The 59,042-nt window shown below is 45.1% G+C and overlaps 1 protein-coding gene across 1 annotated transcript; it reads left to right on the top strand.

Moving 5' to 3' along the window:
• Positions 1-11,235: 11,235 nt before the first annotated feature.
• Positions 11,236-47,416, top strand: Zc3h12d (zinc finger CCCH-type containing 12D). Its single transcript, XM_052169271.1, is given in 7 exon segments — positions 11,236-11,394; positions 17,360-17,740; positions 31,136-31,275; positions 40,888-41,122; positions 44,783-44,889; positions 45,883-46,535; positions 46,538-47,416. Coding segments are annotated over 7 exon segments (1,728 nt in total). The 5' UTR covers positions 11,236-11,383; the 3' UTR covers positions 46,739-47,416.
• Positions 47,417-59,042: the final 11,626 nt, after the last annotated feature.

Genomic DNA, 59,042 nt, shown 5'->3' with positions numbered 1-59,042 from the left:
CAACCAGACGCCCCAGGACTCGCAGGGACTAAACCATCAACCAAAGGGTACACATGGCTCCAGCCAAAAATGTGGCAGAGGAATGCCTTGTTGGGCATCAGTGGGAGGAGTGGTCCTTGGTCAGGTGAAGGCTCAATAGAGGCCCCAACAAAGGGAAACCGAGGGGGGGAGGTGGGAGTGGGTCGGGTGGAGGGGTACATACGTGGAGGCAGGGGGTGGGAGGAGGGTTTGGGCATTTTGGGGGACAGGGGAAACTGAGAAAGGTTTTACCATTTGAAATGTAATGCAGATTGTATTCAATAAAATAAAATATTCTAATATAATTGGATAAAGAAGTAGATACTTTTCTGATAAAATTGGATATGTTGATGTATAGTGTTTCTGACAAAATTATAGAACTACATAGAAAAAAGATTTAAAACTGAAGCTTTTCATGGAAAATCATATAGATAAAGGATAAAAAAAAATCCTTTCTTATTTATTTATTTATTTATTTATTTATTTATTTTTATTTTCTAAATTCTTTGTTTACATTCCAAATGATTTTCCCTTTCCAGGTCCCCCCCCCCCCATAAGTCCCATAAGCCCTCTTCCCTCCACCTATCTCCCAATCACCCTCCTCCCATTTCTCTGTCCTGGTAATCCCCTACAATGCTGGATCAAGTCTTTTCATAACCAGGGCCCTCTCCTTCCTTCCTTCTTGGGAATCATTTGATATGCTAATTGTGTCTTGAGTATTCAGGGCTTCTGGGCTAATTATATTCACTTATCAGTGATTGCATTCCATGTGTATTCTTTTGTGATTGGGTTACTTCACTTAGGATGTTATTTTCCAGTTCCAACCATTTGCCTAAAAAATTCATGAATTCATTGTTTTTAATAGCTGAGTAGTATTCCATTGTGTAAATGTACCACATTTTCTGTATCCATTCCTCCATTGAGGGACATCTGGGTTCTTTCCAGCTTCTGGCTATTATAAATAAAGCTGCTATGAACATAGTGGAGCATGTGTCCTTACTGTATGCCAGGGAATCCTCTGGAAATATGACCAGGAGAGGTATAGCAGGGTCCTCCGGAAGTGTCATGTCCAGTTTTCTGAGGAACCACCAGACTGATTTCCAGAGTGGTTGCACCATCTTACAATCCCACCAGCAGTGGAGCAGTGTTCCTCTTTCTCCACATCCTCGACAACACCTGCTGTCTCCTGAGTTTTTAATCTTAGCCATTCTGACTGGTGTAAGGTGAAATCTCAGGATTGTTTTGATTTGGATTTCCCTTATGACTAATGATTTTGAACATTTCTTAAGGTGCTTCTCAGCCGTTCAAAATTCTTCAGGTGAAGATTCTTTGTTTAGCTCTGTACCCCATTTTTAATAGGGTTATTTGATTCTCTGGGGTCTAACTTCCTAAAACTCCTTTCTAAATTAATTCAAAAAGGAATTATAAACATCTTCTGATAAAACTGAAGATATACATGGAAAGTATTTCTGATAAAATTGAAGAATTATATAGTAAAATGAGATAAAATTGATAATTTTCAAGGAAAATAAACTAGATAAAATAATAGTCATAAGAAACATATAGCTGTCACCTGGTAGGCAATGCTAGTGCACAGGACAGGGAAGACGGAGAGGGTTGATTGGGGAACAGGGGGAAGGGAGCTGGCTTATGGGATTTTCGAAGGGTGGGGGGAATCAAGAAAAAGGACAACATTTGAAATATTAACTTTTCTGACGTAATTGAAAAAGAATTATATACAACTTCTAATAAAATTATAGATTTACATTGAAAATATTTTTGATAAAATTGAAGACATTTATTTTAAAAAAGTGTTGAAATTGAAGATTTTCATGGAAAATTATACAGAATAAATGGTAGCCATAAAAACCACTCCTGAATTAAGTGAAAATGGAATTATAAACATTTTCTGATAAAATTAAAGAGTTACACAAAAAATATTTCTGATAAAATAGGAAAATTATATAAAAATATGAAAATTTAAGATTTTCATGGAATATTATATGGATAAAATGGTAGGACATAAAACATTTCTAATACAATTGGAAAAGGAAAGTAGATACTTTTTCTGATGAAATGCTGATGTATAATGTTTCTGATAAAATTGAGGAACTACAAGAAAAAAGTTTTAAAACTGATGATTTTCATGGGAAACCATACAGATAAAATGGTAGAAATAAAATCATTTCTACATTAACTGAAAGAATTATAAATATTTTCTGACAAAATTGAAGATTCATATGGAAAATATGTCTGAAAAAATTGAAGAAATACATAGAAAATGTGTTAAAATTGAAGATTTTCATGGAAAATTATATAGACAAAATGGCAGACATTAAAATCATTTCTAAATTACTTGAAAAGGGAATTATAAACAATTTCTGAATAAAAATATTTCTGATAAAATTGAAGAATTATATAGAAAAGTGTGTTAAAATTACCAAGCAAGTACAAGATCTGTATGATAAGAACTTCAAATCTCTAAAGAAATAAATCAAAGAAGAACTCAGACGACGGAAAGATCTCCCATGCTCATGGATTGGCAGGATTAATATAGTAAAAATGGCCATCTTGCCAAAAGCAGTCTACAGATTCAATGCAATCCCCATCCAAATCCCAAATCAATTCTTCATAGATCTAGAAAGAGCAATTCTCAAATTCATCTAGAATAATAAAAAACCCAGGATAGCAAAAACTATTCTCAACACTAAAAGAACTTTTAGGGGAATCAGTATCCTGGACCTCAAACAGTACTACAGAGCAATAGCGTTAAAAACTGCATAGTACTGGTACAGTGACAGGCAGGTAGATCAGTGGAATAGAATCGAAGACCCTGAAATGAACCCATACACCTATGGTCACTTGATCTTTGACAAAGGAGCTAAAACCATCCAGCGGAAAAAAGATAGTCTTTTCAACAAATAGTGCTGGTTCAACTGGAGGTCAGCTTGCAGAAGAATACGAATTGATCCATTCCTATCTCCTTGTATTAAGCTCAACTCCAAGTGCATCAAGAACCTCCACATAAAACCAGACACACTGAAACTAATAGAAAAGAAACTGGGGAAGACCCTTGAGGACATGGGCACATGGGAAAAGTTCCTGAACAGAACACCAATAGCTTATGCTCTAAGATCAAGAATTGACAAATGGGACCTCATAAAATTACAAAGTTTCTGTAAGGCAAAGGACATTGTCAATCGGACAAAATGACAACCAACAAATTGGGAAAAGATCTTCACCAACCCTACATCTGACAGAAGGCCAATATCCAACATATTCAAAGAACTCAAGAAGGTAGACTCCAGAGAACCAAATAACCCACGTAAAAATGGGGTACAGAGCTAAACAGAATTTTCACCTGAGGAATATCAAATGGCTGAGAAGTACCTAAAGTACCTAAATGTTCAAACATCCTTAGTCATCAGGGAAATGCAAGTCAAAACAACCCTGAGATTTCACCTCACACCAGTCAGAATGGCTAAGATAAAAAACTCAGGAGACAGCAGGTGCTGGTGAGGATGTGGAAAAAGAGGAACACTCCTTCACTACTGTGGGATTGCAAGCTGGTGCAGCCACTCTGGAAATCAGTCTGGCAGTTCCTCGGAAAACTGGGCATAATACTTCCAGAGGACCCTGCTATACCACTCCTGGGCATATACCCAGATTATTCCCGGCATGTAATAAGGACACATGCTCCACTATGTTCATAGCAGCTCTATTTATAATAGCCAGAAGCTGGAAAGAACCCAGATGCCCCTCAACAGAGGAATGGATGCAGAAAATGTGGTGTATTTACACTATGGAATACTACTCAGCTATTAAAATCAATGAATTCATGAACTTCTTAGGCAAATGGGTGACTCTGGAAAATACCATCCTGAGTGAGGTAATCCAATCACAAAAGAACACACATTGTATGCCCTCACTGATAAGTGGATATTAGCCCAGAATCTTGGAATACCCCAGACACAATTCACATAGCAAATGATGCCCAAGAAGAAGGAAGAACAAAGTATGGATACTCTGGTCCTTCTTAGAAGGGGGAACAAAATACCCACAGAAGGAGATACAGAGACAAAGTGTGGAGCAGAGTCTGAGGGAAAGACCATCCAGAGACTGCCCCACCAAGTGATCCATCCGGTATATAGTTACAAAACCCAGACACTATTATTGATGCCCACAAGTACTTGCTGACTGGAGCTGGATATAGCTGTCACCTGGGAGGCTCTGCTAATGCATGACAAATACAGAGGGGGGCACTCTCAGCCAGCCATTGAACTGAGCACAGGGTCCCCAATGGGAGAGCTAGAGAAAGGACCCAAGGAGCTGAAGGGGTTTGAGATACTATAGGAGGAACAAAGATATGAGTCACCCAGTAGCCCCAGAGCTCCCAGGGACAAAATGATCAACCAAGGGGTACACATGGAGTTACCCACGGCTCCAGACACATAGGCAGCAGAGGATGGCCTCATTGGACATCAAAAGGAAGAGGAGTCCCTGATTCTGGAAAGGCTCAATGCCTCAGTGTGGAGGATACCAGGACAGGGAAACGGGAGAGGGCTGATTGGGGAACAGGGGGAGGGGAGATGGCTTATGGGATTTTGGGGGGGTGGGGGCAGAACCAGGAAAGGGACATTTGAAATGTAAATAAAGAATATATCTAAGAACCAAAATAATTTCTAAATCATTTCAAAAAGGAATTATAAAAACTTGTTATAAAATGAAGATTTACATGGAAAATATTTCTGATAAAATTGAAGAATTATATAGACAAATGTTTTAAAATTGATAATTTTCCAGGAAAATAAATCTGAAAAAAATGGTAGTCATAAAAAACATTTCTAATATAATTGAAAAAGGAAGTAGAAATTGTTTCTATAAAATTGAATATGTTGATGTATAATGTTTCTGATAAAATTGAAGAACTACATAGAAAAAATTTTAAAATTGAAGATTTTCATGGTAAATAATACAGATAAAATGATAGACATAAAATCATTTCTAAATTAATTCAAAAAGAATTATAAGTATTTTATGATAAAATTGAAGATTCCCATGGAAAATATGTCTGAAAAATTCAAGAAATACATAGAAAAATGTGTTAAAATTGAAGAGTTTCGTTTAAAATTATACAGACAAAATGACAGACATCAAAATCATTTCTAAATTACTTGAAAAAGGAATTATAAACAACTTCTGAATAAAATTGAAGATTTACACGGAAAGTATTTCTGATAAAATTGAAGAATTATATAGAAAAATGTGTTAAAATTGATACTTTTCAAAGAAAATAAATCAGACAAAATAGTAGTCATAGAAAACATTTCTGATATAATTGGAAAAGGAAGTAGAAACACTACCTGGTAAAATTGAAGATTCACATGGAAAATAATTCTGAAACAAATTGAAGAAATATATGGGAAAATGGGTTAAAATTGTAGATTTTCATGGAAAATCATACAGATAAAATGGTAGACATAATTAATTTTTCTAAAGTAATTGAAAAAGGAACTATAAAGAACTTCTAATAAAATGATAAATGTGAATGGAAATTATTTTTGATAAATTGAAGAACTACATCAAGGCCCCCTCAAGGCCGTACAACTCCAGCTTACCTGGGTGACTCTCACAGAGACTATTTCCAAATAACAGTTATGTTCCCAGATATAAGAAGCTAGACCTTGACCATGCCTTAGGACAGGGGTCAGAGTGAAGCGCGGTAACGTGGCACCTTTCCTGTGGGGCGGGGTATTGTGGAGCTCAAGGAAAGTTCGTGCAGTGTTTTGGCCGGAGGCAAGTGGACGATGCTGGGGTGGTCCTTGGAGCCCATGTTTCTAACAGTATGGCGGGGCTTCAGGCTCCCGGTGGTGTGCGCAGCGCCATCCTCGTGGCCCGCACTTGCCTTCGGTCCTCCGTTAGTGACCATCAGTCCTTTGTCTTTTGACTCATAGCTTCTCTTCTTAGGAATGGATGGAGTGCTAGCGTGGACCACGCTCTCTGAAAATCTACGATTCTCTCTGGATTCTAGGAAAGGCGGGTCTTCCAGAGTCAAGAATGGTCTGTTACTCTCCTCATGGTGTGCGGACCCCCAACCGTGAAATCATTTTCTGCTACCTCATCACTGTACTTTTTGCCGATGTTATGAATCGTAATGTAAGATATCTGATATTTGTCTCCCAGGAAAGGGTGTTTGAACCCCGGAAGGGGTCACGACGTGCAGCTTGAGAACCACTGGTAGAGCAGGCGCGCGAATCCAGTAGCTGGAATTGTGCAACGCGAACAGAAAGCTACAGAGCAGGCGCCCCGCAGGACCCTTGCTTCTGGATCTCTCATATTACTCACAAGGCCTGCAGTCCTGAGACAGGCTGCCTGATCTTTGGAAGGCCAGACTTTCCCACAGCTGGATCTGTCTCACAGCCCTGCACTGCAGGAGACGATCAGCTTTCTCAAGCTGTGGTGTCATGATGGCCCAGAAATGAAAAAAACAAAGTTTTTTTTTTTCCCTAAAGCTTAACTAAACAGCCTGTGTGTGATAGCACGCAACAATAATTGCATTGGTTTTTATTTTAATATGTATGAATGTTTTGCCTGTATGCATGTATGTATGTATGTATTCATGGTTGAATATATGTTCAGAAGAGACGATCAAATCTCTGGAAACTGGACTTACAGAGATTTGTGAGCTGCCATACAGGTGGTAGAAATTGAACCCTGGTGATCTACCAGAGCAGCAGTCCTCTTACGGCTCAGCCACCTCTCCTGCCCCTCAGTCTGTGTGGGAGGACACACACACTCCCTGATGGGGATGGTAGTTTTGCGAGTCTCTGTAATGTTTTTTTGTTTTAGAAGCCTGGTCTCAGTATACAGCCTTAGCTGGCCTGGAACACTATGTAGACCAACTAACCTCCACCTCACAGAGAGTCTCCTTCCTGCTTCTGCCTCCTGAGTGCTGGGATGAAAGATGTGTTCCACCACACCCTGTTTGTCTCTGCGATTTGTCAGGGGTTTCAAGAGCTGTGCTTTGCCACAGCCGATTGTGGTAAACCTATCTCTGTCATAGATTATGTTTAAGTCAGATGTGGCATCAGGACTTCACGGGCTACGGCTTTAGGGTGCTGAGGCAGGAGGGGACCTCAAAACCAAAGCAGGGCCTCTGAGATGGGATTGCCACTAAAAGGGTTTGCTATGCAAGCCTGAGCTTGATCTCCAGAGCTCACATAAAAGCCAGATGTGGTGGTGCACATCTGTAATCCCAGCACCCCTACAATGGAGATGGGAGGCAGAGACGGGGATAGCCTGAAATGGCTGGCCAGCTGTCCTGGGGTATGCATTAAACAGCAGAAACGACAAGATCAACGAGGAGAAGTAAGAGAACTCACTACCGAAAGTCATGCCCTGGCCTCCACAGACATGGCATGCATGTATGCACACACACACACACACACACACACACACACACACCAAGGACTGGGACACTACAATCATGACTTCAAAGCCAGTCTAAGATATATAGGGAGACTGTCAATCACTGAGAGCCACAGACTTTGACTTGGGGACGGAGGCCTGGCATTGGGTCCTCGTACCACAGACACTACAAAAAAAGAATGAAACAACTTATACTCAAAACGGTAATAGCCATTGACAGTGCTTCACATAGGCCAGGTACACCTCAAAACATGATAAACAAGTTAAAAGTTACGTACAAAACAGAACACATACCTACGACACTCACAGAACACACAAGGCCTCGGACATGAAAGATAATACCAACCAAAAAAGTAAAGGGACAATGACCAGCTGCAGTGCAGGAAACCCTGTCTGAAGTGTCCTTGTTGTAGCTCCTGGCATCGGGGAAAGAAAAGCTGAGACGCCCTTGGCAAACACTTCCTCATGTGTGGCTTTGGCAAAAAGCAGAATGGTTCAGAAACCCCGATGTTGGCAGGATTGGAGAGTAAAGACTCCCACCTGCCTCTGGTGAACACGTTCTGGCCAGGCCTACGACTTTGTCCCCACCGCACTGTGCAGTTTAAGGTCACTCAGGAAAGCTGTCTAAGTCTGGTGTCCACTGGTGCCATAGATGGAAGGAAGCAGCTTCCTGAGAGCCCTGGGCTTGCAGGGCTCTGTGTTCATGCACCCTACCTGCATGTTACCCTCCCTCTGTGGTCACGGTCTGTGTGGTCTGTCCACACGCACCTACGCCCTCTGGGGCCACTTCCTCATGGCACAGACCCCAGTGTTACCAGAAAGGCAGGGAGTAGGCAGAAGCAGCCTTGGGGTAGACCAGGCAGAAGAGGAAAAGGAAAGAGACTTGCTCAGGACTCAACAACTGTATTTGTGGGGTGTAGGCCCGTACCCAAATTTGGTTGACTGATGTTTGTGGGGCTGGAGATAGAGTCCCGGGACTCTTCATATGCAAGCAGCTGCCCCTTCCTCTCCTCTGGTAGGCAGGGCTCAGTTTGCAGCTATAACTGTTTCTCCTTCCCCTGGGTAGCTTGTCGCCCAAGGGCGGGACTTCTTTCCCAGTCCCACAGTCATGGCAGCTGAAGCATCCCACTGTGTGTGAGTCCAGTCCAGCTTCCCCTACATCAGATACTGTAAAGGGACCATATGGTAGGTAGTTCTCTCAACAAAGACAACTGAGTGTGGAGTTTTCCAGCCAAAATGGTATCTTCAGGAATCAAGGCACTGAAATCTTTTGGCCACCACTAAACACAATATAATCTCACAACTGAACTTTTGTTTATCTTGAGACAGGGTTTCACTGTGTCTTAGTCTGGGTTTCTATTCCTGTACAAACATCATGACCACAAAGCAAGTTGGGGAGGAAAGGGTTTATTGAGCTTACACTTCCACGTTGCAGTTTATCACTAAAGGAAGTCAGGACTGGAACTCAAGCAGGTCAGGAAGCAGGAGCTGATGCAGAGGCCATGGAGGGATGTTTCTTACTGGATTGCTTCCCCTGGCTTGCTCAGCCTGCTCTCTTATAGAACCCAAGAGCACCAGCCCAAAGGTGGCACCACCCACAAGGGGCCCTCCCCCCTTGATCACTAATTGAGAAAATGCCCCACAGCTGGATCTCATGGAGGCACTTCCCCAACTGAAGCTCCTTTCTCTGTGATAACTCCAGCCTGTGTCAACTTGACACACAAAACCAGGCAGTACACACTGTGTAGCCTTGGCTATCCTAGAACTCAATCTGTAGACCAGGATGTCCTTGAACTCAGAGATCTGCCTGCTTCTGCCTTCCAAGTGCTGGGACTAAAGGAGTGTACCGCCACTGCCTGGATGCATCGTCATTTTATTTTTTCATGTGTGTGCATCTGTGTGTGAAAGCATGCATGTGTATGGAGGAGGAGGAGGAGGCTCCCCAGTCACTGTCTACTCATAATTTTTTAAGATTTAGTGTATGTGTGTGTGCATATATGTGTGGGTGCATGTGCATGAGCATATGTGTATTGTGTGCACATGTATATGTGCATATGTATGTGCATGTGCATATGTATATATATGCATGTATGTATGTGGGCACGCATGTGACGTGACAAGAGTGTAGGTCACAGGACAACTTAAGTGAGTCATTCTCTATTCCCCTTATGTAGGTCCTGGGGATTGGACTCAAGTCATCAGGCTTGGCAGTAGCTACTTCTGTCTGCTGAGCCTTCTCACCATCCACCATCATCTTTTCTGAGAAATGGCCCCATACATAACTCCTCAGAAGTGCTGTTGGCCCAGGATGGCCACAGAGCAGAATTCTGTTTGTTTGTTAGTTTGTTTTTCAACACAGGATTTCTCTGTGTAGTCCTGGCTATTTTGGAACTTGCTCTGTAGACCAGGCTATCCTCAAATTCACTAAGGCCTGCCTTTGCCTCCTGAATGCTGGGATTAAAAGCATGTGCCACCACCTCCCAGACCCAGAATTCTTTTTAAATGTCTATACATTCGTGTGTGTGTGTGTGTGTGTGTGTGTGTACACGAGCACACGCACGCGCACATATGCACTCTGCCATGGTATGTGTCAAGGTCCTTCCACATGTAGGTCCTAGGAATCGAAGGTTATCAGCCTTGGCCGTGGGCACCTTTACCTGCTGAGGCTTCTCAATGGCCTACAAATCAAGATTTTCATATCCCACATCCTGGGTCCATCTTAATAATCTTCCCAGAGCTTCTAAGACCTGTTGTCTTGGACCTAAGAGAGTAAGTTTCAAGGCTGGGTGTGGTAGTTCACACCTTCAATCTCAGCACTGGGGAGGCCAAGGTAGGACTGAGTTCAAGGCCAGCCGGGGTACAGCAAGTTCAAGGACAACCTGAAATACATACAAAGACGATGTTTCCAAAAACATAAATGAAGGGCTAGAGAGAAGACCCAGTGGGTAAGCGTGTTTGCTGTGTGAACAGGAGGACCTAATTTCTAATCCCCATCACCAAGAAAGCCAGGCCGTCCTTACTTCCTTAGGACCAAGCTGTGTTCAAAACTCAGCCTGACTCCCTTGCTATATCCTTGAGAAAGTCTTTGTGAGGGCGTTATCTGGGTGTGTGTGTGTGTGTGGCTGCTATACATGCATGCAATCTTTTTTTTTTTTTTTTTGCATTGCTGTAAAACCTCCCAAATTCAGGAAACATAATTCTGAGTCTGTTCTCTGTGCTGAATGGTGGGTGCATTGTGTAGGCCTGGACTTGACCTCCTCAGGTAGAGAAAACTGTCACTCACTCCACGAAGGACAGCATTAAAGAGAGCCTCTGAGCCCTTCTTTAGCGGAGCCTCAACTTCCCTTAGGAGCATCTTCAAGCAGATGGCTTCCCAGCCACCAGGAGTGGGAACCTAGCAGCTGTTCCCGCCCTTTGAGTCTCCTCGGTGCTTTTGCCCTCTTAGACTCCTGGCTGTCCCGGGAGGAGGCGCGCGTTTGTTTTGCAGAGTTGCTGTACTTTGATTTGACTTGGGTGGAGGCGAGAACTTCCTACCTCTCACTGCCTTCTTCCTTTTCTTTTCTCACACGAAGTCTAAGTACCTTTTGCAGCTGAACGTGACTTGGGCAGGAAGTGAAGCCGTGGGCGTGGCTGATCGACTTCTAGCGGGGGCGTGGCCTGGGCACTCTGCCCTCCTTTGACTCCAGCGAGTCCTGAGGGACTGAGCTGCGAGCACTCCCTAGAAAAGAGTCACTGTGAAGGCTCAGGCAGCTGCCCGAGGGACACACCCTGCTGGTGAGTGCTTGTGCTCTGCTATCAGTACCGTGGCAGGCACAGTCCAGACTTTAGTCAAGGGCATGGGAGGAGGGCACGCTAGAGACAGGTGTGCGAGCGAGGACTGCCCTGAACGTGCTGGCTTCTCACACCTGAGACATTCGTTCTGTTAGGTGTTCAAATCATGGAATTACGGTAAGCATCTTTAACTGCCGTTTGATGCAGTGTCTGCCCACTTTTAGCAAGGATTGCTATGTGCGTCTGGGAGAGGATGGGGGCTAATCCAGCCAAGAGAAGTAAACCATCTTCCGTCTGCGGGCTCGGTAGCCACGGTGAATGCTGTGGAGTTCAGGAGTGGACTTTGCTGTACACCTTCCAAGCTCACTAACGTGTCTACCAGTCTAGATGTGGGTTCCGCCGTGTCGGGTTTCCTGGTTGGAGAGAGACCAGGAGCTTCAGCAGCTGCCTGAGGGCTGATGAAGTGATTGCCTGGTCTTAGCCTGCTTTGGCCCATTCTTTGCAGAACTAGAAACCAAGGCTTTGTCACCCAAGATTAGGGAGTGTTCTCCCAGGCCAGATGATGCTAATATGGACCTGGTCATGGATTGGTCTGTGGACCGTGGCTGTAAATGCTTCAAGCATACCTGTAAGTTACCTGTCACAGCAGAGAAGGGGCGGGGGGAGTAAGTTTGAGGATAAACCTAAAGTCCAGGCCAGAACGCTCATGCTCTCCTAACAGTTTGAGTGACAGCAGCGAAGAGACAGAAGCAGCAGAAGTAGCCCCTATCAGTGAACACAAACAATGTATGGATTATGATTCATAATCCATGTGGGTTATAGTGGGTTATGATTCTGCCTCAAACTGAAAGAAAATTCTGACACCACATGGTTGGAGTTTGAGGCCATTAAGGTAAGTTAAAAAACAAATGGTGTCAGCGGATACACATTGTGTGATTCCACTCCTGTTGGCCAAATCCATGGAGGCAGTAGAAAGATGGCATCCGGCTAGGGTGAGGGCAGGGGTGGGGGCTCAGGGGGTGGACTTCAAGGGATGCAGAGTTCTGGAGATGGGCCAGCAAATAGTTACCCAATGTGTAGACTTCTCGCCCATACGGACTATGAGCTTAGAGGGCCTTGTGCATATGAAAGTACAGGGCCGCTAAGATGCAGGCCTAGCCCTCTGCCATATGTTTTTAAATTACAAATTCTCTTTTAAAAAGGCAGAAGTAAGCAGGCCAAAAAAAAAAAAAAAAAAAAAAATTAAGCCCTGTGGGATGAAATTTTAGATTCTCTGTGACTTCCTCAAACTCTGACAAAACCAAACCAAACCACATCTCACTGATAGCTAGATCCACTGAGGGACTGGAAATCTGTGCCAACTCACCAAACATCATAGAGTTGTTGAGAAGCTGGGGCCAGGCTGGCTTTCTCCTCACTATTGTGATTGACTTCAAGTGGCCCGTGGGCCAGGACGGTGCCCAGTGCTGTGGGTTTGCACTACAGGTGGCCACTGGAGGGGTTCTCTGGTCTGGATGGAGAATATCACCATTTAGGAGCTCTGGCACCCTAGGTGACTCACCCAAGGCTCTTTCCCTCAGTTTTCTCAGGTAAAGCGCCACATGAGGAACAAGCTTGTGCTTCCCACCCCAGAAGGAGGTTTCTCTTTCCCCAGTGTGGGAGGCAGCCCCTCCTAATCAGGCAGGGCTGTGCACAGGTGGGATGGGGGGGAGGGGACAGGACTGCTCTTTCTCAAATCTTTATTTTTCATTTTTCTCCTGTTTCAGTCTCTCCTCAATTTCTCCAGAGGCTTTTCCAGGCAGAGAGTGCGGGCTTTTGACTTGGGGAATCTTCAGACCTGGGTTTGCTGCTTTGAGAAGGGACACAGGACGGTTGTGTCTGCCATCAGGTCTAAAGAAGAGAGGGACAGGACACTGACCCTTCTGAGGTCTCATGATGAAATCTGTAAGATTTCGTCACTAATCTTCTGGGCTATCTGGGACTTCCAGTCAAGATTGAGGAAGAAAACTTAGACGAAGCTGTTAAGACTCTAAGATTTTAAAAATAGCAAGGTCACACTTAAGCAGCTGAGAACTAACAGCTCAGAGACACGATCATCAGAGTGAAGAGACTCCGGAGAGCAGAGGCCCCTACCCCTGGCTCCTCCCTTATTTAGAAATCATTTGTCTTAAAAGGAACTAAAGTTGCTGTTGAGGTCCCGAGGGAGAATTATTTTCTGAAGTAGGTGAATTCTTTGTTAGTTTTTGTAACTAACAGCTGTCTAAAAACAGCTGTCTGGTGGCACATGTACCTTTTGAAAGTCTTCTCAGAAAAGGCTCGGTGGCACATGCCTTGCAGGCTCCCCTGAAAGCAAGCGGCCATAGGGAGGGTTCCGCCACCTGCCTGCTCCCCCCATCAGGCACAAGTCTTTTCCTTTTAGATGTTCTTGCTTTTGTCCCACTCAGCAGTAGTGACAAAGTAAGCAGAGGGCTCCTTGTGGGGGTGCTCCTTTGAGGCTGAAGGGAAGCCACTCAGCTGACATTTAATTTTTCCACTTCTGCAACGGTTAATGTGCTACCCCTGTACTGAGCAACTGACTCAAAATAACAAGTTATTTCTGGAACTTACTAGTGTTACTCTCTGCTATTTACTAGCTACGTGGCCTGTTTCCCCAGCCCTGAAGGGAGAATGTGTACATCTAGACTGTTTTACCAATGAGAGAAACCAGAAGTTTAAGTAAGAGTTCATAAAAATGGTATAGAAAACATGAAAAGCCACAGTGGGAACATATACATTTTTTTCTTTTTGTTTGTTTTAGATTTTTGAGAGAGGGTTTCTCTGTGTAGCTCTGGCTGCCCTGATACTCACTCTATAGACCAGGCTGGCCTGGAACTCACAGAGATCTGTGTTCTCTGCCTCCCAAGTATTGGAATTAAAGGCCTGCACCACCACATCCGACTGGGAACCTGAATGTTTCTATCTCTGCTGCTGTCTCTCTGTTGTTTCTTTATCTCTGAAATAAATGCAGGGGTGTACTGAGGGGTGAAGTGTTCACGGAAACTTCCAGAAAATATAACAGTAGCCTGTGAAGAGAACCGATGTTCCAGTTAGGGGAGGATCCCTGTGGGACATGCACACACAAACACACATACAGACACATATACACCCACATATACACACACAGGCACACACATAGACATGTACACACAAACACATATACAGATACATATACACCCACATATACACACACAGGCACACACATAGACATGCACACACAAACACACATACATATACATGCACATATCCACACACAGGCACACACACAGACATGCACACACAAACACACATACAGATACATATACACCCACATATCCACGCACAGGCACACACACAGACATGTACACACATAGACATACACACAGACACACACATACATACACATACACACATACATATCTACACAGACACACAGATATAGACAGACACACACACACACACACTCAAATGTAAACAAACAAAAAGCCAAACCCAAAACAATTGATGGTACTTATTGCACTTACTTTGGGTTTATGACTTACTACATACATTTTTTCAGCCTGTTTTCCAGAGTAGATTAGGAGCAGGTAGAGATTAGAGTGTGTTTTGTTTTGGGTCTGTGGAGCCAGTGTGAGTAGGTAGTCAGTAAGTTTGCTCCGTGGAGCAGGAGGATGGGCCAGTGTCAGTGCATGTGGAGGGCACAGTGGTTATAGACTGTCCAGAAAAGAGAGTTATCGACTCTCTGGGTGTGGAAGTGAGGACTCAAAGGGGAGTATCCCTTTGGGACCCCAAGAGGACGGGGTTCTTTGAGATTTACAACTCAGGGAAAAACGTGTGGGAAGAGAGGAAAACCCCAGCTCAGGCCATCAGCGGAAAACCCCAGCCCACCATCCATTAAAAACAAGAAAAACTATTGAACTAGCTATACCAGGTGTCACTGAGAGACGGTGACTCCGAGGTGACAGGCCAGAATGATTGATTCTCTTGAGAAGAATAACTAACCCGTGTGAGCGGATCACAAGTGTGATATGCTGTGGTAGACAGCTTGGCCAAGCCATCTTGGCTCTGAGGAGTCCAGGAGGCTCCCCCTGAGTGGTACGTACCTTGAAATTTGAAGTACCAAACCAAAACAGAGGAAAGCACATCTTTTTGGGAACATTCTGGAATATCCAGATAAGAGGAAGAGATTGATTTTGCTCTGAGTAAGGACGAGTGAGCCACTGGTAGGTAGTGAGGTGGCCAAGGTCAGAGCCGCAGGGTGACACAGCTGTTCTGCACACTCAGGAACTTGGTGTCCTTTCTGTAGTCACTAGGGGCTGGGGTAGATGGAAATATGGTCAGATTATTGTTAATACAATTCTGGGTCCAAGCCAGAGAGCTTGCACCGAGGCATTGTGGGAGTAAGTATGGTGGCGCAGCAGTAGAGGTCTCTCTGACTAGAAAATTGTATTTGAAATGCTCTGCCCTTGGCAAGCTCTGACCTACTTAGTTCTGTCCCGGTTCCTGCCCTGGAAGGACAGGTCTTCAGAAGTGTGTGACAGCTAACTGGGAGGTTGGCCCAGAAGCACACATACTGTCAAGGATTAATACAGAAGACTGGGTTGGAAAGGTAGCATTGGGAAGTGGGCGGGGTAGTGAAAGGAGCATCTGCAAGAATCTTCAGTAAGCAGCGTCTGTAACAGCAGAAAAATAAGAGGTAGGACTAAATTTGCGTCATTCGGTTGACATGAAAGACTACCGTTTGTTCGTTCGTTTGCTCCTTCGTTTGTTCGTTCGTTCACCATCAAGTTTGATTCTGGGCATATAACAGGCAGATCAAGGAAATTGCTTGGACAAGATGAATTTTAAAGGAGAAAGGCAAGCTGCTAAGGATACATATAGCATGGCGTCATGCGTGCAAAAATAAGCCAGGGACAATCCTAACACCATATCTGTGTGTCTCTATTAAATGCAGGTAGGTGCAGAGAGAAAGCACTGGAGTCCTGCAGACACATGGCCTGCATACGCAGCCCTGGAGGTGTAGACTGTGTTTTATACTTTCTTTCTACTTCTGCATTGCTTGGCTCCTTTGCAACCTTTGCAATCTTCATGAATTATCACTACATTTTTTTTAGATATTTTTTGAATGGTGTCAAGTTTCTGTGACTAGCACCGAGTCCCAGTGTGTCCTGAATATTTCCATTTCCCCCCCTTTGAACACAACTGTCAGGTGCAGGTCCTTCCTTGTCATCCCTTCATAGGGAGGTGTGACAGGCCATGCTGGGTGTCCCCAGAGGAAGAGCCAAACATGAGTCTGGACTGTTTATTATTAAGGTTGTGTGATCTGAATCAGTAATTGAGCTAGAATGCAGAGTTCGGTTCCTGGGTAGCCTTGCCTTTCTGGGAGGGGCTCCTTCTGTGAGTGTTCTCTTGTGGCTGAGCCAGCAGCCTATACTGCCCGCCAGTATCTCTACAACCAGGACGGCTGTAGCCATCTTGGCAAGTGAAGGCTGACACAACAGAAAGTCACTGTCTTCTGGGAGCCGCAAGTTCTGGATCAAGGAGTCAACAATGTTGGTTCCTTCCCAGATCCCACTTCCTAACCTGCTCATAACCACAGGGGTCCCGTCACCCTCCTAAGCTCGTGTGTGTGTGTGTGTGTGTGTGTGTGTGTGTGTGTGTCTGTGTGTGTGTGTGAAGTGCCTGTCTCTTCTTGTACAGCATCTGTTGTAGAGTGAAGGTGTGCCCCCAAGGACCTGATTTGAAAGGTCTTTTTCTCCAAGTACCATGACACCCGGAGGTATTGTTGCTAACCACTTCAGTCCAGAAATCTGGGTAGCATCTTGCTCCTAATAGAGTCTAAGAAGGTTTGCCTGGTGTGGTGCCCTCCTTGGCCTTTGCCACCCTGGGCCCTGGTTAGCTTTCCCCGCACAGGCACACAGGAACAAAGGCATCAGAGAACACACTAAAAGTAAAAGAGGCGTGATTGCATCGGTGGCTTGCTAGCCACACCAAGCTACTGAAAATCCCCAAGGGGACCTGGAGCCACATGATTTCCAGATAACGCCACGAGGGAGGAGCAATCGCAGCCGGTGGCCTGGCTGCCAGGCTGCTCAGCAGACACCTGACGACTGCCTTTTCTTTCTAGCCCATGCCCGTGCAGTTCTGCCAGGAGGAAGCTCGCGGCAGGGGCTGGGCCAAGCAACAGCTGGCACGATATGGAGCGTCGGAGTAAGATGGAGTTTTTCCAGAAACTGGGCTACAGCCAGGAGGACGTGCTCAGGGTGCTGGGCAAACTGGGTGACAGTGCCTTGGTCAATGACGTGCTGCAAGAGTTGATCCAGACGGGCAGCCGCCCAAGGGCCCAGGAGGATCCAGCCAATGGCGCCGGGGTGGTGCTAATGCCCCGGGGATGCGGGGTTCAAGACTCTGCCCAGCAGGGGCTGGGACCCGGCCTAGAAGAGGCTGGTGGAGATCCAGCCAGCTTCCTGCGGCCCATAGTGATCGATGGTAGCAATGTGGCTATGAGGTAAGCATCTTTGGTTTCCTTCATCTTCTTACCGAGTGCTGGGGCCAGAGACTTTGTTATCTGGAGACCTGGGAAGCATTTTCCTCTCTGTGGTTTGGTTCAAAGAGTTTTAGGATCGATGGATGAGTTTTTAAAAACTATTTTACACAACAATAGGTTTTCAGATGACATAGTCATGTATGTATGTCACCTGTCTCTATTGCCTCTCTTGTCTCTTCACCTTTCTTCCCACTGGGCCCCTTCCTCCTCAACAAATGGCCCCCTTATCCTTCCCTGCCTTTCGCAGGTACACAATACATAAACTGAGATTCCATATATAAGCCATCTTCGGACTTTCTGAGTCTGGCTTGTATTGATTAAGATGAATTTTAAGTTTCATTATTTTCCTGCAAACGACACGATCATCACTTTTATAACTTACATACCATTGTATATACACACTGAATTTATTATTTATTTAATTATAAATTATGTTTATTATTTATAGTGATATTTAATTATTTATTAACTATTTGTTTTTTATTTATTAAAATCTATACATCTCTGCAGAGAAGCAATAGTAACTGTGCACAAATATCCCACCATGCGTATCATTTCAAGGCATTCTTGGCTGTGAAAGTAGAGGGTCCCAGATCCAGGCCTACAGGAAAATGTAAGAAAATAGGCTCTCAGTCAGTTCTGCAGACACCTGGATTTTAACCCAAAAGCTCCTCACAGACTTCTGTGGCCCAGAACCAAAACATGTGACAACACGTTGTCAGTCGTGAGCCATCAAATGACAGCAGGTGTTAGCCTGCAGGGAACATCTGGAACATAACTTCTCAATAGTTGCAGGTAGAGGGGCGGTGCCGGGGGAGGGGGAAATCAAGCCTTGCTACCAAAAGTCAGGCTACTGCTCTCTATAAGCAAGGGCCTGGGTGTCTGGACTGACTCTATAACACAAATACCGTGAAGAGGGTTTCAGTAAAGATGGGTGTGAAAGCGTGCTGATGGTGTGCTTCTGGGTATAGACCCCGAGGTGGTGCAGCTAGAGCAACTGCTAGTTCTAAGTCTAGTGTGTTGGGTTCTTTTTCCTCTTCGTTCTTTCCTTCTTTCCTTCCTTCCTTTCTCTCTCTCTCTCTCTCTCTCTCTCTCTCTCTCTCTCTCTCTCTCTCTCTCCCTCTCTCTCTCTCTCTCTCTCTCTTTCTTTCTTTCTTCCTCCTGGGTCAGACTTTCAAACCCCGTTCTAAATCTTGGTAGCTGTGTGAACGAGGCAAATTGCTTTCTGGTTCTGTGACGTGGAACCAACCCTTCCTAGAGGGGAAAAGTGCTTGCTGTAGCCTGCTCAGCAAGTTGACGCTCGCTCACACTCACAGGAGGAGCAGCTTTCTACAGAAGGAGAGAAGCAAGCGGATAGGCAGGAGCCCAGGGCTAGGTGTTGGCAGATTGGGCTCCCTCTTCCGAGTCTGTCCTCAGCCAGCTGCGTTATTCTGGAAAGGCGGAGTCCTCGGTTCCTCTCTGTGCTGAGCAGGCCGGTAGATCTCCACGGTCTCCCTTAGGGCCTGAGAACCAGGTTATGTTCAAAGCCCTCTGCTTGGCGCCCGCCCGCCTGCCCAAGGTGGGCAAGGCTGCAGTTCCCGAGTTAAGGTTGAAAGTAGCGTCGCTGGGGGTCTCTCCTCCCACCTTGAGCTGCAGATAGTGCCAGGCCAGTCTTTGTAACTTGGCCTCTTGGTTGTGCCCAGCTTGATGGCGCGTGTGGTTGCTGTGTTTGATTTGGCAAAGCTCCGCTGTGGCCCAACCTCCTAAGATTCCACGCTCAGTGCTGGGTGAGGAGGGCATTGCGCAAACTTGGCTGAGTTACAGGCGGGCAAAGGGCAGAGCCGTAGGAAATAGCTCACTCTCAGCTATAAATACTGGTACTTCCCCCTTTTAAAAGCTGAGTAGGAATTCCGAAAAGCAGTTATCAGCGGCTTCCAAACGTGTCAACAAGCATCCAAAGCTCCCCCCAGGGATTTGAGCACACTTTGAATTTGGCGCTGTAGGACGGAAGTTTGGAATGGTCCAGCCCAGTGGGTGTCCCCACACGCTCAGCATGGCAGTGTGCTCCTTTTCCTTTTTATCTGCTAAGTTTGCCCACAGGGATAGTAGCAAGGGGTGATGGACGCCCCCCACTCACCCACCCACCCCGCTCCTAACGGGGACTGGGCATTCGTTCTTGCGCTGTCCCTCCTACGCCCCCTTTCGGCAGCAGATGGGAAATCTATGACATTTTGGTCTCTCAGGTGTTAAAGAGACAATCTTCCTTAGGGCATTTCTATTGCTGTGATGAGACACCATGACCAAAAATAATCCGGGGAGGAAAGGTTTAATTGGCTGCCAGGTTACAGTTTATCATCAGGAGAAGCCGAAGTGGAAACTCAGGACAGGAACCCGGAGACAGGAGCTGAAGCAGAGGCCAAGGAGGAATTCTACTTACAGGTCTGTTCTTCACAGTTTTCTCAGCCTGCTTTTTTATACACATCAGGACCACTTGCCTAGGATGTCGATACCCACAACGGTCTCGACCCTCCACATCAATCTCTAATTAAGAAAATTCCCCATAAACTTGCACATAAGTCTGTCTAACAGAGGCATTTTCTCAACTTGTCAAGTTGAGAGTAAACTAGGCAGGACAGGGGCTTGAAAGAATCCAGTGGTCAGTGAGGTGACTCAGCTGATAAAGACTCATGTTCCCAAATCTGATGACCTTGGTTCTCTTCATGAGACCCACATGGTGGATAGAGAAACGGGGAGTCGTGCTAGCTGTCCTCTGACCTTCCCACGGATGACTGCACCAATCAATAAGTGTAAATAATAAAAAAAAATAACTTCGATATGTTTCAACAGCCTTAGACAGTGCAGGGGAAGAGGTGCCTGGCTTCTGCATGATCCGGACAAAGCTTACTAGGCAGTATTGAAAGAGGGTCTGAGGGTCTTGTGTCACTACACAAATCCAAGCCCGTGTCAGCCCCAAGATGGCACGAGTTCCCCAAGTTTGGGAGAAAATACTGGAGTAGCCATATCACAAACAGACTAGTTCAGGATGAAGTGTTCTCCTTGGGGAGCAGAGGACACTTAAAATGATGTGAGCAAGCTCGTGGCAGGGGGGTTTGTTTTGTTTTTGTTTTTTTTGTTTGTTTGTTTTTGTGAGCGGGGTATGGGACTCTGCTGCAGTCTGAAATTCAAACTGAAACCACGTCTTCTATCTGACCATGACAACATGACTATGAAGTGTCTTAGTCATAGTGTCTATTCAGCACTGGTAGTACTATGAAGTATCTATTCAGTACTACCAGTGCTACCCCATCCTACCAACTGTGGCCAGTTTTGTCTTTGCACGCTTAATCTGTGTGGATTGCGAACAGAAATCATCACATGGATTCACCACAAAGAAAGTGCCAAAGTCTAAGTGTTTCCCTGTACTTTCTGTCTATGAAATACCTCAGTTTTGTCTGCGCGTGTCGCGCGCGCACACACACACACACACCTCTTTGCTCCTCAGATCCTAGGGAAAAGCACAAATAATATAACAACTCCTTGACTATGGACTGTAATTAATTTCCTCCAAAGGCCAAGTTCTAAGAGCACAGAGGACGTCTATGCAGACTCTCTGCCCTTCTACTGTGCTCTCCAGGGCTGAGTTTGTTTCCAGGGCCAACCACATCCTCAACCATGAAGAAAATGATCAGAGACACCCCCCCCCCCTTTTATAGAGAATGCAGGATGGAAACTCAAACTTCTGTCTCCTTAGCTACAGAGCACAGATCTTTTTCAAAAAAAATATTTTATGTACATCGGTGTTTTGACTGCATGTGTATCTGTGTGAGGGTGTCAGAGATGCTCTTTGGACGTCCCGCTCCTCTGAGGTTTATAGGATCCCAGACATTGCTACCCTCTGCTTTGAGAGGTGAGGCTGCTGTCTGCTCCTGGGGGAGCAGAGAGAACTTGAAGCCTTGATGGGACATGTGTCTTTTTATCCCTAACCTATAAGAAGTGTGGCTACTGTTGCCAGGGACAACTTCCACAGCTGGCCGTCCTTCCATCCCACGGTGACCCGGGCCTTTGCTTATAGAAAACAGTAGCCTGACTTTTGGTAGCAAGGCTTGTTCACCCCCAACCCTCCAACTGTTGGGGAGTTATGTTCCAGACACTCCCTGCAGGCTAACACCTGCTGTCATTTGATGGCTCGCAACTTGTTGTCACATGCTCTTGTTTCTGGAACATAGAAGTCTGAAAGGAGCTTTTGAGCTAAAATCCAGAGATTTGTCTGCAGAGCTGATGGAGAATCTCCTTTTTAGTTTTCCCTGCAGGCCAGGATCTGGGGCCCCTCTACTTTCAAAGCCAAGAATGGCTTGAAATGGTATGCATTATGGCATATTTGTGCACGTATGATCACTTCTCTGCAGAGTTGTAGAGATTTTCATAAATAATTAAAGGGTCTGTGATCTCCAAAGCATTAAGGACCACTGACACACCATGAGAAGTTACAGATGCACTAAGTCACGTGCCCTGTGCTAATATAGAAAGTTCAAGTAGGGCCATCTGTCTTTGTATCTGAACCTCCCAGCTGCTGGGGAAGAGACTTGATGGGTTTTGAGAAGATTAGCACTTGACTCGTTAGACCCAGCTTCCAGGGGTGCATTTCCAACTCTACTGGACTTCAGGCTGCTTAGACCAGAGCTGCTGGTGATGGCTGGGTCCTGATGAACTGGCCTGGGTCCTAGATTTGAGACTTTTATGAGCAAAGAAGATGTATTTGTTCAGAACACATTGGATTTTGAGAGTTACGAAACACTTTATGATCGTGACTCATCTATACAGAAGGGAACTGAGTGTGTGGAGGTACCCCATAAGAAACTTTAAAAGCCCTCTGTTTCCTCATTTTAACAACACAAGGAGTCCTTTGGGTTCCTCTATGTGGTACTGGTAGCTTACTTTGTCGTTCTGAAGAGAGTGAGTCCAATAAAGAATAAGCCTGAGTTGTAACGTGGTACAACGCTCACTGTACCAGGCCCTGGGAGCCAGGCCTCGGATATTTCCACAGTCCCATGTCCACACGGGAAAACAGAAGGCTAGAGTCAGAAGATAGAGCAGTTCTGTGCTTGGAAGTTCAAGTTCTGAGCACTTGTCCCAAGGCTGTCCATAGTAACTTGTAAGGGTGGAAAGTTCTGGAGTTGCCTTACTGCTGTGTAAGCCATTTGCTACATGTGGCTATGGAAACCTTGGAATGTAGCTAATACCACAGAGGACCTGGGCGTTTCAAAGTAATTTCCTTTTACTTCATTGGAATTAATTAGTAGCTAAACAGTTTTTCAGTTCGGTCTAATGAGGAATCCGTATGAGTTCCAGACCTTGGTCTTTTTTAGAGTCCTGTTTACACAATTAAGAAGTTGAACTAAGTAACTTCAGAAGCCTTTTTGGTGGGGGACAGGTTCGTGACAGGGTTTCTCTGTGTAGCTCACTGATCTGGAGCTTACTCTGTAGACCAGGCTGGTCTCGAGCTCACAGAAATCTGCCTGCCTCTGCCTCCTGAATGCTGGGATTAAAGGTATGCACCGCTGCTACCAGGCCAGGAGACGTAAAAAAAATTCTGACATGCTAAGATTCACGGCACTTATTTTACATGTTCTAGAAAGAGATGAACTCATTCTTCTCATAAAGAAAGGGACTTCTCTTCTTTGGCTTCTCAGACATGCAATGGTTTCCCTAAGGTCACAGAGGAAGAAAACAGCAACTCTAGGCTTTGTACTTTTTACAAAGCTACCCATCACCGCTTCCTATAAGCTCCCCATCACATCTTCTGTTCCCGTCCCTGAAGCTCTCCCCTCTCCCTTCATCTGGCCTGGGAAACAACAGCAGATTGGGCAAGCACATATGCACAGGCCTTTGCCTGGCATCAATGGCATCCTATATGGAGTACAGCACTCTGGGTAGAGTGCCAGCTTTGGACAGGATGTGCCAGGCCCCTATTTCCTTCTCCAAAGATTTGCAGGGCCAAGACCAAGACTCTCTCTGTTATTCCCTGTCCTGGGGTTCCCCACCATCATGTGCATATTGGGTAGTGGCTCTGATAGACTCCTGGGTCAGAATCCAGTAGAGTCCTTTCAATAGGTGTGTGTGTGTGTGTGTGTGTGTGTGTGTACATATGCTCATATGAAGAAAAGGAGGAGAGAGATCACAATGTAAGCTGTATAACTGTCCTCTAGACGTGTGGCTTCAAGACAAATGTCTAGCAATGAATGTACTTTATTTACAGAGACACAGCTTCATGTAGCCAAGGCTGGCTTTGACCTCTGTATGTAACAGATTACCCAGGATTTCTGGTTTCCATGCCTCCTCTGCTGGAGTGCTGACCGACAGCCTCCACTGTCCTTGGTTTTATGTGGCACTGGGGGTGAGCCAGGGCTTCGTGTAGACTGTGCTGGCATCTTCCCAATGAATTCTATCTCCAGCCTACACTTCACCTTCCCTCTCTCTTTCCAAAGCAATCACCATACCAGGCTGGTTTGTTTTAAGACAAAGTCTTGGTATTATGGCCTAAACTGGCCCTGGACTTCATACACCTGCCTCGGTCTCCTGAGTACTGGGATTACAGTTGTTAGTCACTCTGCATGACATCGGGTAAGGGCTATCTTCTGGGCTGGGGTCTTCTACTCCTATTTAAATCCACACCCATTTCTGCCTCATTAAGAGCAGGGCAGCCAGGACAACTCTTGTAATCCCCCTTCCTTCCACTGACCCAAACTGGGTTAGACGTCCCATTGGGCAGATTCAAAGCACTACCGGTTTGAGCCTCCAATAAGAAATGGGGTGGAGGGCTGGAGAGATGGTGCAGTGGTTAAGAGCACTGACTGTTCTTCCAAAGGTCCTGAGTTCAAATCCCAGCAACCACATGGTGGCTCACAACCATCTGTAATGGGATCTGATACCCTCTTCTGGAGTGTCTGAAGACAGCTACAGTGTACTCACATATAATAAATAAATAAATCTTTAAAAATTAATATTTAAAAAAAAGAAATGGGGTGGAAATAGCCTCTCCATCTCAAAGGCCTGAGACAGCTTTGTTCATCCCACCCCATGACCATGACCATGACCTTGTAACCCATGGGCCGTCTTGTGCGCCCCTGACTTCTCCAGGTATTCTTAGACCCTAGTCAGTACTATCCAGTGTGCAAATGACAGCTCCAGTGTGCAAATGACAGCCCTCTCACTGGCTGCTGCAGGCGCAGTTGTCATATAGGCAGAATTGGTTTTGGACACCAACCACTTCCCTTTTCTACACTCCCAATATTCAAAACCTCCAGCCCCTCATTTCCTTTCCCATGGCTCTCCAGACAGCTTGTCCCCAGTGTGTGCTCCTCTCTCCATGGGAGTTGCTTCAAGTGCGACGATTCTCAGTGTCCAAGACTTTATTGTCTGGGCTCCAAAGATTTTTTTGGAAAAGGAAGACTTTGTAGTGACGGGCTCATACAGCTATCACCAGGTCAGAGCTAGGCGTGTTTCTTTGCTTTTGTTTCCATAAGGGTAAAATGGGCTGAAAGTCGTTTCCTCAAGGGAGTAACATACTGACAAAATGAGTCACATGGCTGGGAAGCAGAACTCTACAGTTATTAAAATGAGCTCTGTGCCTCCTGACCGGCCCCCACGTCCCCAAAAGAGACTCCAAAGCCACAGGTGTCCCTTTTCTCTTCTCTTCTTCTTTTTTTTTTTTCTGCTTTTCTTTTTTTGTTGTTGTTGTTGTTTTAAAACAGGGTCTTATATAGATCAGGCTGGCCCCAAACTTCTGACGCAGCCAAAGCTGATCCTGAACTCCCGGATTTCCTGCCTCTGCTCCCTCCGTGCTGAGGTCACAGGCATGCACCGCCTTGACTGACGTACTTGATGCCAGGAACAAACCCAGAGAGCCTTGTGCGTGTCAGGCAAGCATTGTGTCACCCGAGCTGTGTCCTGAGGCTCTGTGCTTGGATCTTTTGAGAAAAGATCTTTCTCTATAGTCTAGGTTAGCCTGAAACTCAACATTAGACAAGGCTAGCCTCAAGGTTACCATTCTGCTTTGTAACCTCCTAAATGCTAGGATTACAGGGGCACCCGTGGTGGGTGTTTTAGCTCCAGCACTGTCTTGTAGTAGGAGTTTGTAAGTTGATACAAAGACAGGGACAGATGACCAGGTGGGCATGTTCCTCCTGAAGGGACCAAGGGTGACTGTCATCTCTTGACTGGAATTCATGGAGAGTTGCAGGAAACAGAGCAATTAATTTTTTTCTCAGAGTAATTGTGGTAGTGACCATTGTATTTGAGAGCCGGCTGGGGCCCGGTGACTCTGTTCAGGAGTTGTGTGTGTCTGAATGTGGAGCGAATGTGGAGGAGGGGGTGTCTGTCCTTCAGAGTATTTCCCTTGCTGGACAGATCTTTCCTCAGTTTTTGCAAAGGGGAGGGGCTGACCTGACATTTGTCTATATCTGTCTGATGTTCCCTCCTGGTCTAGCCTTCTGTATGACTCAGGCTCTGTGGTTCTATCCCTGTCCTGTGGTTACTCCTTTCCCTGTAATCACCGAGGACCTCATCTGTGATAGCAGGGACAGGAGGTTTGGGGGTCTCATGATATGCCACAGGGCATCCTGGTGCACTGGAATTGTAACAAGAATTTTAGGTCAAAAGTTGGGGCTTTGGCAGCTCCAGCAGCTAAGCCTGTCACAATGTGCTAATTAAGGAAACAAGGAGTTGGAGGAAGCAGCCAACAGTCTTAATCAGCGTGCCCTGAGAAGAGGAACAGGTAAAGGGATCCAGGGACCCTAAATTCAGAGTATTGATATGAACTTCAGGTTTAAATAAAGGGGGACTTGGAGCGAGGGAGAAGAGGCATGCGCAATCAGGCAAACCTGGTCAAAATATGGCCCCCTGTTCCAGCTGCAGACTGCTAGAGGTTATCCCAAGAGGTTGTTACATCTTTTGATCACTGTCATCATCAAAGGAGCCTGTCTGGTGTTTATTAGACAACTCTCCTTAGGATGGAGCCTCCAGTTCTGGACGTGGCCTGTGCTGTCCTGGAGACCTCACTGATCCCGTGGTTTTTAGAAAAAGAGTTTCTAAGGCTTCTTACAGGAGCGTCATTTGGCTTAAAATATTCTCTTCCAGCAGGGACCTGTTCCATCAGCAGCTCTCTAACAACCTCCAGGCCTAGGACCTGTAAGAGGTCTGGGGAGTTGTTTCTAGCTACACTGGGGACCACTTTTAAACCGGGCAGCCTGGTTTGGGGAGAGTTTGGACATGCTCCACCCGGGACTTATCAGAAGGAGGAGGCGTCAGGAGGAACCCAGAGAGTGACCTCCTCACCTCCTTTCTTCTTCCAGCCAGTGTGGGTGGAAGGGACTAACTTTCACTTCCTCCTCCTTTCCCAGGGCACCCTGACTGATATCTTCTCCCAACTGTTTGCAACAAGCTTCCTAGAGCAGCCTCTGTGGCTGAGGAGAGAAATGTCACCTTGGGCGGCTAAGTCAGGATTCTTATGGCTACCAAAGCTGAAGAAATTCCCAGAGATAGCTTATATCTGCTGGGAGTCTAGCTTGTGGTCTACAGATTAGTTGCTTCCCTAGACATCCCTTCTTACTCTGTAAACCTGTGTCTGTCCCACACTCCCAGGAATTGGACAGTCACACAATAGATTGCAGTTAGGGAAAGTCAGTGTGGTCTTCAACTGGATGTGAGCTGGCTGCTTCGAGACAACCTTCTAAGAACTATCTCAGGCTGGAGAGGCAGCTCAGCAGTTCAGAGTACTTGCTACTCTTCTAGAAGATCCCAGTTCAGTTCCCACACCAGGCAGCTCACAGCCACCTGTCACCTTCAGCTTTAGATCCAATGCCTCTGGCCTCTTCCTGTTCTGGTCTCTATGTCCCTTGTGCTTCCTCTGTGACTTGTGAGCACAGTGATGTTTTGGGGCTATATCATGGTCTTTCCAGGCAACCCTCCCTTTTGCCTGTGATGCCCCTCTTTCTGCTGGTTATGAGGCTGGTATCTTCTCTATCATGAATCTACTCAGCAGATTTTTAGTAAGCCTTCCCTAATAATCAGGGACCAAACTAGTCAGGCCCTGGGACCTTTGTCCTGTAGAGTCCCCTGGGAGCGTGTGTGTGTGTGTGTGTGTGTGTGTGTGTGTGTGTATGTGTGTGTGTGTGTGTGTATGTGTGTATGTGTTGTTGTTTATTTGTTTGTTTGTTTGTTTTGCTTTCTATTTTGACATGGTTTCCTATGTAAGTAGCCAGTCTGGCCTGCAACTCCAGGCAATTGTTCTGCCCTGGCCTCTTGGGGTGCTGAGATTACAAGAGAGATTGCACTGTGTCTGGGTAGGGTGGATGTCTTTAAGCTCTGGGGAGTGTCTGTGTGATAGACTCTAAGAAGTCAGGGGATGCTCTCCTGGGGAAGCAAGACTTCAGCAGAGAAGCAGGAAGAGGAGTGAATTCAGTGAGAGGACAGGGGTAGCCGCAGCAAAGACCCAGTGACAGCGTCTGGGGTGGGGTTCGAGGCTGAGTGAACAGCTGGAGGGAAAACGGAGAAGTAGGGAGGCGCTGTCACATCCTCAGCTCAGCCTGTTGATTTCCCTTTACACAGTCCCAGATCCAGCCACCTACCTGTCTCTGTACCAGTCCCCAGGAGGGCACTTGGCTGACTCTTTCCTGCCTTCTAGACAACAGCACCCCTGAGACAGGAGCCATGGAGGAAGGGTTATGGCACGGAAGAGAGCTTTCTGGAGGTGGCCCACTGTGTTTGCACGGCTGTGATGGGCGGACTCTGAGAGGCCCGGACCCCAGAGGCTTTGTCTCAGGATTGTTTCTCGCTGCTGATAATCCTTTCCTACCATGATTATGTAACCTAATGATTCCCAGGCAACAGCCTGGCAAATTTCTGCAGATCAATAAGAAGGTGTACTTTCATATAATATAATGCTGTTTAGAGGAATTAATGATTTTATAGAATTCCTGATTCGATTCAAATAATTTTAGGAAGAAAATTTAAGGAGATGGTTTTAGTTGTTTTGCTAGAAAGATATAATGATGTTAGAATCAGGAATAGAATGTGCTGCTTCCTCATAGAATAGTAAGTAAAGGTTGCAAAATAAGGAAAACAATGAATTATCATAAATTGCACTAAGAAGAGAAATAGGCTTGGGATAGATTTATGATCAAGGAAAAACACTCATTCTAGGTGAGGTCCAAGGATGAAGGCACAGGTGTGCACAATGATAAAGCAAGGTCGTGTGAAACTGTTGCTTTGAATTTATAATGAGCTTATAGTATGAAACACTGCTTTGAACTTAATATCAACATCCTTCTGTAACTCCCTTTTTGTGTAACATTTTATCTATGAGGTAATTTCATGAAGAACTTTTGTCTAAGAAGCTGTACAAAGGCTGAGAGAATAAATAGACTGTGTCTGTTGCGGCTCTGCTCCATCATATGTGTGTGTATATATACATATATGTCCATATATATATATGTACATATACATGTATATGTACAATATGTACATATGCATATATGTCTGTGTATCTACATATGTATGTATATAAGTATGATGTGCACTTGTGAAATTGATGAAACAGGTGGTTGGGTCTTGCCTAGTGTGTGCATGTATGTGTATGTATGCATGCATGTGCGCGTGTGTATACATGTGTATACATGTGTGTGTGTGTATGTATGTGCGTGTGTATGTATGACTTTCTCTTTCTCTTTTTCTTTCTCTTTGGCTCATGAAGAGTTAAGTTGAAGAGCCCAAGAAACCAAGTTTCTTTTCTTAATCAGCAGGAGTCAATTGCCAGAGGCTACCAGCTTCTGGCCTCCAGAGCAGTAAGGGAGAGTTAGTAGCCAGAAGTCATCAGCCTTGCTGCATGACCCAGTGACAGCGTCTGGGGTGGGGTGCGTGGCTGAGTAAACAGCTACAAGTGATCTCAGTACCTCAATGCTGGCTGGGACCCTGTACACCTGGTTATTTTTTTCTTGTTCTTTGGAGAGATTCTTTATGTCCATGCTGTGGTTTCAACTCTTGCTTAAACAAGTGTGATTGATCTTCAGCCTTTACCACTCAGATTTGCCCTCTGACCTCTTGGTGTTTACCTACTCTGTCTACTTAGTGATCCAAGTCACTCTATATCTAAAGCCAAACATATGAATGGGTCCTTCCCCCAATCAGAACCCTTCCCAGAATTCCCCTGTCAGTTCAAGGTCCATTGTGCATATATAGGAGGAACCTGAAATGTTTTTCAGTCACTTCCACATCTCATTGTGATGAGGAACATGTATGTCCCTGATACCATCTTTGTCTCTTCCACATCCAGAAACTGAGATCTGGTACCTTCTAGTTGTCCCTGAATTCACTTTCAATTCTCATTTATTCAGCAGCAGCAGTTCAGGCCTAACCTGTGACACTTGTTTGATGACTTCTCTAACTCTTACCTCATGCCTCACACCTGCTCACTGCCCTCCATGGGCCAGTGTAGCGTTGTAAGCCATACACAGGTGCCCCCCATATTCTTATATCTATTTTACTTCAAAGTTAAAGCCCCTATACATCCCTCAGCCCTCTAAGATGAAGGAAAACAATTCCCCCACCCTTTCTTCCATAGCAAGGTCTTATCTAGCCCAGGCTAGCCTCCATGTATAGCCAAGGATAACCATTGACTTTTGATCTTCCTGTTTCTGCCTTCAAGGTACTAGGATTAAAGGCATGTACCGTTATCCTCTGCTTAAGGAAGATGATTTCTTTTTCTTAAGACATGGCCTCACTATGTATCCCTGACTGGCCTGGAACTCACTATGTAGACCAGGCTGGCCCAGAACTCACAGAGATCCACTTTCCTCTGCTTCCTAAGTGTGGGATTAAAAATGTTGTCCCCAGGCCTGGCTAGGAAGATGATTTTTAAGAGGCTGACAAGATGCATCATGGTCTCACATAGCCCTTCCTTTTCTGCAACATGGATGTGTTTTGTGGGATTTGGGGTGGGGCGCTGGCTTCCTTGCTTGGACTTCAGAGTCTTGGCAGAGCCAGTACCATCATCTCTGAGGGAGGGCAATTCTACAGATGCCTAATGTTGTCTATTTCATGTTGATTCTTCTTTTTCCCCCTTCATTGTTGACTCTTATAAGTTCAGCTAAACAGTGGACAGGTCAATTATCCCTTGGAATATTGTCCCACAGCCCTCTACCTTCCATCCCCTGCATCCTTATTGAAAGTGTCCTGGGTTTAGTTAGCAGCTATGGTCTGAGGGAAGAAGGACTGTGTTGAAGTTTTGCTTTTGCTCACTTCCCTCTTAGTTTTGAGGCTGTAACCCAGGATACTTCCAGGGTATTTTTGTGTCTCCTCAGATTTCTCTGTCTTCCATTGTAGTCATGGGAATAAAGAAGTCTTCTCTTGCCGGGGAATTCGTCTGGCCGTGGACTGGTTCAGAGACAGAGGACACACCTACATCAAGGTTTTTGTCCCATCTTGGAGGAAAGAGCCATCAAGGTCTGACACCCCTATCAGAGGTATGCCACCCATTGCTCTGTGGGAGTGTCTCTCAAGATGGTGGTCGATTAGGCATTACTGGTTTAGGGCCTTTCTCCAGTCCTGAGGGCCATGAGAGCACTGACTGTGAACTCTCAGCACTTCCTCAAAGTAGAACAGGCACAAAAACTCATTGAATAGATAAATAATCTCCAACTTTTACTCACCCACTTATAGACAAGCACATCACTTTATCATTTATTGTGAAGCACTTACACTAGGTAACAATCGTGTCCTAGAACATTTAACTCTGAAGACTAGATCTACACTTCACACCCAGTAGGTAGGATCTGAAGGATTTTGTCAGTGTATTTGCTATTTGCCAAATACCTCTCCAATCTCTTTATTTGAAGACATGGAAATTTACTTTTTTTTTTTACCTTGTATCCTGTTCCTCCACTCAGTGCTAGGATGTCATCTGGCTTGAACCTGTGAAGATCTTGTGTGCTGCCACAGTCTCTAGGAGTCCATATGTGTATCAGGTCTCTTGCATCTGGAAGACATGTTTTCCCTCTTAGAATCTTTCTTCCTCTTCTGCATAGATCCCTGAGCCTTGAGGAGAGGAGTCTGACAAAGGCATCCTATTTAGGACTGAGTGCTACAGAGTTTCTAATAATCTGCACATGGTACAGGTGAGGGGCTCTGCATTAATTTCCATCTACTGCAAGAAGAAGATTCTCTTGTATAGGCTGAGGGAGAAACTGATCTGTGAGTCTAGCAGTATGTCTTTAGGAGTCATTTAGTTGCTCTGTTCCTTTGGCAGAATAATAGTAAAAGGTTTTCCACTAGGCCCATGACCTGTCTGGTTGCAGGTTCTTGTCCATGTTAGCAGTGTCTCTCAGCATGGCCCTGAGCTCCAATCAGAAAGTGGTTTGTTAAGTTGGGCCGTGGTGGCACACGCCTGTAATCCCAGCACTTTGGGAGGCAGAAGAAGGCAGATTTCTGAGTTCGAGGCCAGCCTGGTCTACAGAGTGAGTTCCAGGACAGCCGGGGCTATACAGAGAAACCCTGTCTCAAAAAACCAAATCCAAAAAACCAAAAAAAAAAAAAAAAAAAAAAAAAAAAAAAGTGGTTTGTTACTCCCAAAACAGTTGCACCACTGTTGAATCCATTTATCTTGCAAGCATGTTGTAGGTTGTGAGGTTTGTAGCTGGGTATTATTAAGAGTTCCTTCCAGTGTCGTGGATGATAGTCAGTGGAGGGGATGCTACTAGTTAGGTATCAACTCGATGTCTCATACCTGACGATGTAAAACGTTGTGTCTTCAGCAATAGAGGTTTATCATGAAGATGTGGAGAACAGCCGTTAGTCTGTGATGTCTGAGGTTTGCCATGGACCCATTGGCTGATGATGCAATAAAATATAACCCATTCCCAGCCCTGGAGGTTTTATTTGGCAGCACAGGATGTCTACTTGGGGTCTTTTCTCTTCTATCGTTTGGTGGCTCTGTTTAGATTCCTCTCCTGTGTCAGGTGCTAGGAAGCTTCTACAGTAGTGTGTGCGTTTGAGTTTCAAATGCCTTAGCTGTTAGCTGGTTCTCCCCACGCTCCCCTCTTCACCCTTCTCTCCCATCTCCCAACTTATTTAGCTCTCCTCTTCTGCTTTTCCTTTCAAATCTCCATAACAATATATTCTACTTCCTCTTCCTTGGCAGACCCACTTCTCCTTGCCAGTCACTTACTGGATGCCTAACCTCGGTGGTTATTCAGATTCTAGCACAGGTATCGAAAGGCTCCCATCCACATCCAAGAGAACACATACAATCTTTGTCTTTCAGGGTCAGGATTGCCTCTCTGAGGATGATGTTTTTTCTGTCTCCATTCTTTTACCTGTGGATTTCATAATTTTTTTTTGTTAACAGCTGAATAACATTTTACCATGTACATGCACCATATACATTCATCCATCACATCCTCTACTGGATATGTAGTTAGTAAAGATCATTTTCTATTCTATCCATGCATCACTTGATGGATAGCCAGGGTGTTTCCAGTTTCTGGCTATCATAAACAGAGCAGACGTCTCTGTAGCAGGATGTGAGGTCCTTTGGATAATACATGCTCAAGCATGGGTTAGCGGGTTCTTGAGGTAGGTCTATTCCCATCTGAATCTATTCCCATCTTGAACTGCTACACTGTTCAAGTATACAGCCCCAGTGGCTGTACAAGTTTGCACTCTCAGCAGTGGTGGACGAGTGTCCTTAACCCCTGTCCTCATCAGCAGAAGCTGACATTTGTTGTATTGATCTTGGCCATTCTTGATTAGTGTAAGATGAAATCTCAAAGTGATTTTTATTTGCAATTTTTTGGGGTGACTACTTCTTCTAATGTCTCTCAACTATATGGGTTTCATCTGCTGAGAATTACCCTCTGTTTAAGTCTGTGCCCATTTTTAAAGTTTGCTTGTTTTTCCTCATGTTCAAGTTTTTTAGTTCTTTATATATTTTAGATACTAAGCCTCTACTGGATATGTAGTTAGTAAAGATCATTTTCTATTCTGTAGCCTGCTGCTTTGTCCAAAGTGAAAGTGTCATTTGTGGTGCAGAAGCTTCTCAGTTAATGAGGTTCCGCTTATTAATTGTTGATTTTAGTGCCTGGGTTAATGGGTTCAGAAAGTCTTTCCTGGGTCAGTGAGTTCAAGGGTTTTTCTTTCTTGTCTTCTATAAGATTCTGGGTATCGGGCCTTAAGTTAAGGTCCTTGGTCCATTTGGAGTTGAGTTTTGTGCAGGGTGAAACCATGAATATATTTGGATTCTTCCACAAGCAGCCATCCAGTTAGATGAAGATGATGTCTTTTTTTTCCCAGTGTGCATTTCTGGCTTCTTTGTCAAAAATCAGGTATTCATAGGTGTCTGTATTTATCTGGGTCTTCAATTCAATTCCATTGATCAATGCATCTGTTTTTATGCCAACACCATGGTGTTTTTTTCAAAAATAATCTATGTATTTTTAGTTTATGTACATTGGTGTTTTGCCTGTGTATATGTCTGTCTATGTGAGGGTGTCAAATCACCTGGAAGAGTAGTTACCAACAGTTGTGAGCTGCCATGTGGATGCTGGGAATTGAATCCAGGTCCTCCTGGAAGAGCAACTAGTGTTCTAAAACCACTGAGTTATCTCTCCAGACCCACCATGGTGGTTTTTTTTTTATTATTATTACTGTAGGTCTGTAGAACAATTTGAGATTGGGGATGGTGATAGCTCCAGCAGTTGTTTTGCTTTGTTTTTTGTTGTTTTTTTTTTTTAAAATTTAGGATTATTTAGCTATTTTTTGTGTGTTTATTTCCAACATTGTCCTTTCAATGTCTGTGACTAATTGTTTTGATATTTTGATGGGGATTCTCTTTAATCTATAGATTGCTTTTGTCAAGATGGCCATTTTTCAGTATTAACCCTATTGATTCATGAATATGGGAGATCCTTCTATTCTCTGGTATCTTTAATATTTTTCTTAAATGTCTTAAAGTTTTTATTATACAAGTCTTTTACTTGTTAGAGTCACCCCAAGATTTTTTTGAGGTTATTATAAAAGGTATTGTTTCCCTGGTTTCTTTGTCTGTCATTTGTATACAGGAAGACTAATGATTTCTGTGTGTTCATTTCGTAACCTACTACTTTGCTGAAGGTGATTCGTAGAAGTTTCCTGGCAGAATTATTTTAGTGTCATTTATGTATATAACCATATCATTTGCAGATAAAGATACTTTAACTTCCTCCTTTCCTATTCTCATCCCCTTTGAACCCCTTAACTTGTCTTATTGCTCTAGATAAGACTGCCAGGACTATATTGAATAGGCAGGGGGAATGTGACCATCTTTGTCTTGTTCCTGGTTTTACTGTAAATGGTTTGCATTTCTTTCTGTTTAGGTTGATGTTGACTGTGGGCTTGCTGCTGTAGATCATATTTATTATGTTGAGGTATCCCCCCACCCCCGCCATCCCTGATTTCTTTAAGACTTTTATCATGAAGAGATGTTAGATTTTGTCAAAGGCCCTATCTAATGAGATAATCATGTGGTTTTTACTTTCACTCTGTTTATCAGTGAACTGCATTTATTGGTACATTGAACCATCCTGACATCTCTCAGATGAAGTCAACTTGATCATGGTGGAGAATCTTTCAGATGTGTTTTTGTATTTGGTTTACCAGTATTTTATTGAGAAATTAGCTTCTATGTTCACAATTTTCACTTTTCACTGGATCTTTGTGTGGTTTTGGTATTCTGGGCAACAGTAGCCTCATAAAAACAACGAGGCAATCCTCCATCTGTTTCTATTTTACAGAATACATTGAGGAGTATTGGTGTTAATTATTCTTTGAAGGCCTGGCCCTGGGCTTTTCTTAGTTAGGAGGCTTTTATTAAATACTGCTTCTATTTCACTAGGGATTATGGGTACATTTAAACTGCTTATTAAATCTTTACTTAACTTTGATAGGCCATGTGCATCAAGGAATTTATCCATTTCCTTTAGGTTTTCCAGTTTGGTGGAGTACTCTCTGAATTTCCTCAGTGACTGCTGTGATGTCTCCATTCTCATTTTTAATTTTATTAATTTGGATTCTCTCTCTCTCTCTCTCTCTCTCTCTGTGTGTGTGTGTGTGTGTATGTGTGTGTGTGTATGTGTGTGTATGTATGTGTGTGTGTGTGTGTGTGTGTGTGTGTGTGTGTCTGTGTGTCTGTGTGTCTGTGTCTTTTACTTAGGACAGACAAACCAAGGATTTGTTAGTCTTGCTGATTTTCTCAAAGAACCAACTCTCCATTTGATTATTCTTTGTATTGTCTTTGTTTCTTTTTCATTGATTTCAGCCCCAAGTTTGATTATTTCTTACCATCTTATATTTTTATTTTCATTTATCATTTATTTTTGTATTATTTTTTCTTTGCTCTAGAGTTTTTAGGTGTGCTACTAAGTTATCAATATAAGGCCTCCAGTTTTTTCTTTTTTCTTTTCTTTGCTTTGCTTTTTTCCTTCCTTTTCCTTCCTTCCTTCCTCTTTTCCTTCTTTCCTTCCTTCCTTCTTTCCTTCCTTTCTTCTTTCCTTCCTTCCTTCCTTCCTTCCTTCCTTCCTTCCTTCCTTTCTTTCTTTCTTTCTTTCTTCCTTCCTTCCTTCCTTCCTTCCTTCCTTCCTTCCTTCCTTCCTTCCTTCCTTTCTTTCTTTCTTTCTTTCTTTCTTTCTTTCTTTCTTTCTTTCTTTCTTTCTTTCTTTCTTTCTTTCTTTCTTTCTTTCTTCTTTTTTTAATGTAGGCACTTAAGTCTATGAACTTGCTTCTTAGAACTGCCTTAGTTGTGTCCCATAGGTTTATGTATGTTGTGTTTTCATTTTATTCAATTTTATTCAATTTCCATCTTGGTTTCTGTCTTGACCCAGTTTTCAAGACGGTAAGTTGTTCAGTTTTCAAGAATTCATATTCTTTCCTCTGTTTCTGTTGTTGCTGATACCCAGCTTCACTCTGCAGTGGTCAGTTAGAATGCAGGGTGTTATTTCAATGTCCTTGTGTGTGGACGAGACTTGCTTTGTGTCCAAGTCTATGGTTAATTTTGTAGAAAGTTCCATGAGAGCTGATAAGAAATATATCCTTTAGTGTTTGGATGAAATGTTCTGTAGATATCTTCTAGGTCCATCTAATTTATGATGTTATTTAACTCTTTAATTTTTAACCAGATGAACTGTCTGTTATAAAATGTAGGTGTTGAAGTTACCCACTATCAGTGTGTGAGAGTCAATACGTGATTGTAGCTGTAGCTGTGTTTCTTTTATAAACTTGGGAGTTCTTGTATTTAGTGCATAAATATTTAGAATTTCAATATACTCTTGATACACACACACACACAAGAGAATATATATATTCTCTTGTGTGTGTGTGTGTGTGTGTGTGTGTACTTTTTTTTCCTTTAATGAGGATATAGTATCCTTCTCCATTTCTTCTCGTTAAATTTTGGTTTGAAGTCTGTCTTTGTCAGATGTTTGGTTCTTGGGTCTGTTGGCTTAGAATAAAATTTTTCATCCTTTCACCCCAAGGTACTCTCTCTCTATCATTGATGGTGAGGTGTGTTTCTTGTATGCAGCAGAAATATGGATCCTGTTTCTTTTCTAATCCAACTTGTTTTTATTAATAAGTTGAAACCATTAATACTGAGACTTATCCATGAGGAGTGTTTATTAATTCATATTATTTAGTTGTTATGGTATGTATGCATTCCCTCTCCCCCATTATTAACTCTTTTGGGATTATTTATTCCTTTTACCTTCCTGGGTATAGTTAACCTTCTCTTTGATGGAAGTTTTCTTTCTAGTGCCTTTTATAGAGCTAGTGGATAGAAATTGCTTAAACTTGTTCTTTAAGAATGACATTTTTTCCTTAGTCAATAATGATTGATAATTTTGCTGGATGTAGTAGACTTGGCTGCCATCTGTGGTCTCTCAAAATTTGTTGAGTTTCTGGCTTTCAGAATCTCCAGTGAAAATCAGAGCTGGGGCCATTGGGGAGGTGGAGTTCCCAGGGAGTGAAGATGTGGTGTGAGGAGGGGCTCCTGCAGTGAGGCTGCTACAAAACCAATAGTCAGTCTGAAGAGGCTGTAATGGAGGATGGGAAGAACAGTCAGACCTGCCTACCTGTACTCCTGCTGGTCTGGCCACTGGGGTTTCCCTGGTAGAAAAGGTTTCTCTGCCCTGACACAAAGACATGGAGATGAGCTGGAAGGGGAAGCTGAAGAGGGCCAGTGGGGAGACCTAGGGGCCCTGGGTCTGCACCAAGAGGTAGAGTTCTCCAGGGAATGGAGGCAGGGTGAGAAGACAGGCTCCTAAGAGCGTCTAGAGAGGCAGAGATGAAAGGGCCTCAGCCCCACTTTAGTTCTTAAAGCTGGTTGATATCCTTTGTTATAACTAGTGGGACACTATGATTTAAATAAGCAGATTTTTGTTGTTGCTGTGATGATGATGATGATGATGATGATGATGATGATGATGTTGCCACTCTTCACATGCTGGACCAGTGTTCTTCCTAGCCATACTCCCAGCCATTGCTGTTTTCTCATTCTCCTTGTGTACATAGAGTTCAGGGGCTAAGGTAGCACTTTAGCCAAGTCTTGGCTATTCTGGAAAGTTTGCTTAGCTTTTCCTTTCTGACTTTAGCCAAAGATATCTCTCTCCCCCTGTGTGTGTGAGACAATGGCTCATCAAGCCCAGGCTGGCCTCAAACTCTGTATGTAGCTGACAATGACTCTGGACTTCTGATCCTCCTGTGTCTACCTCCATAGTGTTGGGATTACAGATGTGCAACATCAGGCTTGGTTTATGTGGTTCTGGAGGTTAAACCCAGCATCATGCATGTTAGATAAGCACCAACCCACTGAGCCGTCTCTCCAGACTGTTAGTTTATTTTAAATTGCATTGTGGTCACCAATAGCTTCTTGTCACCCATGTATTTGTTTGCTTTTTAAATAAGCCAATATTCTCATGGATCATGTGTTTTCTTGGATATTTCAATGTTAATGTAGACTTTCAAAAAAATGTTCTCTTGATTTCTATTTAATTTTCCTTAGTGTTTTTTTTAATGATTAGTTCTAATTGCTCATTTTAGTCTTTCTCAAAGTTTGTTGATTTGTCAGTCTTTAATGTTCATAGGAAAGCTTTGTTTAAAAGGCACATTTATTTTGTTTGTTTGCTTATATGTGCACATGTGTGTGTACGCATGTGCAGACGTGTGTGTACATGTATGTTCGTGCTCACACATACAAGTAGAGGTTGGAGAACAGCTTGAGGAAGTCAGTTCTCTCCTGTCGTGTGAGTTGTCAGACTTAGCTGCAGGCATCGTTACCCACTGATCCATCTCATCAACCCAGTTTGATCAGATACATACCTGTACACATGCCCTGGCTTTCTTTTCTAGAAAGAGGCTTCTTCCCAGAAGCAGGTAGGACCTTGGGCATTCACTGACAGTTTCCCTTTCCAAATCACCTTCTTGAAACAGACAGGAAGCAAGGCCCCTGGGCCTACCACACACCCCAGTGGAGGGACAAGGAGGGTTTATTCCCAGAGAATAGCACATTGAGGCCACTCTCCTTGCTAGTAATGTCTTCCTCAACACTGTCTCTGCTTTCCGTCTTCCTAAAGTCTGTCAGCATCTCAGATTTGTCTGCTATCTCACAGCCACTTCCAGTGTGAACGCAGCTCTCTTTAGTACCATTCGACTACCGATCGCTTCTGTAGGAATCATGTCCTGAGTCAGATCCAGGGGACCCACAGGGTAGAAGGAAAGAGCCAACTCAATGTTGTCCTCTGACCTCTATACATTTATTTATTTATATGACAGAGCTTTACTATATAGCCATAGGTGGCCTGGAACTTACTTTATAGCCAAAGCAGTGTTGATTCTCCTGCCTCAGTCTCCCAAGTGCTATGTGTACTAACATACTTGGCAAAAAAAAAAAAATGGCCACATTGAGATAAACACTTTATCTCACAAACAGATACCACTGCCAGAAGCAAACAGAGAAGAGAAACCTGAGAGGAAGAAGCATGTAGAGTGTGGCAGGCTGTACCTTCCTGCACGCCTCACCCACCTGTTTCTGCTTTCCAGGGCCAAGTGCTGGCATTATGGGCACAGGCCACCATGGCTTGGTTTATGAAGAGAGGGATTAAACCCCAAGTTTCATGCATAACCGGGAGGCACTCTGCCAACCCAGTCCCTTCCGCAGTCCTACACCTTACATTTTACTCCAAATTAATGAGGCAGGAACAGAAACCCACAGAAAGATGACCTATTTCATAAATAATCCTTTTACATAAGAAAACCATAACTAGGCAATAAAAATAGGCAATGACGCTCGATTCCAGGGATAACCAGAAATAAATGCAAAATAAAATCTTGTAAGGGATCACGTTATGCCTTGAAAGCCAGAAAATACTTTAGAGATCTTCCCCCGGGTGGTTCCCTGAATATCCATGCCAGAGACTCACTGGCTGAAGGTAACTGAACGCGGCCTGACCACGTCACCGTATGGTCAGTGAACAAAGAAACCATTATGTAACTCTGGGTAGGGCCTACTCACTGGGTGAAGTCTAAGGCAGACCACACTGAACATGGTCCTTTCGCATGTGTATCTGTGAAAATAAAAGTGAAGGGAGCTTTCACTATTACGTTTTATAACCGGTTATCTTGGGGGAACAGGGGCTTTGGACCGGGATGGGCAGCAGGGACTTTCCAGTCAGGGCGCACCCTGTTCTCGGAGTCCATGATGCTTTTTATTGCAAGTGCTTTAGGTGTATTGCACTGTGCACTTTTGTGTTGTTTGAGGCAGGATCTCTTGTAACCTTGGCTCCTGTTCCTTCTGCCTTTACTTCCCAGTACCAGGACTGTAGGCATTAAATAGTTAAGTCAGCCTTGGTGGCGAGCGTGATAATCCCAACACTCAGGAGGCAGAAGGGGAAACTGAGATTGAAGCCAGTCTAGACTTTAGTCCCCTAGAAGCTGTCCAGCTCTGATGGGCTGGAACAGGGGTGGACGCAGGTGGCTCAGGGTGGGTTCCTGGGCTAGGAGATGGATGGGTCCTTCCACCGAGCCTTGAGTCGCGTCTCCACCTGTGGCCTCAGAGCAGCACGTGCTGGAGGAGCTGGAGAAGCAAGCTGTGCTGGTGTACACCCCATCCCGCAAGGTAAACGGCAAGCGAGTGGTCTGCTACGATGACCGCTACATCGTGAAGGTGGCCTATGAGAAGGACGGCGTCATTGTGTCCAATGACAACTACCGGGACCTGCAGAACGAAAACCCCGAGTGGAAATGGTTCATTGAGCAGCGACTACTCATGTTCTCCTTCGTAAATGACAGGTAAGGGCCGGAAGCCTGCGTGCTCTCACCAGGCCTCTTCAGGCCTGGGGTCGGCTCTGTCCCTCATGGTGTCTGTCTGTCCCCTAACTGTGTTCCGGGGGATCTGATGCCCTCTTCTGACTTCCATAGGCACTAGGCATACATGTGGTATACACACACATACACAGACAGACAGACAGACAGACAGACACATACACATGCACACACACACACACACACACACACACAAGGCTGTGTGCAATACACTCATACATAAAATAAAAATAAATATAAAAAGGAAAAATTAAAATTAAAAAAGTTATAATGGGGGAGGGACTTCAACTATGCTGCATTTCCTTTTCACGTTTACAAACACCGACTGAGGCTGAGAACGCGGCTCAGTGGTTAAGAGCATTTGCTGCTCTTCCAGAGAACCCGCACTTCCGTTCTTAGCACCCAGGCCAGCCAGCTCACAACCCTCTCTAACTCCAGCTCCAGGGGATCCGATGCCTTTGGCTTCCAAAAGCATCTGTACTCACATATGCAGACATACACAGTTAGCATGATTAAAATAATGCAAACGAATCTTTTAAAAAATACCGATTTAGGCGCTCTTCCATATCCCAGGCTGGTCTCAAATTTATGTAGTGAAGGATCGCCTTGGACTTCCGGTCCTCCTGCATCCACCTTATAAGTATTACACTGGCCACTGTGTCCAGTCTATGCTGTGCTAAGCATCAAGTTAACCCAGGGCTTTGTGCAGCCCAGACAAACATTTTACCCTTTGGTTTCTGTTCCAGGCAAAAACCAATTAACTCCTACTCCAGATCTCGGACAAGCCTTCTGGCATGTGGTTTGAGACAAGGTCTTTGACCCTATAATGACAGAGAATGCCTGTTCAGTCGGTGTGTTCCCAGGAGAAACAATGTAGCTAGTGATCCAGGGATGCAGGGATGAATGATCAATGGCCATGAGGCAGACAAAGAGGGGGCGGGAGGAGAGAAAGAGGCTCTCCAAGTCCACATGAGCCGCTTGACCCCAAAGCCTGGAGGCAGTGTAGTGCAGTGGAAAGAGCTAAGGCTCCGGACTCTATGCAGTGATTTCCTCAGAGGCCCTGCCCTGCTGAAGTAGAGAGGACTCTAGAAAGAACTGTGTCCTATACAGGGTAGCAGTTATTCCTGGGGACAGGTGTGGCCACTCCCCCTCCCACTGCCACCTTTTCCTGCACCTGGGAAGCAATGCCCGCCCCTTCCCCCCACCCAGGACAGCTGCACTGTAGTGACCCCCACGGTCACGTTCAGATTCATGAGCTAGAGGCTTTCTCTGTCCAACTTCGGTCTAAACGAATCTGGCAAGTCAGGAACTGAGATTCCAGAAATCCTCATCGAGGGCTCATGGGCCATGGCTGCCTCTAGCCTGGTGACAGCCAGGGGCCCTGGCCAAGTCCTTCTAATGCCTGGCTCTCTGCTAAAGGGTGAGAGGTCTGAAGGCAGGCGGGGACCCACAGCCTGTGAGGGAGGGAGTGTGCCTCAGTGTCCTCCTGGGCATGTCCGCAGGGCCTCTTGGTGCCCTTGGTGGTTCTTGCTCCTGAGACGGGGAGGGGGTAATCCTCTGAGAACTTTTTTTTTTTTAAAGATTTATTTATTGTTATATGTAAGTACACTGCAGCTGTCTTCAGACACTCCAGAAGAGGGTGTCATTATGGATGGTCGTGAGCCACCATGTGGTTGCTGGGATTTGAACTCAGGATCTTCAGAAGAGCAGTCAGTGCTCTTAACTGCTGAGCCATCTCTCCAGCCCCTCTGAGGACTTTTAATAACTGCAGAGGGCGGCTCCTCAGATTCTTGATCGGGTCCCAACTCCACGAAGGAGCCAGCTGTGTGGCGGGAGCTGAACCCTGGAGTCTGCACTGGGCCAGAGATCACTCAGCTCTCTGCAGGGTGGGACCCAGTCAGCTTTGGGGGAGACATAACTGTCAAAGACAACGCTTCTCTCCGTTTCTTCCACCAGAACTTCCTTAGGGACTGGAAGGGGCTCCTGGGAACAAAGGGATATATTGGAAACGCAGGATCTTAGCAAATGGGAGGGTCTTTGCTTGTCTGTCTTTATTATTTTTTTTCCCAGAGACATTTTGTTTCCGTAGCACTGAACTTTGTGTCCATTTGGTAAGCGCTCTAACGAAGCACATTGGTACACCTCTCCCCTTCCCCTTTTAAATTTTATTATTTATTTATTTGTAAAGATGTATTTATTTATTATATGTAAGTACACGGTAGCTGTCTTCAGACACAGCAGAAGAGGGCGTCAGATCTCATTACAGATGGTTGTGAGCCACCATGTGGTTGCTGGGATTTAAACTCAGTACATCTGGAAGAGCAGCCAAGCGCTCTTAACTGCTGAGCCATCTCTCCAGTCCTTAAATTTTATTTTGAGCTAAGGTCTCACTAAGTTGTTCAGGCTTCCCTGAACTTGCAATCCTCCTGCCTCAGCTTCCACAACAGAGGGATTACAGGTGTAAGTGACTAGTGCCCAGCTTTTGGGCCATTCTATTTTCTGCTTTGTGCCCTGAGCATTTGGAAAACACAGTCCCTTCTTTGTCGAGGCTCTGTGCCAGGGAGAAGGAGGAGCAGGCAGGGGCCAGGCTGGCATCACAGGGCCATGTGGGCATCAGAGGACCATGTGGACAGAGTCAAGACAACCCCAGAAGCCGAAGCCAGGCCCAGAGGTTCCTCCACACCCAGAGTTTGCCAAGGATGGGGCTACTGCTTCCTTTGCTTACCTGCTGACGCCTTAGACTGTCAATATTGACCCTGCATCTGCAGATGCCAGAGAGGAGAGGCCTGGCGTCAGAGGAGCAGGTGGAAGGAGTCTGTCTTGGTTTCTTGGTCTGTTGCTTTGATAAAATACCCTAATAAAACAACTTAAGGGTGTATTTTGATTCACGGTTCTGGGTTGTAGCCCATCGTAGCAAGCGGAAGTCACAGTGGCCAGAAGCTGAGGCAGCAGGCCATGGTACTTCTGCCGTCAACAAGCAGAGGGTGATGAATGTTTTGGCCCAGTTCACCTTGTCTCCGTTACAGACAGTCTAGGATTCTAGTTCCAGGGAATGGCGCTGCCCACAGTGGATGCCTCTTCTAACCAGATAAAGATACTCTCCAACAGGCATGCCCGGGGCCAGTGTCCCAGCTTATTTTCACAAAGTTGACAGTTGAGCATAACCACCATCAAGTCCCGAACCTCCAAGGGGCTGACACAGTTCCCAAGCCTCCCAGGAGCTGTCTGTTATCTCCTTGGACTTTCTCAAACTTTTGTGAGGGTGATGGGGGAGGGTTGGGGGCCTAAGCATCTCGTTCTTGTTTTCCTGCATAAAAATCACCTAGGAAGTTGTTAATATGTAAATTCCAGGAAGGAAAAAAAAACAAAACAACAATTCTGCCCAACTGGGCAGTGCAAAGCTTCAGTGTGCATTTGTGTAACAAGCTGTGAGATGATTCTGAACCTGCCAGCCAGCACCACATCGGGAGAGGCTCATGTGAAGGGAAGTATGGAGCATGTACCCGTGGCCATGCCATCTGGGTATTAATTCTCTGGGGGCTCAGGCCTCCTCTCCCAAGCCTCCATGTAGATACCAGTGTAAGTCCCCTTCGCTCCCCAAGTGGCCCCTCTATGGTTATTTTTCAGGTTCATGCCTCCTGATGACCCCCTGGGCCGCCGAGGACCAACACTAAGCAATTTCCTAAGCAAGAAGCCAAGGCCCCCAGAGCCATCCTGGCAACACTGTCCCTATGGTGGGTAGCACCCAGGGTTTGCGGTCTCTGGCAGCACGGTGGGAAGCTCTAGCCAGGCAGACAGCAACCTGGCTTCCAGCCCGAGCAAGTTCCACCCTCAACCAGCTACCTGACCCTGGGGAGAAACCTAGCATTGCTGAACTGCAGTCTGCCAGCAAGGATACTCTAGGGATGAATTTCTTCCCGCTGTGAGGGTTGGGTATAGAGCCACACCCAGGGGGATACAGATACATCCTCCTCTCTTGTTTAGATCCTCCACTGCCTCCTTGGTACATTATGTTCCTAGGCTGCCCCACTGTCTGGTCTACGCCCACCCTTACCAAGTTGGTCTATACTAGCCATTCAGAATTAAGGGTTTCATCCAAGCCCAATAGCTCTTTCCCTACCGCCTTGTCAAGATATTTAGTGTTCCTGCCTGTGTGCTTATGAACGTTCATTAAGACATGCATGACATTCACAATCATTTCTTGTTAGACTTAACATGATTATTCTTTCCGGCTGGCCCACAATGTCGGCTCGAAGCACGTGGGTTTACATGGTCAATTACTTTGCCCACCCCTGTCAGAACAGGTGTAGGAAGAAGGCAGTAGTTAGTCCAAGGGAGGGCGACCGACATGGCCATTAGCGGTGCTGGACTTAGCGGTGGTGTGATCTTGCACCATCAGCACCCCTACTGCGGGCTCTATTCTTAGGGTCGGGTTCCCCGGGGAGGCAGAAGCTAAGGGTGACAAGACCTAGTCTGGCCTCAGACTCTGCTCAAAGAAGTTTCCCATGGGTTACTTACTCAGCTGACCTTGGGGGTTACAGAGCTCTGAGCACTGTATCTTCCATCCACCCCAGAACACTTTCCACCTCGGTCACCTTCCAGACCTGAGTCTTTCACCGGGTAGAAAGCAGCAGAGTCAGAGGCCTGGGGAAGGGCATGGGCTAGACAGCACAGCCTCAGCTCACCCCGGGGCTCATCCCGCGCCCTCTCTGCCCTGCCTCTTCTAGGCAAGAAATGCACCTACGGGGTCAAGTGCAGATTCTACCACCCCGAGAGACCGCATCACGGGCAGATGTCGGTGGCCGACGAACTCCGTGCCAAGACGCGGGCCTGGCCGGGTGGTGGTGCCGAGGAGCCGCGGCCACCGAGCGCCCGGAGCCGTCCCGCCGCAGCCCGGCTGCTTCCCCGGGACCCCGGCGCGCACAACCTCCCGCCAACCCCGCAACCCGCGGCCCTGGCAGCTCTGAACAGGAGCTTTGCTCGGCTGACCTTCAGCGACACCGGGGCCAGCGGTGTCGCGTCCCGGTCGCGTGGGCCGGACTGGATGCCCACGGGTGGCTCCATGTCCTGGGCCTCACCATCCCTTCGCGCAGGCAGCACTGCCACCACAGGGTCGCCAGGTCTGCGGAGCCTCCGAACTCCCAACAGTCCGCTCTCTCCGGGCGATCTCGGGTCCCCAATCTGTCCACAGGCCCAGCTGCCGGACAGACACCGTTCCAGGGACATGCACAGTGACCTGCCTCCCCAGAGCGGACCGCCGGAAGACCTGGAAGACCCGTTGGTTCTCCTGCCCAGCGCCTATGGCTATTTGAGCCACTCGGCCTGGGTCGAGTCAGCTCGGGACGAGGACAACTTTGGAGGACATTCGGGGTTAGCACAAGCCCCGTCAATGGTGGGGGAACCCACGCTACACTCTGCAGTTTCTTCCCATCTGACCAAGAGAACCCTGTGAAGGCATCTGATCCTCTGCTCTCAGACATGGCTCTGCGTACCCTCCGGCAGAGATCCCAAAAGACTAGTGCTCGTTGGGGGGATCTTAGGGGACAGGTTCATAGCACTGCAAGGGGTGTGGCCCAGGCTTGATTCGCAGCTTGGGCGGGTGGGATACAAGATGCTTGTTAATGTGGATGTGTTATTGCGACTGGACTGTTTTCTTCAAAGGTAGTGGGTAGGAGACTTCTTTCTCATCCTCAGTGGTAATCTTGGGGATGCTCCTTGAAGCCAGGGCCTACTGTACTGACAGGGTGATTTCTGCTGTGTATGGAAGGCATCGTCCAGAAAACAGCTGTTTCTGGTTCCTAAGCATCCACAAATGTTTCAGCTGGTCATCACCACTCATCAAGGTGATCAAGCTGAATTTGAGATAAATTCTTGGTGTGTGTGTGTGTGTGTGTGTGTGTGTGTGTGTGTGTAGAAGTCTAGAAAGCCATGTGAACTTAACATGTCATTGCAGTTGATAGTTTGAAATGGTCCATGATGTTTAACATATGTGTTCAGGTGACGGGAAGGAAGGTATTGCTGTCTGAGTTTTCAAGTCACTATTGATGATTTCACTCAGGGATACCTTGAGTTGTGTAAATTTTACTGTGGGGCTGTCCCAGGGGCAACTGGTCCTAAGGGTCTTCTCACTGGGGCTTTATTCTCTTTGTACATACATACCATATTACCCAAACATCACACACACACACACACACACACACACACACACACACACACACACAGGGCCTTGCTCAAGACTCAGCCTGGCTTTTTTTTTTTTTTTTTTAAATCAGCCTTTCTTTGTGGTGGTTCTACAAACGCTTCTAAATTGCACCTTACAGAAATATGATTCCAATCTACCCACCACCCCCTCTAACAACAACAACAACATCAACAACAACAAAAATCAGCTTCCAGGTGGGTCAGCATAGACCTGGATTCTGGCGATGGTTTATTGCACCTTTACTTAGTTGTGTCTTCTGGGTAACTTTGACTCTGGGTCTTAGGGAGAAGAGGCTCATTCAGTTACAAGGGACGAGAAATGATACAGTATTGCCCGGGCATGGGCCCAGCATCTCGAGGGACCTGAGCATCTGTAGGCAGCCCCCACATGTTCCAGTTACAACGGTAGCCTGCCATGCTGTAACTCATTTGTTCATAAGGGAGTTGGTAGTTCATTCACTTGGTCAGAGAGAGTCAGAAAGGACTTGCCAATGGGAACTCTTTGCCAAAGCCTCCGAGTCCCTGCAGTGTGGTAGGTACATTTTGGAAACACCCCTTTATTACAGTCATGTTTGTTTTCATAGCAAAGGTATGCCTCAGGAAAAATGTTGTTGGGTATTCACGGTAAACTTGACTCCTTGGCACCAGGGCAGCCATATGCTATCTGGTAGTCCTCCCTCTTTTAAAAAACCTTCTTAGCATCGCTTCTTGTAGATCTGTCCCTCACCCCCTATTCAAAGCATATGCTGTGCTCAGAGTTTTGCTTCTTATCTTGAGTCCCCTGTCTTGAAGAGGGTCCACTCTTTCTAGATCCTTTGAATGTTTTCCCCCTTTGTATATGTGTGTGTATGTGTGTGTGTGTGTGTGTGTTTCCTTTCCACAAGACTCTTTGAGCCCTGACCTTGTTCCCTGCTTTGAATCAATGCATTGCAAATTTACAGTTAGAAATGTTTAAACTGCTTCCTCTGAAGACAAGTTTGAGTTTTAGTAAGCTGTAAAGCTAGTTTATTTGGTTCACTGTGATAAGAAAAGTACAAGGGGGGAAAGAGGTGTGTGTTTGGGTGGCGGGGGCGGGGGGGGGGGGGGGAGAGAAACAGCACATCACAGATGTAATCACCTTTGGAAAATTCCAAAGTCTTAGTATGTCCTTGCGACACAAAACCGTGAATGAAAGACATAGATGGACCATCCCTAGTTGCATAGCTGTTAGCATGCTACAAAAATAAACCATCTTTTCTGTACCTGGACTCTAGTGTCAAACCGTGTGCCGATTGATTTCTCTTGTCAGTTCTCGTCTCCATTGTTTCTTCCCTCCATGTTTAACAGGATGGGCGAGATGTCTTGGCTCATGTCCAGTTTCTGTGCTCCCTCCCTGGGGAGCGGGCAGCTGTGATTGGCTAGCGCCTTCCTCCCCCCCCCCCTCCCCGGAAGTAGCTGGACTCACCGAAAGCTAATGAGCAGGCTGTTCCCAAGACCACGGGCTGCTCATCTGTTTGCTAGACCCAGTTCTCATTCCAGATCCACCGAAGAGGCTCCAGAGTTTAGCTCCCTCTTTGAAACCCAGAAGCAGAGCGAGTTCTCAGTGTCTCTCCCCAGAAGGGCCAGGCTACCCTTTCCCCAGAGGCTCCATCTGGAAGGAGGTTTGAGGCCGAATCACAGAAACTAAGTGTTGAGCAGTGGAAGCAAGAAAAGCTGCTAATTTCAGTACGGTTCTAAGTAACGGGAACCCTAGCTTCAGTTTGATGTGAAGTCAGACGGAGCGCTGGGGACCAGATGTTGGCTGGCATGGCATGTTGGCATGGGTAGTGTGGATAAAGCCACGGGGGGGGGGGTTGGGGGGCTGGTAGCTTCTGAGAGAAAAGTCTCCTACGGGAGTAGAAGGGGGAGGCAGAGATCTTAGGGAGGGAAGGGACTTTAAGGAACAAGGAAGGTACAGGATTTAGGGACTTCGAGAGATTCGTGGGCATCACCAAGGGGCCTCCATGGAGCCAGCATCAGGTATGTAATCCATGGGGTCTTGAGCACAGTAAAAGCATAGTGTCTCTTTTAAATGCCTATGAATTTCAAGATGGTGACAGCGAAACAGTAAACCAAGCACGGGGGCTCTTCTAAGTACAGAGTCCTGTGTACAGGACGCCTTCTATGAAACTCTAGAAAGAAGGTAGGCATGAGGAGAGGGTTCTCAGTACCCAGGGTGAGCTCACAGCAAAACACTGAGCGAGAAGAGGTCAGCGCCCCCCCCCCCCTCTCTTTCTCACACACACACACACACACTTGCATGTGTGGTTTATAGCATGCATGCACATGCAAGTACAAATGCACACATGCACTAAACACACACCTTATAGCAAAACCAAAGCAGCAGCAGTAGCAGCAACAACAACCAAGTGGTAGGCATCCAGCGCAGGTGCTAGGGTGAGGGGTCCTTCCCAGGAGGTCTCTGCACAGGTCCCACACAGTGCAGAAGCCAAGAGGCTTGAGCAAACATGCAGGGAATAATGCACATCCAAATGGGCAAGAGCTGCCCACACCTGGCAGCAATTACGTCCTGTTAGGAAAGGACTTGGCCGCCATCCTGGCTTACAGAACCAATTGTGGGAGGGAGGCCGGAGGTGGAGGCATCGTGCGAGGCTGCACAGTCCGCCAGGTGTCTCTTGTCTCCTTTTGGAGCTACTGCTTTGCCTTTCTTTCTTTCTTTCTTTCTTTCTTTCTTTCTTTCTTTCTTTCTTTCTTTCTTTCTTTCTTTCTTTCTTTCTTTCTTTCTTTCTTTCTTTCTTTCTCTCTCTCTCTCTCTCTCTCTCTCTTTCTTTCTTTCTTCTTTCCTTCCTTCCTTCCTTCCTTTCCTCCCTCCCTCCCTCCCTCCCTCCCTCCTTCCCTCCCTCCCTCCCTCCCTCCCTCCTTCTTTCCTTTCCTTCCCGCCCCCCTAGACTTTCCTCTAGACAGTGAGAGCTATTCTACAGGCAGGTTCAAGCTCATGTCCTTTCAGCTAAAGATTCAAGAAGCAGCCTTGAAAAAGTCCCGGGAAGAGTTCTGAGACCAGATGTGGGCCACATACTCATTCCTGAACCAATCAGCCTGGACCTCACGGCCACCTCTGGCTAGCACGTGGTGTTAATTGTGAGGGTTTGTTTCTTCAGAAACCTTGGAAGGAGGGGAGTGAACCCTTCAAAAAGATAGAGGGCCACTGGACAGACAGACACATGTCCATATGTTCAAACCTGAGGATTGAGCCAAGCCTTAGGATGTTCCTAGCAACCTCTTGTCCTGTTTGGTGATCCTTGTATCTGCTTAGCCACGGTCAGGAGGGAGAACACCACTGAACACCCCTATGGCTGTGGAAGAGGCTCTTTGAAGTCAAAGGCTGGCTTTGTTTCCTTTGCCTTACATCTGAGCTGATGTTTCAGGAAACTCTCACTGTCACAGTGGCTAAGTATAATGGGGTGGGGGCATGGGTGTGGGTGTGGGGGCGGGGCAGCTGAAATTAAAGGGCAATGGACGGATCCCCGCTGGGTAAGTAATTTGTTGTGAGTTCCTGGAGAGGAGGACATATAGAGGAGGGACACCTGCCCCAAGTCTCAGAAACAGAAAAGGCGCTGAGAAAAACAGACAGACGGCAGACAAGCATTCAGAAACCCGTGAGTGCCATGCAGAAGTCTGGTTGGTTGGCTGACAGTGACTGGTGTTGCTTCTCTGACAGACAGTGACTGACAGACACTGACTGGCACCACCACTGAGTCACAGCCCCAGTGACCCACTAATGGGTGTCTTTGGATCACCAACACAGACAGATGGACACTGACAGTACAGACAGATGGACACTGACAGTAGGAGGCACCGACACCTTCACTAAGCTAACATTAATCTACTAATGGTGACTACATCACTGACTGGTGGACAAGGATTGTCTGAGTGACAGCGCTTGTGACCGACTGACAGAAAGACAAACTGTTCTGATCCACTGACCCTGACAAACACCGGCTGGCTGGTATTGATCCATTGATCTGTGGACACGGATTATGATTGGCTGTTGTTGAGTGACTGTCGCTGATCATGACTTCCTGGTTGGTACTCAGTTATTGATGGGCGACCAACTGGGCTGCACTGCCTGACTGGCTGTTGAAGACGATTGCTCAGCTAGGATCACTCACTCGTGGTAATACTGATTTTATCTGCATTCAAACGACTCCTGAATACAGTGTGTGATTATGGTAACTCACGTCAGGGACCAAAGTCAGGCAGTTTCTGAGCGAGGCAGTCAGAGTATTTCTCCTCACGGCTTAGGCAGCACCGGGAGGGAGGGAGGCTTTTTGCTGGCGCTGTCCCCTTCTCTTTTCTGCTTGTTTGTGAGTCCTCTGGACTCCATGCTTTGCTGGACCACAGCTCTTCCTCCCCCACACCCCACCCCGCCCCACCCCCAACCCCCATTCCCCCCCACCCCCACTTTCCTTAGTTTCCTCCCTCACCTCCTCCCTCTCTCACACCCTTTCTTCAGCTATACTCCCACAACTCCTTAGCTAACTAACAGCACTGGAATCTCCTCAGGCTCCTTCAAAGCTATCTTTTCTTAGTTTTTTTGCTCCCACATTTCCACACTGCTTCGGGGCACCCTTGCAATGGCTTTGTTTCGAATGAACGGTTGCTTTTCTTTATAGCTAGGCCAGGCTTCCCTGAGCAGGCCACACCCACGGAAAGGGTGTAGATTCTGCCTTGCACTGGTGTTCCCAACTGCCTGGTCAGTCAGGACAAGGGAGGCAATGTTAGAGAAAGAACAGAGCTCAGAGTCTTCTTGTGACACCAGCTCTAACTTGGTCACTCCACAGCACTTCAAGTCCTGGGCAGGGACGGGAGGGAAGGCGCTTCCTACTGAGCTCCTGGAAGACTCTCTCAGGGAAGGGCATTCATTCATCACAAGCAATTTGTGGCGACCAGAGAGAGAGATGCTGATTGACTGAGGACTGTGAGGGGCAGAGGACTTAACAAAAATATGGTTCATTCAATGAATCCGATGTGGTAAATTGTTAAGATAATATTGTCCAACGGTGCAAGTGTTGACCATATATTGTGAAGTAGAAAAGTAGATTCTTTGAGAAAAAGATGTATTACATGGTACGTTCCAGGAAACATTTCCTTACTCCCAGTGTTCTTTGAGTTGGCTCAGCTCCAGGGAAGATTTTTGGGGGTGGGGGAGTGTCGTGTTTAATGGTTGTCCCACGCTTCTGCCCAGCACCCACTCCTTCCAAGTATCTGGTAAAGCATGACTCTTAAACTTGAATAGTTAACAAAATATATTTAAGTATAAGAAACTCCTAATTTTGTAATGCCAATTTACAATGATAAAGTATTATCCTAATATTTCTAACCTCTCCGAAACACCAGAAATAGTCTGAAGACATCTGGATATCTGTGTCTCCTCCTCTGCTCTGCTGTGGTCCACCGAGCCTCTCTCCCCTCCCCCTCCCTGCCCCTCACATCCCTTAGCTCCGCCTCCTCTCTCCCCTCCAATCACTGGCCTCTCACTGCCTCTCTCTCCCCGTCCCTCACATTTCTTAGCTCCTCCTCCTCTCTCCCCTCCAATCACTGGCCTCTCACTGCCTCAATGTGAATGGAAAGGAAATATCTTGCAACAGGGGAGGAGGTTGTTTTCAAAATAATTCTTCAGGATCTGTTTGTTGCAAATGCAGTGATTTATGGTGTTGTAGAACTCTTTTTTTTTATGCGCCAAGTTACTTATTTCTTTATTTACATTTCATTTACCATAAGTCATCGAGAGCAAGTATTATTATTTAATTTTTTTGTCCTTGTAGAGTACATTTTTTTCAGATAAAATGTAAGAAATACATAGAAAAACACATTAAAATTGACAATTTCATGGAAAATTAAAGAGTAAAGTGGTACACATAAAAACATTGCTAAATTAATTGAAATATGAAATAGAAACATTTTATGACAGAATTGAAGATGAGTGTGGAAAATATTTCTGATAAAATTGTAGAAAATGTAGAAAAACATGTTAGAATTGAAGATTATCATGGAAAATTGTAGAGGCCAGCTCACACATCTTAATCGTGGGTTCTCTGGAAGGAAAGATGGGTAAAGGAACAGGCTGCAAGAGAAATTACATGGAGAGACACAAAACAACACATGGCTTTTGGTTCAAGTCTCCATCTTTAATCCCTCTCTCCCAAGAAACAAAGGCAGACCAAGCCCCTCCCCTGAAGGCTGGAAACTGGTTCTTCTTGTTCTTCAGGAGGTGGGTGGTCAGGTTGCTGGCTGCTATTCTTGAGAGCAGTGGGCAGGGGGAAGTCACAATTCCTCCCTTCTATTCTTGAGAGCAGTGGGCAGGGGGAGGTCATAGAAAATTTTATATAGATATAATAATGGTAGGCATAAGAGTATTCCTAAGTTGATTGAAAATGGAATTATAAACATTTTCTGATAAACTTGAAGATTTACATGGAAAATATTTCTGGTAAAATTCAAGAAATATATAGACAAACACGTTAAAATTCCTATTTCATGGAAAATTTTACATATAAAATGGTAGATATAAAAAACTCTGTCTAAATTAATTGAAGGTGGAATTAGAAACATTTGTGATAAAATCAAAGATTTACATTGAAAACATTTCTGCTAAAATAGAGGAAATAAATAGAAAGACATTAAAATTGAAGATTATCATGAAAAATAATGCAGATAAAATCATAGACATAAAAAACATTACTAAATTAACTAAAGGGGAAATTACAAACATTTTCTGATAAAATTGAAGATTTACATGAGAAATATTTCATTAGTCTATGTCTTTTTATTTTTTATTTATTTATTTTTTTTAGTCTATGTCTTTTTATTGGGGAGTCGAATTCATTGTTGTTAAGAGATATTAAGGAATAGTGATCATTGCTTCCTGTTATTTTTGATGCTATTCTTATGTTTGTGTGGGTATCTTCTTTTGGGTTTGTTGGAAAAAGATTGTATATATTTGGTTTTTATCATGGAAGATCTTGGTTTCTCCTTCTATGATGATTGAGAGTTTTGCTGGGTATAGTAGCCTGAGCTGGCATTTGTGTTCTCTTAGGGTCTGTATGAGATCTGCCCAGGATCTTCTAGCTTTCATTGTCTCTGGTGAGAAGTCTGATCTGATAGGTTTGCCTTTAAAAGTTACTTGCCCTTTTTTCCTTACTGCTTTTAATATTCTTTCTTTGTTTAGTGAATTTGCTATTTTGATTATTATGTGCTGAGAAGAGTTTCTGTTCTGGTCCAGTCTGTTTGGAGTTCTGAAGGCTTCTTGTATGTTCATGGGCATCTCTTTCTCTAGGTTAGGGAAGTTTTTTTCTATAATGTTTTTGAAGTTGTTTACTGAGCCTTTAAGTTGGAAATCTTTGCTTTCGTCTATGTCTATAATCCTTAGGTTTGGTCTTCTCATTGTGTCCTGGATTTCCTGGATGTTTTGGGTTACCAGCTTTATGCATTTTGCATTTTCTTTGACTGTTGAATCAATGTTTTCTATGGTATCTTCAGCACCTGAGATTCTTTCTTCTATCTCTTGTATTGTGTTGTTGATGCTTGCATCTATGACTCCTGATTTCTTTCCAAGGTTTTCTATCTCCAGCGATGTCTCACTTTGTGATTTCTTTATTGTTTCTACTTCCACTTTTAGATCCTGGATGGTTTTGTTCAGTTCCTTCACTTGATTGTGTTTTCCTGTATTTCTTTAAGGGCTTTTTGTGTTTCCTCTTTAAGGGCTTTTACCTGTTGACCGATGTTCTCCTGTATTTCTTTAAGGGAGTTATTTAAGTCTTTCTTGAAGCCCTCTATCAGCATCATGAGATACGATTTTAAATCCAACTCTTGCTTTTCTGGTGTGTTGGGTTATCTGGGACTTGCTGTGGTGGGAGAACTGAGTTCTGATGTTGCCATGTGGCCTTGGTTTCTGTTGGTAGCGTTCTTGTGCTTGCCTTTCGCCATCTGGTTATCTCTGGTGCTAGTTGGTATTGTTGTCTCTGGCTGGAGTCTGTTCCTCCTGTGGGCCTGTAAGCCTGTGTCCTTACTCCTCTGAGCTCAGAAGTGAAAGCACTGCTGGGAGATCTCTCTCTCCTGGGCTATGCACAGAAGGCTGTGGAGTTTCCAGGTTCCCTGGTGCCAATGGCAGCAGGAAGACTTCGTCCTAGCTGCTCCACTGATCTTAGACCCTGTGTGATCATAGCTGGTCCCCTCCAGAGAGAAGGTGGAGATCTCACCTCTGTTCTCAGAAGTGAAGGTACTGCTGGGAGATCACTCTCTCCTGGCGGGCTATGCACAGAAGGCTGTAGAGTTTCCCGGCTCCCTGGTGCAAACGGCAGTAGGAAGACTCCCAAGGCAACTCTTATAAAGACAACAGTTAATCATGGTGGGTTTACAGGTCAGAGATTCAATACATTACCATCAAGGAAGAAGCATGGCAACATTCAGGTAAATGTGGGGTAGAAGGAGCTGAGAGTTCCACCTCTTGTTCCAAAAGCAGGTTGCTGAAGACTGTTGTAGAACTCTTGATGTTGGTCAAGCTCTGCCGGGGTCCCTGGGAAGTTTTTTTTGATTGTTTATTAGAGGAATTTAGGAGCTTCAGGGCCAAGAGGCTCCATGTTTCTTTCACTAGAGACCTGATTTCTTGTATTCATTGTCAATTCACACTGAAAGTAGGGCTCCTAGTGTTTGGTCTGTGACCCATCTCAGAAGAGTCCTCGAAGAGACTTTCAGAGCTACTGTCTTCAGCACCCTACAGCCTACGCTCTGGTCTCTTCCCTCCTTTGAGGCACCTGCCCCTTCGCTGCCGACTGGCTGAGAGTGAGCAGAGGGCATAGTTATTATTATTATTATTATTAAATAATTGCCATTTATACTGATAGATTTCAAGAGTCTCTGAGCAAAACCAAGACCTATGACACTCTGGAAAGCTGGACTGGTTTATGAAATAGGGAGGATTGTATGTGTGTGTGTGTGTGTGTGTGCTCTGAGGAACCCCAGGATTCTTTTTTGGGCTTGTAAGGGACTTCCTGACTTAGTACTTCCATGGCATATGAGCGGAAGGAAACTCTGAGATTCCAAGGGGACCCCTTAGTAAAACAGAAAACCTAACCCCGTTTTGCCTTTTCCGTGGTAACACAGCTCAGGGCTGTGCTTCTCAGCCTTCCTAACACTCACCCTTTACCAGAACATTATTTTGTTGCTACTTTATGACTGTAATTTTGCTAGTTATGAATTGTAATCTAAACATTTTTTGGAGACACAACGTTGACAAAGGGGTTGAGACCCACAGGTTGAGACCCACTGCCTTAGGGCATCTAGTACTTTGCAAAACCAGATGTAGCCATGACTGCTCTGTGTCTACACAGAAGAGATCTGAGAAGCACAAACCTCCACCCACAGCCCCATGATGTTCTGACAATTTATCTATGTGATACTGAGACCGGGTAAAGGACGGATACACTCTTCCACTCTCCACCCTTTCCCCACCTATCTGGAGCTTGGTATGGTGAGGGAGAGGTAAAAATGCCCGGGAGACAAGTCAGTATCAGATTCCATGTGGACTCACCTGCTTAAATTTGCAGTTGATTTTTAAAATGTATTTTAAAAAAATTATTACTTTTATTTTTACAATCCAATCATTATGAATTTTAAAAAATTAATACCATAAAATCCAATCAAAATGGATCATAGGCCTTAGTGTGAAAACTAATGCTATAAAAGCTCAAGAAGTGCACAAGAGATCTGCTGTGCCCAGAGCTGATCTGTGCCACAGCTCTCCAGACACAAATACCGCGGGAAAGAGCTGGCCTCCCAGGAGTGCTGACACAGCTGTGAATACAGGTAAGACCACCACTTCTGCTCAAATTCCTGGCCCACAAGGGGCCCACCCAGGGACATCAGGACACAGGAACCAAGGAACAGCTGGGAAAGGATCCTTCCTGCTTCCATCTGCACCCTGGAGCTGATCCTGTGCCATAGCTATCCATCCCCAAATTCCTGCAGGAGAGAACTGGTCTCCCAGGAGTGCTGACAAACAGGCTTGCAGGAGGGACAAGCCACAGTCAGAGACAGCAAGACCAGCTAACACCAGAGATAACTAGATGGCAAGAGGCAAGGGCAAGAACATAAGCAACAGAAACCAAGGCTACTTGGCATCTTCAGAATCCAGTTCTCTCACAACAGTGAGCCCTTAAAGAAATACCGGAGAACACAGGTAAACAGCTAGAAGCCCTTAAAGAGGAAACACAAAAACCCCTTAAAGAAGTACAGGAAAACACAACCAAACAAGTGAAGGATTTGAACAAAACTATCCATAACCTAAATAGGGAAATAGAAACAATAAATAAATGACAAAGGGAGACAACCCTGGAGATAGAAAATCTAGGAGAGAGATCAGGAGTCATAGACACAAGCATCACCAACAGAATACAAGAGATAGAAGAGAGAATCTCAGATGCAGAAGATACCATAGAAAAACATTGACACAATATTCAAAGAAAATGCAAAATTCAAAATACATCTACCCAAAACATCCAGGAAATCCAGGACACAATGAGAAGACCAAACCTAAGGATAACAGGTATAGAAGAGAGTGAAGATTCCCAACGTAAAGGGCCAGTAAATATCTTCAACAAAATTATAGAAGAAAACTTCCCTAACCTAAAGAAAGAGATGCCCATAAACATACAAAAGCCTGCATAACTCCAAATAGATTGGACCAGAAAAGAAATTTCTCCCATCACATAATAGTCAAAACACCAAATGCACAAAACAAAGAATATTGAAAGCAGTAAAGGGAAAATGTCAAGTAACATATAAAAGCCAGATTTATCAGAATTACATCAGATTTCTCACCAGAGACTACAAAATCTAGAAGATCCCGGGCAGATGTCATACAGACCCTAAGAGAACACCAATACCAGCCCAGACTACTATACCCAGAAAAACTCTCAATTACCATAGAGGAAGAAACAAAGATATTCAAATTTACACAAATTTACACAGGAAAAAACAAATTTACACAATATCTTTCTACAAATCCATTACTATAAAGGATAATAGATGGAAAATCCTAACGGAAGGAGGGAAATTACACCCTAGAAAAAGCATGAAAGTATTCTTTCAACAAAATAAGATAGCCCCGCAATCATAAAAATAACATAAAAAATATCAGGAAGCATCAATCACTATTCCTCAATATCTCTTAACATCAATGAACTCAATTCTCCAATAAAAAGACATAGAATAATAGACTGGATATGTAAACAGGACCCAGCATTTTGCTGCATACAGAAAACACACCTTAGTGTCAAAGACAGAATTTTCCAAGCAAATGGTCCCAAGAAACAAACTAGAGTAGCCATTCTAATATCAAATAAAGTCAACTTCCAATCAAAAGTTATCAAAAAGGATAAGGAAGGACACTTCATTTTCATCAAAGGAAAAATCTCCCAAGAAGAACTCTAAGTTCTGAGCATCTATGTTCCAAATGCAAGGGCAGCCACATTCATTAAAGAAACTTTACTAAAGCTCAAAGCACACATTGTACTTCACACAATAATAATGCGAGACTTCAACATTCCACTCACATCAATGAACAGATCATGGAAACACAGACTAAACAGACACATTGAAACTAACAGAAGTTATGGACCAAATGGATCTAACAGATATCTACAGAACA

The sequence above is a fragment of the Apodemus sylvaticus genome, chromosome 23 (assembly GCF_947179515.1).
Source record: "Apodemus sylvaticus chromosome 23, mApoSyl1.1, whole genome shotgun sequence".
Classification (NCBI taxonomy): Eukaryota; Metazoa; Chordata; class Mammalia; order Rodentia; family Muridae; genus Apodemus; species Apodemus sylvaticus.
Note: the sequence above shows the minus strand (reverse complement) of the source record. Positions and strands in the feature narration are given on the sequence as shown.